Below are 70,819 nucleotides of genomic sequence, written 5' to 3'. Positions count from 1 at the left end.
ACCACAGAAAAAAAGAAAAGAAAGAAAGAGAACCTACGTAAACATTCAGAATAAAATACTTTCTAATCTTTTGGCCTATATATAATGACGCTTAGCATATTATATATAACTCTTCAGACTTTTCTTTGCATAAATAGTACACATTTGTTTCTTATTAAAAAAAAAAAGTAAACCACCATGTACAGACTGTTCTCTTCCTTAATCTTTTCACTCAAATATTAATACATCTTTCCAGGTCATTCTTTGTGTCTGTAGGGCACTCCAGTGCATGATGGTTTCATTAGCCATTCAATCTGTTCCTGTGATTACACAGTTAGTTTATTTCTTATTATGGAATATTATAGATGCTGTATAAATCCTAGTTTGCATATCTTTCCAAACACATCTGCCTCTTTCCCTAGGTTGCTGTTTTAAGGAGAATTGTTGGGTCAGGGGTTTCTCATATTTATGATGTGTGATATTTCTGCTAAATTATATCCTCACTCTGCAGACTAGAGGTCCTGTTTACATCTGCCCCACCCCATGCTATGTTCCTTTTTCCCTCTCAGCCTTCCCTCAAAGGGTTTCATCCTGCTATCTAACAAGTTGAACAGTGATATAAAAAATAATGATTTGGAGCTGGTGTTGTGGCTCAAGTGGTAGAGTGCCTGCCTAGCAAGCACAAGGCCCTGAGTTCTAAACCTAGTACCTCACAAAAAAAAAAAAGTACAGTGATTTATTTTACTTCTGATCTCTTAAATTTTTAGTGACACAATGTTAGTTCCCTAGAGCTACTGTAACAAAGTTTCATATGGTAGGGGCCTAAAACAGCAGAAATTGATTACCTGTCTGTTCTGTAGGTACAAAGCCCAAAGTCAAGGTATCAGCAGGGCCGTGAACCAGGCCCCCTGGAGGCGCCAGGGAAGGGTCTGTTCCAGGCCTCCCTCCTAACTGCAGGTTGCCTCAGGTGTCCATGTCTCCAGGTGTCTCTTCACACCATCTTCCCTGTGTGCACGTCTACCTCTGTATCCAAATTTCCCCTTTTTGTAGTGAAGACACCAGTCACATAGGAGAGGACCTACCCTAATAACATCATATTAACTTACTAACTTATTTGCAGAAACTGGAAGTTGGGATTTCAGTATATCTTTTTTTTTTTTTGGTACTGGAGTTTGAACTCAGGGTCTCATGCTTGCCAGGCAGGTGCTCTACCACTTGAACACAACTCCAGTGCTTTTTGCTTTAGCTTCTTTTCAGATAGGTTCTCACATGCTTTGCCCAGGTCAGCTTCAACTGTGATCTTCCTATCTATGCCTCCAAAATAGCTGGGATTACAGATGTGAACCACCATACCCAGTGTATTTGTTGAGGTGCATCTTGCTAACTTCTTGCCTGGACTGGCCTCAAACTACAATCTTCCCAATCTCTGCCTTTCAAGTAGCTGAGATTACAGGCACGAGTCACCATGCCCAGCAAAGTGTTGAAGGACAGACCACGGGAGGTCAAGGAGACACTTCTTCTCCCTAGGAAATGCCCATCTGCATCTGAAAGGCATCTCCACCCTCAGGCAATACACAAAGAAGAAAGCTATAAAGCCCACTCCCCACCCTGACCCACGGGTCCACCAGTTTCCAGGTCTCCCTGCATTCTCCTCTATACAGTCTTTCTCTTCTCTTCTCTACAAATAAAATCTTTCTGACCTCTTCTGTTGGAGTCTGCCTGTGCTTTCATTCTTTTTTTTTTTTTTTTTTTCAGCTTCGTGTGGTGGCACATGCTTTTAATGCCAGCATGCAGGAGGCCAAGGCAGGAGGATCCCAAGTTCATGGCCAGGCTGGGCTACACAGTGAGACCCTGTCTCAAAAAAAAAACTTGGAAGTTCAAAAGACCATTCTCCAGGATAACTGACCCACTATCTTTAACAAATTAGTGTTACACACACACACACACCCAGCTGTTCAAGACCAGCCCAGGAAAATAGTTCAAGACAACCCCCCCCATCTCCAAAATAATCAGAGTAAAATGGACTGGTTGTGTGGCTCAAATGGTAGAGCACCTGCTCTGCAAGCACAGAGTCCTGGGTTCAAATCCAAGTCCTACAAAAAGAAAAAAAAAGTTTTTTCTTGGGACAACTGGGGAAATGTGAATTGGATATGGATTTGTTATTTTGACACTATAGAAAAATATTCTGATTTTTCAAATACATAGAAAATTAGAACCACCGATCCTCTCTATTCACCTCTACCCCTAGAATTCCCCTGACCCTAAAAATTTAGAATGAAACAGTATCATGGCTCACACATGTAATCCCAGCTACCCAGAAGGCAGAGATCAGGAGGATCTTGGTTCAAGGCCAGCCTGGGCAAAAAATTAGCAAGATCCCATCTCAGCCAATAAGCTGGGTCTAGTGGTATGCCTCTGTCATTCCAGATACTTGGGAGGCATAAATGGGACTGTGGTCCAGGTCAGCTAGGCAAAAAAAAAAATAAATGTGAGACCCTATTTGAAAAATAACTAAAGCAAAAAAAGCAGAGATTGGGGGCACTGGGAGTGTGGCTCAAGTGGAAGAGTGCCTACATAGCAAGCATGAAGCCCTGAGTTCAAACCCCAGTACTGTCACAGAGATATGGGGATCATGGTTTGAGGACGGCCTGGGCAAACAGTTCCCAAAACTATGTCTCAAAAATAGCCAACACAGAAAGGGCAGAGTAATGACTTAAGTGGCAGAGCATCTATATAGCAAGTGCGAAATCCTGAGTTCAAACTCCAGTACCACCACCAAAATAATAAGTAAATAAAGATTAAAAGAAAAGTTTAAAATGGATTGGCAAACTTTTTCTGTAGAAGATCTAGTATTTTAGGCATTGTGACAACTATTCAACTTTGCTGTTGTAATGCAAAAGCAGTCACAGAGGGCTGGGGGCGTAGCTCACTGTACTTGTGCAAGACCCTAGGTTCAGTCCTCAGAACACACACAAAACAAGCAGCCACAAATGATATGTGGTTAAAAGGGCATGGTTGTGTCCTAGGCAGCAGGTTGCCAGCTGTAGTTGACAGACTTCTTATCTGGAATAACTCTCCTGAAAAGCCATGCCTGATTCTGTCAGAATCAGTGCCTTTATTTTCCTTTATCCATATGTTGCTAGTAAGCCGCCTTTGCACACTTAATATGCTTTATCATTATGTACACATCTCCACTGGGGAGTAAATCCTGTGAAGGTAGGTTCCACTTTGCTAGTAAGCATTTTATAGACATTCAGTGAATGTTTCTAAAAATCAAATCTAGCTTAAAAGGAAGATATGGTAGCCGGGTACTGGTGGCTTAGGCCTTGTAATCCTAGCTACTTGGGAAGCTGAGATCACGGTTCAAGGCCAAGCTGGGCAAATGGTTCACAAGAGCCCATCAGAGTAAAATGGACTGGCGTTATGGCTCAAGCAGTAGAGCACCTGCTTTGCAAGCACGAATCCCTGAGTTCAAACCCAAGTTCCACCAAAAAAAAGATACGGTACCATTCATGACATTCAAAAGTATAAACAGTAAGATATTGAAGTAATTTTGAAGGAGTCTCAGGAGAAAAGAGGACTACTAGTATTCCCCTAGCACATAAATTGCCTCCTATGTTCTACATTGTGATGTGCTTACTATTTTCCAGTCACACCTTGTATGTATGAAGCTGTAGTCAGTGAGCTCAGGAATGCCTTTTCCCTCCAATTCATTAGAGTAACATTAGGTTTATGTTAAGTGAATGATAAAGTTCAACAAATTTAAAATATAGTTCACAGGTAGGTGGGGGATTCCTTCTCGTGACAGGGAGAAGGTGGTTACAGCAAATGTTTAGGAAAAGACTTTACCAAGGTTTGATGACAGCAGGTGTAGTTGTTTCAGGTTCTCATCCTTACATTTCTTTCTTGGTTAGGAGTCACTGGAGGGTGGAGGCTTCCCTGCCAGATTCCAGAGCAAGGGTACTAACGGAACAAGGGGAAGAGGTGCACACATATCTTATGTAGAAACTGTCCCTCAAACCCAGGAGCACTTAGGGAAGACATGGAATTTGGGGTAAAGGCACACCATGGAAATGTGCTTTCATTCTAAGAGTGGGCTCAAGAACCCTGAGCACCAAATTGGGAAAGACTGCCTAGGAATGTGACCATGAGCATCCGGCATCACAATGGAGTCTGTTTTCCAGGAGAGCGCCCCCACCACGGCCTAGCTACAGTGGAACCCTCAGGCTGATCTCTCTCTCTCTCACTCTCTCTCTCTCTCTGTCTTGTTAAGGAGGGTTTCTCCCTTGGGAAACTGAGGAAAAGCTCTGAACCCATTACAGCTGTAAGGCAGGCAATCTGAGAGAACTCAGATGCCAGCCAGGGGTTTATACCAGACTGCCAATGCTATGTGGGTGGTGCCAGACTTCAGTGCACTGAGGCTTTTTTTCCGTCTCCTTAAACTCTAACTCTCTCTCTTTCAACATCTGACCCACTCAAGAGAAGGTCTGGAAACAGCCAGCAGAAAGGAAAGTTTGTCTTCAAGCCATAAAAGGTGTTCTGGCAGGGGCACTCCCCGGTGTCACCCAAAGGCTGGAGATGCAACTTCCTGACCCACCCTGAGGCTTCAAAGACCCCTCCAGCCATGTCTGAGACAAACAATCAGATCTCTTATGCTTCCTTCATGGTTTCTGTGGCCCAAGAGTGGAGGTCACCCCTTGCTTCCAGTGCTCCAGTACTCCCCTTGGGCAGGATCGACTTGGACAGCAGTGGCAACCAATAATCCCTCATGCATTGAGCCTAGAAACTCTCTTTTCCCCAACCCTCAGCCTTTCTTTCCTCTTTCCCAGGTAGTTCAGGGGGAGTACCTCCGCCCCCGCCCCCCTCCCCCTTTGCTCTAAATAGCAGTGAGTCTCTAATTTAGGCTTAACTGTCTTTGTCAAGCGTCAGATTAACTGGTTAAACAGGTTTCACAGCCTGCCCTCAGGGAAAGAAAAAAAAACAGTTAAAATGCAGGGACCTCAGATCTTCTCCATTTTTGCCCCTTACCAAAGCAAAAACCTTCATATGCTCTCTCTCTTTTCATAAAAAGCATATGTACCTCACAGGATATATAGGGGGACAAAAGTCTACTTCATCAGGAGTCCCCATCCATGCCTCTGCAGGGGTCCTCCCTCTGGCCATGCAAGCCCTCTTGGTTACTTTGATAGAGTTATTTTTAAATTACAAGCCTTCAGCTGGTAGAGGGGAACCAGGTACCTGGGTCACAGGGCAAACAGATAAGTCAAAATCAATAAAAGATTGGTCAAAGGTAATTTCAGTGGGGTGGCTGCACCCGAAATACCTGGAAATCCTCCACAACCTTAGCCACAGGTGGCAGTGGCAGGAGCAAGGGAGAGAGCAACGTCCTCTCCCACTACAGCTACTCTTTATCTGGGGACACCTAGATAAAAGGAGAAACCTCTGATAAGATGACCAATTTTCTCTTGTTTCCCTTTTTTAGATGCTGAATCAAGCCTCAAGGATCCAGGAAGGATTCCCCCCCCACCCCCCATGCTTATTAAAACACTGGAAAGATCTTGATCCAGAAAATCTTCAGTAAAAGTGACTCAAGTTTTACTGCACCCAGGCTTGGCCACAATATCCTCTGGGAGATGAGGAAAGATGGCCAGAAGGAGGGAGCATTAATTACAATACCATTCTTCAATTAGATATGTTCTGTAAAAGGAGGGAAAGTGGACCAAGGTTCCATATGTTCAACTGTTCTTTTTCCTAAGAGACCATCCAGAATGGCTGAACAAATGCAGGCTAGATACCAAGACCATGGTAACCCTTTGCAAAAAGCCCCCAAATTCTCTTGAACCAAAAAAAAAACCTATCTGATGCTCCATCAGCTCCCCTTCTTCCCCCTTACCCAGCCACCTCACACACCAGACATGGTCCCACAGGACTCTATCCCTCCAGTTAATTCCTGGAGGGGACAGGGCTCATGTTCCTTTTAGAGTGAGTGAACTTAAAGAAATAAAAAAGGATTTAGGAAATTACACAGAAAACCCAGATCAGTACATCCTGGCATTTAGAGAAGTCAACCAAAACTTTGAACTGAGCTGGAAAGATGTAATGTGATTGCTATCTCAGACCCTCACTTCTCTGGAGAAACAGCAGGTATTAGATCAGGCAGTCACAGCTGGAGACAATTATTACTTAGATAAATGTGGCCCTACAGGCCTGTCTCAGGCTGGGCCCCACAGGAGGAGGAGGGGGAGGGAGAAGAAAGACAAAGACATTGGGTACCTAAAAGGGAACCTCGATTCCCAATTCCAACAGGAGATCAGGCAGTACCTTGGTATGACCCTAAGTGGGACCCTGAAAATGACAAGGATGAATGGAGTCATAACCATTTCATCCACTGCATTCTTAAGGGTCTAAGGAGAGCCAAGATAAAACCTCTTAATTACTCCCAAGTCACGGCTGTACAGCAAGGACTCTTAGAAACCCCAGTAGCTTTCCTACAGAGACTTAAGGATGCTTTGCAAAAGCATACCAACATTGTACCAGAGTCACAGGAGGTGGAGATCATCCTAAAAGATAAATTTCTAACACAGTCAGTACCAGATAGCCGTAAAAAGCTTCAGAAACTGGTGGCTGAAGAAAGCAGAGATCTAGACCAACTGGTCCATGTAGCCATGTCTGTATACTATAATAGGGACTTAGAAAAAGAAAAGAAAGACCTGGAGAAGGAAAAGAGAAAGGATAAATGGCAGGAGGCTCTGATTGCAGCACCCAGAGAGGCTTCCCCGGGGCAAAGTCCAAACCCAAGGACATGTTTTCAATGTGGACAGACAGGCCATTGTAGGAGGGAGTGCCCCCGGAGAAAGCTACCTCCGGGACCCTGCCCCATTTGTCAGGGTAAACATTGGAAGGCACACTGTCCCCAGTTCCCAGGGGAAACGAGGTCAGAGCCTCCCACCCAATTATGGGTTCTGAGGCCTCCCATACAGGCTCCTGTGACCACCATAAAAGCAGAGGAGCCCCGGGTGATACTTACTATTGAAAAACACAAGGTCAGCCTCCTTATCAATACTGGAGCCAGCATCTCTGCTATTCCTTTCTCTCCTGGACCCAGGTCCTCCAAAAAAATTACTGTTTGAGGCATATCAGGCCAGCCTCTAGAGCATTATTTCACTCAGCCTTTAGCCTGCTCCTGGGGAGATTTCCATTTCTGTCATGCCTTTTTAATTGTCCCAGAAACCCCTACTCCTCTGCTAGGGTGAGACCATCTATCTAAATTGGGGATACAGCTCCTTTTCCCCCAGGAGAGTACTTTTGCTTGCCCCTAATAGAAGAACAAGTAGATCCCACAGTGTGGATGGATGGACACACCGTGGGATGGTCAGGAACAGCTGCCCTGGTCCTAATTCATCTCAAGGACCCCTCCTGATTTCCCCATCAAAAACAATATCCTTTAAAGCCAGAAGTTACAGAGGGGCTAATTCCCATAATCAAAAACTTAAAGAGATAAGAACTGCTAATAGAATGCTCCAGTCCATATAATACTCCTATTCTTGGTGTCAGGAAGGGACCTAACAAATGGAGGCTAGTCCAGGATCTCCACCTGATCAATGAAGCAGTAGTGCCTCTCCACCATGTAGTTCCAAATCCCTGAATGTTTTTAGCCCAAATACCTCTAGGTACTGCTTACTACTCTGTCCTGGACTTAAAGGATGCTTTCTTTTGCATTCGCTTACACCTTAAAAGTCAACCTATATTTGCCTTTGAGGACCCCACAAGAAAGCCTGGACAGGTCACTTAGACTGTCCTCCCCTAGGGATTCAGAAACAGCCCCCACCTCTTTGGGTTAGCTCTAACCCAAGACCTGGCAGAGTGGTAATATCCACAAGCTACTCTGCTACAATATGTAGATGACCTCCTGCTCAGTGGACCAAATGAGCCCGTCATTTCACGAGCCACTGAGTCCTTACTAAACTTCTTAGCAGATAGAGGATGTAAAATCTCTAAAGAAAAAGTCCAATTGTGTCAGTCTAGGGTTACATATGTAGGTCTTGTCCTGGAGAAAGAAATGAGGTCTCTAGGAAAAAATAGAATCCGTCCAATCCTGACATTTCCTCTACCTAAAACTCTAAAGCAATTGAGGGCCCTTTGGGGGGTCACAGGATACTGTAGAATTTGGATCCTGGGATATGCAGATCTAGCCAGGCCCTTATATCAAATCCTTAAGAAAGTACAAAAGGATACCCAGCCCTTTATTGAATGGGATGACAAGTTAGAAAATGCATTCCACCAGTTAAAAAAGGCCCTTATGACAGCTCCAGCCCTGGGTCTCCCAGTACAGGACAAGTTTCAATTATATGTCTATGAAAAGGGAGGACTGGCCTTGGGTGTGGTGACTCAGCTCCGGGGCATCACTCCCCAGCCAGTAGGCTACTTAAGCAAAGAGTTAGATCAGGTAGCCAAGGGATAGCCAGGATGCCTCAGAGCAATGGCCATAGTAAGCCTTCTAGTGCTTGAAGCTCAGAAACTTATCCTAAACCGCCCCCTAATGGTTTATACCCCACACAACCTAGGGGGAATTTTAAACTCAAAAGGAGAATGTTAGCTATCTGACAGCTGTCTACTTAAATACCAGGCCCAGCTTCTGGGAGGGACCGAAATAACTTTAAGGACCTGTCAGAGCCTAAATCCTGCATCCCTTCTACCAGAGGCAGAGGGAAATCCTGAATGCTCCTGTGAGGAGGTACTTATGGAAAATTATGCTGCCTGACCTGACTTAACTGATCGGCCCTTAAAAAACCCAGATCTAGAATTAGATCTGATGGCAGTTCCTTTGTCAGACATGCAGGGTTTGCAGTTGTGAAAGAATTTAGCATCCTCAGATCAGATCCTCTTCTTCCCAATACAAGTGCTCAATCAGCAGAATTAGTGGCCCTAACAGAAGCCCTAAGACTGTCAAAAGAACAGAGAGTAAACATCTATACAGATTCTAAGTATGCCTTCCTGATCGTGCATGCTCATGCAGCCATCTGGAAGGAAAGGGGAATGCTAACTACAACAGGCTCTCCCATTAAACATGCCATGACATGCTGTTCTATTGCCTAAAGAGGCCTCAGTGATTCATTGTAAAGGTCACCAAAAAGGGGAAGATAAGATAGCAAAGGGAAACAAAGCAGCCAATGAGGCAGCTAAACGGGCAGCCATGCAGGAATATATAGCTGGCTCCGTCCTCTGGGAGAGGACTCTCCTTTCCCCAGAGAGACTACCTTATCGGTCAGAGGAAAGTAAGCAAGCCTCGGACCAAGGGTACCAGTGAGATCACGGAGGCCGGTGGGTGTCCCTTGGAGGAAAGTTATGGCTCCCTGGGGCACTCCAGTGGAAAATTCTTAAGACTCTCCACCAACTCTATCATTTGGGCTTAGACAATACTTTGGTTTTGATCAACAAAATGTTTGGGGGAACTAAATTAAAAGACACTGCCCAACAAGTTGTACAGGGATGTGAAAGATGCCAAAATAATAATCCCAATAATAAAAGAGTCCAGGTGCCAGGAGCACAGAGACAGGGATCCTATCCCAGGGAAGACTGGCAACTAGACTTTACCCATATGCCAGGGGGATGGAAGTCAAAACTACTGTTAGTATTTGTGGATATGTTCACTGGATATGTGGAGGCTTTTCCTTGCAGTACAGAACATGCTAGGGATGTGGTCCAAGTTCTAATCACAGAAATAATCCCTCACTTTGGCTTCCCCAAAAGCCTTCAAAGTCATAATGGGCCTGCATTTAAGGCAGAAGTAACTCAGGGACTCACTAGAGCACTAGGCATAGAATACCACCTCCACCGTGCCTGGCGTCCCCAATCATCTTGTGAAGTAGAAAAAACAAATGAACTGTTAAAAAGACACCTGGCTAATTTGGCCCAAGAAACCTACTCCCCCTGGACCAAGTTCCTCCCTATTGCTCTCATAAGGCTCAAAACCATCCCAGGCAAGCAGAGATTGTGACAGAACAATAATGCCGCCATTTTATAAATTAGCGGCACCTCATGGAAAATGGAGCCATTCCCTCCCCTTAACAAGGTTTCCCACGCTCCCAAAAACAAGCTCCACCTCCATCAGGGACACCCCCCCACCCCCCCACAGGGATAAAAGGGATAAAAGGGAGGTCACTTTGCACATATGAATAAAATAAAATTAAATTTAAAAAGGGAGGTCACTTTAATAGTTTTAGGGATAACAGCATTGATTGCAGCCCTAGCTGGAATCAGTCATGGGGTGATTGCCAATCATGTAACTGCAAAACACCTAACCAAAGTAGTAGAGGATACCTCAGACAAGGTAGGCCTTGCCATTAAGGACATGCAAAGATCTTTATCGTCCCTTGCCTGTATGGTAATGGACCACCACCTGGCCCTGGATTTTCTTTTGGCTAAAAAAGGAGGGGTGTGTGCCATCACCAATACTTCCTGTTGTACATATATAAACACTTCAGGTATTGTAGAGGAACGTGCAAATTACATTCTCCAACAGGCTAATTGGCTCCAGGAGCAATTTCTTGAAACTCAGGTTTCTACACAGGTATGGGACCAAATAAAATCCTGGCTCCCCTCCAGGACTTGGTTCCTACCCTTTCTGGGGCCTATAGTTGCCCTATTCTCTTGCTTGTGTTTGGGCCTTGCATTTTAAACTTACTTGTCAAGTTTGTTTCTTCTCGCCTAGAATCAATGAACTACAAATGCCCTAATGGAGATGAATACAACCTACTACCACGGTCCCCTCTATCTCCTCTCTCATGGTCAGCCCTGATGCTGCAGTCCCCTTCATTGTCCCCTGTCAACAGGAAGCAGTTACTGAACAGACTTCTTTGTCCCTATCCCTAGCAGCTGTTAGGGCGACCATTGAGTGGGGGGATTGAAGAATGAACTGCAGGAGGTCCCAAAAGGTGATAAGTGGTCAAGGAGACACTGCTCCTTCCCAGGAAACTTCTGTCTGCACCTGAGAGACATCTCTGCCCTCAGGCAATACTCAGAAGGCTATAAAAACCCAATCCCCAACCTGACCCACAGGACCACTGGTTTTCCCAGTCCCCCTGCATTCCCCAATATGCAAATAAAATCTTTCCGACCTCTGCTGCTGGAGTCCGCCTGTGCTTTCATTCTCAAAGCAGGCTCAAGAACCCTGAGCACCTGAAATTCCTGCGCGTGTTATCCGTGCATCACTGTTAGGTAGTAAACACCTAATAGACTTTTTTTTTGGTGGCGGTGGTGGTATTAGGGCTTGAACTAAGGGTCTTGTGCTTGCTAAGAAGTGCTCTACCACTTGAGTCATGCCCCCAGCCCCTCAACATATGTTTTTGAGACATAACCTTCCTAAACAAGATATATGGCATGGAGCAGCAGCGCAAACTGCACTTGGGAGCTCCTGCAAACACACACTCCAGTGCCTGGGGCCTCCTGAGTCTGAATCTGCACCTTATGACATTGCAGTTTAAGAAGCCCAGAGGCAGGGAGGGTTTGCTCATGAAAGAAGTAAAAAAAGTTCCTTCAAGAAGTAATGAGTAAACTTAGTGCCAAAGGAAGAGGAGGAAGTAAGTCAAACAGAGGGAAGAGTTCTCAGGCAAGGGAACAGCATGTGCAAGGCTGCTCTGAAAAGCAAAGAGGCCAGCGAGGTGGAGCACAGAGCTCCAGGCACAGGTCGGGGGAAGGGATGGGGAAGAGGGGGAGGGGCCCAGCAGACTGGGCCTGTGCACACTGACTAGCTTTGTCTTTATGTGAAAAGCAACACGAAGTCATAATGGTGTTTTAAGCATGGACAAAGCTTAGAGTTTATTTGCACTACGAAATGATCACTCTTGCTGACTTGACCAGTTGATGAGATAAAATGAAAAATATACACTAGCAGACCACTTTACGTTAAACCATATCAGCATTCCTGGAATAACTCTACCTGAACGTGATGCTTATTCTTTAAATGGACTCCTGGGTTATATTTAGAAACTGTCTGCTTAATATTTTGCCCTGGCATTCATTCATTAATTTAGCCTGCAGATCTTATTTGTTTTCTTCTTGCTTTTGTTTTTTGTTTTGTTTTGTCTTTTTGCTTTTTTTCCTTTTCTTTTCTTTTTGCAGTACTGGGGTTTGAAGTCAGGACATATGCCTTGAGCTATTCCACTAGCCCTTTTTCGTGATGGGTTTTTCTAGATAGGGCCTCGAAAACTGTGCCTGGGCTGGCTTCGAACTGATCTCTGCTTCCTGAGTAGATAGGATTACAGGTGTAAGCCACCAGCACCTGGCTACAGATTTTATTTGTCTACAGATTTTATTTGTTTAAAAGCTTTGTTTCTTCTGTTTGTTTTTGTTTTGTTTCAGTTCTGGGGTTTGAACTCAGGGCCTCACACCTGCTAGAAGGCGGTCTTCCACTTGACCCACTCTGCCAGTCTTAGAGAGAAGTTGTTTTCATTTTGCCATGGGATCGTGCTAGCTGTGTGAAATAACATTCTCTGCTATTCAACAGTTTACATCATTGGAGTTCTTTCTTTGAAGAAAGTGTGAAGAACACTTGAAAAACTCACTTATGCAAGAAGCTTCTTGAATATACATTAATAATTTATACTCTCTTTAACAAGAATACCATCAAGGTTGTTGTCTGGTTGGCAGCACTGGGGTTTGAACTCAGGGCCTCACACCTGCCAGGCTCTACTGCTTGACCCACTCTCCCAGCCCTTTTTCTTCTTTTTTTTTGACAGATGTGAGGTACCACACTTGGCTTACTGATTGAGATGGGATCTCACTTTTTGCCCTGGCTGGCCTGGACCATTGATTCTCCTAATCTCAGATTCCTGAGTAGCTGGGATTACAGATGTGAGCCAGTGTACTTGGCCCCATTAAGGTTTTAAAGCACATTAGCATAGCATTATACATAATATCCTCCTAATAACTTTCGTTTTCCATGGTGTCTGTGTAGGTTTTTGGTTTTTGTTTTTTCTAAACATTTTGCTAGTTGAATTAAATTAGTTGTATCAGGGGTTCCATTGTGACATTTCCATAGTGCTTACCACGTACCTTGGCTAGATTCACTCCCATCATTCTCCCTTATTCTCCTTTCTTCCCCCTTTTAAAATAATTTCAACCAGTTTTCATTTTTCAATTTTCATACAATTATATAAAATACATTGACCATATTCACCATCCTTCATTCTCTCCATTCAACCTTCCCCCTCCCCCTGGCAGGGTCCCCCAAACAGGACCTATTTTACCTTCCTTTATTTCAAGAACTAGGAGGTCTATCTGCCTCCTTTTCCTCTGTGAGCACAAGCTAAAAGATGTGACCCTTGAGTGGCCACACTCCATGGTCTCCTCCATGTAGATGATAAAATAGAGCCGACACAGAGAAATGCAAAACCAAGAAAGAAAAGAGCACTCCGATTGCTCTGGAGTGTCCTTAGATTCGGGCAAGGCCAGCTCTGTCTCTGCTGTTTCTTTGTTTGATGACATAAACCAACAAATCCCCTGCTAACTTCAGCCAGTCAGAATTGGGTTTAAAGACTCGTCTTTTCCTTGAAGATTGGAAAGAACTTCAGTGTGTTTTCATCTTGCATATATTTCCTCTGACCCCGAATTCTTTTATCTGCCTTTACCAGGCTGCCCTCTTATGTGAAGCCTTTCTGCATTGCTTTGTTTTGTGGTGTCTTTTAACAACAGCTGCACCAGGAAGTGCTCCAGATGAAAGAACAATGTGGACTTTTAGGATCTTGGTCTTCCCATGATTTGTGTCTTCCCTCAGTGACCAGCTATGTTAGTTAGTTTTCCATCACTGTTACAAAACACCTGAGAAAATGAACTTATAAAGGACAAGGTTTATTTTTGTTTGTGGTTTCAGAAGTTTCAGTCCATGGTTGCTTGGCCTGTTGCTTTGGGTCTGTGGCAGCAAAGTGCATCAGAATGGGAGCAGCCAAAAGGAGGCTACTCACCTCATGGCAGCCAGGAAGCCAAAGAGGAAGAAAAGAGGCCAGGGTCCCAATATTCTCTTCAAGGGTACGACTCAGTTACCTAATTGCCTTTCACTAGACCCCACTTCCTGATAGTTCTACCACCTCCCATTAGCTCCACAGGCTGGTGACAAAGCCTTTTCCCTGGGCCTGCAGGGGACATATAAGATCCGAACTGTAATACCAGCAAAACTCACCCTGCCTCCCTCACACGGCTGTACACACAGCACAATACAGAAGACCCTCTGGCCATCTTTCTCCTCTGGAATTTTCATCATCATACCACGCAGGATTTTCATACTCTGACTCAGTTTCTTCTCTGTTGTTTCCCAAACTTTTCCATTGTGCCCACCAGATTTCATTTTGTGTGTAGTAAATCCTCCCATGCTGTTACCCTTTCAACTAAATGGTTTTAACAAAAACATTTCTTCACCACCAGGTGCTACTGGCTCACACCTATAATCCTAGCTACTCAGGAGGCAGAGATCAGTAGGATCACAGTTCAAAGTCAACCCTGGGCAAATAGTTTGAGAGATCATATCTGGGGGAAAAAAAAAATCACAAAAAAAGGGCAGAGTGGCTCAAGCAATAAGAGTGCCCACCTAGCAAGTGTGAGGCCCTGGGGTTCAAACCCCAGTACCACCAAAAAAAATAACTTTTTCTTTACCTCCCTGCCTTAACTGAAACCTAGATTGTCTCATCTTCTCCACTTCTAAAATAGGTTTAAATTCAGTGGCAAATGCCCCCCACACATACCATTTCATCTCAAAGCATTCCTTCCTTTTAATTTATTTATGTGCTATCAGCTCCATATTTATTTTTGTCTATTGTCCCATTATCTCATCCTTTTTTTCTATTTCCTGAAATCACATTTTCCGACTTTTATCTACAAAACAGTGTAGATTTGTCTGAAATCTTCTTTTGTTTTCCTTGTCGTTGTTGTTTTGGTTTGGTTTTGGTTTTGGTTTTGGTGGGAGTGGGGTTTGAACTCAGGGTTTTGTGCTTGCAAAGCAGATGTTCTACTGTTTGTGCCACACCTCCAGTCCTGAAACTTTCTTTTGTTTCCTGCAATAAATCTTTTTCAAAGACACTGTTTCCTCTATTTGTTTGTGTTATGACCTTCCTGCAGGTCCTAGAATTGTTCTTGCAATGCTAGGTGTTAAACCCAGGGCCTTGCACACACTCAACAAGTACTCTTGCCCTGCCCCAAGTCATAAAATTTTTATAGGACACAAAGGATTCCCATCTTCAGCTTACTCATTCCTAAAATGTAAGACTTTCGAGACTGGAGATGTAGCTCAGTGGTAGAGCACTTGACAAGCATGCATGAGACCTTGGGTTTGATTCCCTGCACAGTTAAAAAAAAAAAAATAGATGCCAGGCACCAGTGGCTGATGCCTGTAATCCTAGCTACTCAAGAGGCAGAGATCAGGAGGATTGCAGTTCGAAGCCAACCCTGGGCAAATACTTCAAGAGACCCTATCTCAAAAAAAAAACCATCATAAAGAAGGGCTGGTGGAGTGGCTCAAGGTGAAGGCCCTGAGTTCAAACCCAGTCATCACACACACACACACACACAAAGAGTTTTATCTGAGTCTGCTGTTTTTCCTAGAAACCTAATGGGTGGGCTCTTATCAGCTCCCCTTCCCCATGCATTTGCAGACAACCTCGGGTTGAAAGGTGCAGAGCCTATGCAGTGATATCCAGGTATCCATGGACCAGAGCCATGAACAATCATGAGAGAAGAACTTTTCTTTGCACGTCTTCTGAATTTTTAGTGAATTTGCTGCACTCCAACACCGCATGGTCCTCAGCTCTACTCAACATCCATAACAAACTCGGCATCCTCCATTGTGGTCGTTGCCGCCCAGCTGCTCACCAGATCTCTTCTCCTCCTCCCACATCCAACCCAGTCACAAAGGCAACCCCTCTATAGTACCTGTGAAGAACTTTGCCAACACTCAGAAGCTAAAAGTTTTCTGCCTCTCTATAGCCCTTGTGTCTCCCTGCCCAACTGTCACACTGTCCTGAGATCCCACCGGATTACAATGAGCACAGAATCTCCTGTCACAAAGCAGGACCTGGAGGCAGAAAGGAGAACATGATAGGGGTGAAGGAAAGATAAGGCTGGAAGCATGGCTCAAGTGGTAGAGCACTTGCTTAGCAAGCATGAGGCCCTGAGTTTAATCCCCAGTGCTGCAAAACAAATAAATAAAAACAAAACCATAGAGGTGGAAGAAACAAAGCTCAAAGCTCATGGAAAGAAGTATGTTTTTCTCCCCTAAAGACAGAGATGATTGAAAACCTTGTGAACCCTACCACCCTTTGTTCAAGTTGAAGTTGTTTGCTATGCTGCAATGCCATACACCTTCTCCTGTTGCATCAAACTTTCAGTCAACAACTGCCATTCACACAGGCTCCACTGTGTGCATGGTGCTCAGAGTGTGTAGGAATCAGGATAGTTCCAGTGTAGGGTGACAGGGTTTAGAAAAGGGATAGCACACACGGGAGGTGAGACGTGGCACGGAGGAGAATGCCACAGAAGCACGGAATTCCAGCTAAGGCTAGAGAAATACAAGCCCCTTAGACAAGTCAGGGAAATTGAGAGAGAGATGTCATATTCATCAGCAGATGTGGATGAAGGCTTGAGACAACTTTATTGAAATCTTACAGGGCAGGGAGGAGGATTTGGTACACATTCTACGGCCAATATTCAATTTACTCCTTGGCCACTTTTGCCAATGTGGGGAGAAATCATAGAACTCGGCCTCAAATAGAGTGTCCATCAGAAAATGAAAGCTACCTTCCTGGTTTCTCCTAGTGATCTCATCATCTTAGTTCAGCACTAGTGTCTGACAACTGCGGGTTGCAACCCATTTATCATGCTCTGAATTCTTCATACACAGCTGGGCCCCCTTCCTCTTAGTAACAACAACAGAAAAAGGAGGAATGGTCCTCAATATTCTGTGCATTCCTCCTGCTTGCAGTTAGCAGACTAACTATATGCTAGACTTCCCTGAGTTCCAAAAGAATTCAGAACAAAAATAAGACCTGATTTGTGTCCTCAAAGTTCACAGTCAGATAACTACATAAAGCTGACTGGAATAGAGAGCTAGAAAAAAAAAAAATTATGCCGACAGTGCTACAGAAATTCAGAGGAGTGGCATAGGTCCAAGCAAGTGGAAGTGTTCCAGGAAGGCCTCTGGAGGGTGGGACTCGGGCAGGCTTTGAAGGACAGGCAGGTCTGAGTAGGAGGAAAGATGGTCTATATGGACTTGTGTCAATGTCTCTTCAGCACAATATCATCATTAGTCCCAGAGAGCGCCCTTTCAAAAGAGCAAGAACTTGGGATTCTCATCTGAGATTGCCTGACTCAGCAAACAAAGAACTTACCACCCTGTCCCTTCACAGCCCACCATCACTCCCCGGTGCCCACTAAGTTCTGTGATTGAATGGCACAATCTTGTATCATTGTACAATCTTTTAAATGTACATAACTTGTCTTTAAAAGTTGAAGGCAACTTTTTTATTTCTCCAGAATTAAATAACCCACAGGGGTCCTGGGCCAATGGGGAATGGGCTCCTTGTGCTTGCCCTGTCACATCTGAGCCATCTAGACTTTATGTGAAGTTCCGCTGACATTTTAATGCCACCAAGAGAAACTACATCCAACCCACTTGTGTCACTCTTCTGGTTGAACTGGGTATATAGATGTAGATATAAATCTACATATACAGATAGTTTTTTTGGTGGGACTGGGATTTGAACTCAGGGCTTTGCATTTGCAAAGCAGCTACTCTACCACTTGAGCCATACCTCCAATCCATTTTGCTCTGGTTATTTTGGAAATGGAATCTCATGAACTATATGTCTGAACTGGCCTCGAACCACTATCCTCCTGATCTCAGCCTCCCAAGTAGCTAGGATTATAAGATGTAAGTCACAGGCGTCCAGCCAAACTTGAGCATATTTTTAATATCTTTATTGTATGGTGTTTAAGTATTCAGTATTTGCAATAGATGAAATAAGTCTTTGGATTTCCTTATAAAACCCTTCTCCTAATCCCTGATTTCCTTGGGGATGCTGGGTCCGCTAGCACCCATCAATCCCCAGCACCTCCACCTATTCTTGAGAAGGCCTCCACTAGTTTGGATAAGTCTTCCCAAAGGCCCATGTATTACAGACTTGGTCTTCAACTTGAGCGTTGGTGAAACATAATAGGTGGAGTCTAGAGGGAGGAAGTTAGGTCATGGGAGGTAGGGACTTCCTTAAAGGGAATATTGAGATTCCAGCTCCCTTTGCTTCCCAACTGTCATGAGTGAGCAGATTTCCTCCACCATGATTTTTCCCTTCACCACAGCCCCAAAAGTATCAGGCCAACCAACCATGGACTAAAACCTCCAAAACTGTAATCCAAAATAAATCTTTCTTCCTTTTTAAGTTGATTATCTTAAGTATTTGTTACACTAAGGAAAAGATGACTAAGATAGCCTCAGAATAAATCTCTCCTCCCCTCCAACTCTTCAAAATTTGACTGCCTGGTGTGTTTCTCAATTAGTGGAGGGTTCTGTCTCTTTGGTAGAGAGTACTGTGGGAGAATGAAACCTGCTGAAATTGTTCTAAGAAGCGGGGAGGGGAGAGGAAGGAGAATGATGGAGGGGTAAATCTAACTAAGATAGATTGCAAGCACATATGTAAATAGCACAATATATCCCCTGTGCAACTATTACATGCTAATAAAGAGTATTGTGGGGAATATAGTTGATAAGAACCATAAAGATGGATTCATCCAAATCTACCCATTTTACACATAAGGAAACTGAGTACTAGAAAAAAGAACACCTAAGACCAATACAGATCCAAAGACTTCAACCAAAGTTGCAAATGGGCCTTAGTAATGAGAAGCAGAGTTCTCTGGGTTAAAAGTGTGTATGACAGGCTCAGGTCTTCTCCTCCCTATGGAGCTTCTCAACACAGTGGCTCCCAAAGCCTGGCACATGGCAGGTACCACAAACTATTGTTATTATCATCATTATTTTTTTTCTGTGACAATGACAGCCAAAGTGATAAGAGGGTGAGAGAAGGAAATACAGAATTCCCAACAACAATAGTTATTATTTATCTCCCAGACACTAACTCATGGCTGCTACCACACCCCTGAGAGTTGATGATGTTGTTCACCCTTTGTAGAAGGGAGAAAAAGATATGGCAAATAGCTCTGTCATTGAAGGCCATATTGTCAGAGCAGGCTGAGAACACAGAAGAGTCTGATGCTCAGCATAAGATGGAATCTGTAGATCCTGTGTTGCCATAGACCCTATCCCTGTGACATTCACAGTATCTCAGCTCAGGATGTCTAAACTCTCTGGACCATGGTCCCCAGTAAGATATGAACTTCGTATTTACAACTATGCACACTACTGCACACACATACACACCAATATATCTAAAATAAAAGTTTTCACGATAGCAGTTCTTGAACCCTTACTGAGCACAATACACTCAGTATTTTCAATTTCATTCGAGTCTATTCTACTTTGTTTTTTGAAGTACTGCTTATAATCGCCTAAAAGAATTTCACTGCACACTATGTGCTCTGACTCACAATTTGAAAAATAGATTTTGAGTGGAAATATTGTGTACACATATATGTAAATGAAAAATGAGACCTGTTCAAACTATTCCAGAAATGGGGGTAGGAGGGGATAAAGGAGAATGATAGAGGGGGTGAATTCAACTATGACATATTGTAAGAACTTTGTAAATGTCACAGTGTACCCCCAGTCAGGCACCAGTGGCTCAGGCCTGTAATCCTAGCTACTCAGGAGGCAGAGATCAGGAGGATCGTGGTCTGAAGCTTGACTAGACAAAAACCCAACACAAAAAAGTGCTGGTGGAGTGGCTCAAAGTGTAGTCCCTGAGTTCAAACCCCAGTGCCACCACAAAAAAAAAAAAAAAAGTATCCCAGTACAACAATTAAAAAAAAGTTTTGACTAAATTATAGGGAAAAAAAAACTTAAAAACGAAAAATGTGTCTCAAGAGGAAGATGAAAGAGCTGTCCTACAGGGAAAGGGCTGGATGAGTCTTTAGTAAGAACGCAGTTACACAGGAAGGTAGAAGAAACTGAGTATAGAGTCAAATTGGTGAGATTAAGAGCTAAACCAGGAGCCAGTGGCTCACGCCTGTAATCCTAGCTACTCAGGAGGCAGAGATCAGGAGGATCTCAGTTCAACAATAACAACAAAAAAAGCTCAAATAACAGGGGCTGGATAGATAGTTCCGTGGTACAGCACTTGTCTAGCATGTGTTAGGTCGGGTTTTGTGATATCTCCAGCGTTGCTCTTTTTGCTCAGTATTTCCTGCTATTGGTGGTCTTTCGTTTTTCCAAATGAACTTTAGGGTAGATTTTTCAATCTCTGTGATGAATATCATTGGGATTTTGATGGGAATTGCACTGATCATGTAGGTTTGGTTCCTAGAACCACAAAAAAGAAAAAAAGATACAATAACATTATCCAAGCACTAACTATGGAATTTTTGCCAAAATGGTAAACCTGAATTTAATGGAGAGGAAACAGTTACACAAATCCTGATTGTGGAACATTCCACAAAACAGCCAGCCCAGAAATCTTGAAAAATTCCACTGCTATAAAAGACAAGAAAAGATGAGAGACTGTTCTAGATTAAAGGACCCCAGAGACATAGCTTACAAATGCAACATGTGCTCCTTAATTGAATTCTGGCTGGAGAAAGAAAATTTTAAAAACTCAGTCACGAAGTACATGATAGGGACAATGGGACACTTGACTGATCTGCCTATTAGATGACACCCTTGGGTCACTGTATGAATCTTGCTTGTGATAAAGGTGGTGTTGTTTTGTAAGAGAAGGAGCTTGTTCTTAAGAAAAAACTGAATTATTTCAGGGGAAAAGAGTCAGGCTGTCTTCAACCAACTTCAAATGGTTCCAAATCTATTTGGGTAAAAAGAGAAAGCAAATGTAGTGGAACACTAACAAGTGGTGGAATGTGGTAATAGTAAATAAATAAAACAATAAGTAAAGAGCGGTTTAAGTAGATGATCATTGTACTATCCCTTCAACTTAGCTGTAAATTTGAAATTTTTCAAAATAAAATGCTACAAGAGTGCTGAGAATGTAGTTCAGTGGTAGAGAGAATGCTTAGCACACTGAGGTCCTGGGTTTGATCCCCAGCACTACCAAAAAAAAAAAATGTTAGGGGACAAAAAGATATTTTAATGAAAGAGGAATTTATTCTAATCTGAATGTTGCACAAAAATTAAAATGGTGTTTTGTAAACACATTTTAAAAGATATAATAGCTGTGAGCCCATTCCCACCTCCACACACATATACACCTCTGGAAAATGAATGAGACAATTCAATACGTGTTCTCCACGTGCACCTGACCCGAACTACACTAGATGCTGGAGAAACACTCTGACTGACAAAAGCCATTGACACACATTCAGAGCAGTGAGATCTGAAGAAGCAAGGGAGAGTGAGTGGGTTTCAGAATCCCTTTTCCACCGTTTTAGCTGTGTGATCACACACAATTTATTCCAGCTCTAAAACCACTTTCTCCTGACAATGTTGAATTTTACCTGAGCCCAATGGTCCTAGAAAACAATGAAAGCTAAGAAATCCCTTTTGTGTTCCAGAAAAATACTTTGCTGGAAGGAACCATATTTTCCCTGTGAGCTGGAAAAAACCCACAGGTGCCAGGCCAGACACAGACCCTCCAAATTCCCATTCTTTGCCTTATTAATGGTAGGCTGAGCTACTTGCCCTTCTTTTTTTTTTTTTTTTTTGACATTTCACACTTTATTGGAGAAATAAACTTTTTATTTTATTACAATTCAGTTCCACAAGCACCAGGGGGAGTAGTAGGTTCACATTTTGCAGCAGTACTGACCAGTGCTTTTCTTAGTTTTGCAGCTGCACATATGGTAAATTATTATCATTTTATGGTTACAGTTATAAGCAATTTGGTAGAAAATGACAGCTAAATTATGCAGTGTTGCTTTTTTTTTTAGTCATATGTGCTACTTGCCCTTCTTGATCAGTCAAAACTAGAGGCTCCCAAAGCAACTGGATGGAGCTTTTCTCCTTTCCCCAGGCCCCTGAACTTTGGTCTGCTCCCACCAGCAAGCCAGCATACAGCTCTCTTTGGAGGTCCCTCCCAGGAAATAGGCAGGTCTCAGTAAATACACTCCAGCCTCCTCTTCATAGATCTTGCCGTTCTTTTACCCCACTTCCTGCACCTGGTTCTTTCTCACTTTGCTTACCCCTATTTAACGGGAAAATTCTTTTGGCCTGCCTCTTAAGGTCTCTGCACATCTTAAGGTTGGGCTAGCAGAGTGATTCAAGTGGCAGAGCACCTGCCGAGCAAGTGTGAGGCCCTGAGTTCAAACCCCAGTAACACACAACAAAAAAAAATCTTAAGGTCACAGAATGCTGCTTACTGCAATAGCGCCCTTCCCCAGTTGCAATAGCCCCCTTCCTCCTATTAAAACAGTCCCTCTCCCAAAGCAACAACTTTTGGTTTTTTTCAGTGCTAGAGATAGCACTCAGGGCCTCACAAGAACGCCAGGCAAGCGTTGGACTCCAAGTCTTCCAACCTTTTGAATTAAACCAGAAAAGCTGTAGAGAGGGTTAGAGGTCCTACCTTAAGGCACCTAGTATACATGGTGTGCAGCAGGTGTTCAATAAGTGAATGCTACTATTACTGTCACTGAAGGTAGCGTCCCAGCTGGAAAAGGTAAGGCCCCACTCACCTCTCAGCTTGGACCTAGTTCCAGCCCTATCCTCAACAGGGAACAATGATTAAGTACAACAGAGAAAATTAATCAGAGGGGACATTTCAAAAGCCACCTGCTTGCTGATCCACACTATCCCCTTGGAACTAGGCTCCCTGTCTCTCCAAGGAAGGCTTGCTCTCTGCCCACCTTGGCTGTTGGCAGGTGAGAGCAGAAAAGGAGCTGCTTTAGGTGAAAGTCCTCAAGTCTTCTGGGCTTGGCTTGTCATAAGTGAATCCTAACATTTCCCACATTCACCTCATTGGGCTTTCCAGTGAGCAGTGGCTCACACACTTAATGATTTGACCCAGAGTCATAATCCTTTGAATTGAAATGTTTTCTTCCAAGAACCTAAAAGTACTTTGCTTTTACTTCCCTAAAGCCTACTAGTGTCTATGGATTGCCTTTCCTGCTTGTTTGCTTGGTTGCTTTTTGGCTTTTTGTTTATGTTTTTCAGATTTGGAAACTGAGACAGAGAGGAAGAGTCTCAGTCAGAGGCGTCTAGCCAGAGGAGACAACAGGATTTGGAATAACTTCCAGCCAGGTCTCAGCAAGGTAATCTTTCCCTCTGAGACTGGTTAAAGTTGTTTTCTTCCACAAAAGGCTTGACTTTGCTCTGTCTTTTCCAAGGGCCCCTCTGCAAGTCCTACAGGGCCAGCCTGAGCACACAGAGGAAGCCAGAGGCCACACGCTCACAAGCAAACTTGGAAGGGAGAACATTTATAGAGAGATCTCGCCTACCCATTCCTTACTGCACTCAGCGCTCTGACAATATGTGTATTGTACTGTAACTGGTATTAGAAGTCAAAGAACCACACAGCTTCTCCAGAGGCTTGGACCTAGGGAATGACAAGAAAGGAAACAAATAATGACTTTGCTGAAATGCTGAGGGCCAGGCTGCCACACTTTGTCTTGGCCAATGGAGTTTGAAGGATAAAATGAAGAATGTGTCTTTCAGTCTACTATAGTTCCCATCCTCCCTCATATACAGGAATTTGACCAGACCTCACTCACCGTGCTCCTTCCAGGGCCCAGAAGGCGGTGAGTTTCCAACAGGACAAGAAGGCTGTCATGATGCAGAATGGCAGAGGCACCCATTGAGTGACATCTGAGCCAAAGCTTAAATAGAAGTCCAGATAGAGGAGAAAGGAGGTAGGAAAAAGCATCCCAGACAGAGGCACAGCAGGGGTCCAGAGCATGGAAGGGCGGTAACACATTTAAGAGACTGCAAATGGTGGGGCTCAGGTGGAAGAAGGTAAGAAGGAGTAGAGAGGAGGCATGGAAAAGGAGGTGACAGGCAGATCCTGATGGGCCTGGTGTCCACAAGAAGGTAACACTGTCCTCTGTAGGCTGGGGAGGGGAGAACTTTGAGCAGAAAATGGATAAAGAAGAACTATAAATAATTCCAGATTTACAGGTCTGTAAAGTTAGAGGGCAGACCATACCAGGGAGAAATTAACAAAGGACAATTATTATGATAGTCATGGAAGGATGTGTTGCTGAGCCAGGGCAGTGATGAAAGTCACTCAGGTCCCACGGCAGAAAGCACGAGTTGGTTGCTGTGCTGTCTGGACACAGAAGCGGCCAGAGAGCAGGAGGTAAGGGAATGCCTGGCTGGAGCATGGAAATGGGAAGGTGAAGGCCTGGTCCTGGTGCCCCAGACCGGAGAACCAAAACTCATTAATTTCTTAGTCACTGTGGAGGCCCACACAGTAGGTGTGTCTGTGACTGTGGAGGGTGAGGGGGTCCTCCAGCAAATTCTTCATCTAAGAAGCATATGCATAGCAAATACAGGATGTGAGGAGATCTGACTGCAACATCTGTCACCCCATCAACCACCAGGGTTGATTTCACTGATCTGCCTGACAAGGCGGTATCCCCTTTCTCCCTACTCCATGTGCGTCTGTCCCAAATCTGAGCACTTGGTTAAAGAGAACAACCTTCCTGGACAGAGGAGGACCAGTCTTCCATCAAGGGCATACCAGTAGCTGCTAGAGCCTCCAAACAAGCTCACATGGCAAATACAAATCTCAATCCACAAACTCTGATGTCTCTTTCTTTTTCTAAGACTATGAAATTTCCAATGCGAGCACCTCGGCTGGGTGGCAGACACATAATCTCAATCAATTTGGGAGCCTGCCTGAGAGTTGATCTAAGTGACAAGATGTCTGGCAGAAGGACTGTTGCACCACCTGTCCACACTGAGTTCTGCAAGGGAAAAGCTGCCTTCAGCCCCAGCAGAGTCAGCCCTCTTCCCACTCACAGGCTTAGCCAGGTCCAGCTCTCTCAGCTCCTTCTGGGCTTTGCTTCTCTTGGCAGCAAGAAGGTCATTAGGCAAAGCCTGTTCTGGGCCCCAAGAAACAAACACCACCTCCAGGCAATCTGAGGCCATGTCTGGCTCCATGCTATTCTGGGGCAGCTCCCACTCACACTGAGTCTTAGAGAAGCCTGTGGGGCTGCCTAAGGCCCTCTTGGCCAAGACCCACCCATAGCCATCTCCCCTCTGGAGCTTGGTCACCTCCTTGGCGCTCTACAAAGGCACAGGTGCTCGGTCTCCTAGAGTGCCAATCTATCTGAGAGTTCTATCAACTCCTACTCCAGGACTCACTTAAATCTTTACATTGGTGTTATAATTTCAGTCCTCTTCTACTTAACATTAATCACTCCCTACATGCTCTATTTCTCTTTATTTGTACATAATGATGTAGAAACACTTGTAAGTGTAAAAGCAAGATATAACGTGTATATATGTTATTACTGCAATGTTAAAAAACACTCAGGAAAAAAGACTGGAAAGAGATAAAAATACTATCCGGATGAGGGCGTGGCCCCAGGGAAAGACAAAATGACTAAAAAGAGACATTGTGAAGCTGGCATATGAGCCCAAGATTGCTTACCTTCAAGTGACATATGAGAAATAAGCATTCATCATGTTAAACAAAAGAAGAAGGAAACATAGAAAGGAAGGAAAGAAGAAAGGGAAGGAGAGAGAAAGAGACAGAAAAGGAAGGAAGGAAAGAAGGAAGGAAGGGAGGAAGGAAGGAAGAAAGAAGAAAGAGAACAGCAATATTTAAAATAGAAGAGTTAGGGCTGGGATGTAGTTTAGTGGTAGAGTGCTCCCCTAGCATGTGCAAGGCTTTGGGTTCGATCCCCAGCATTGGAAAAGATACATGTAATAGTACAGTAGTATTGTGGATCTTTGCGTTTAATATATCTATTTACTATTGCTTTTCTCTTCCCAAGAATTTTTAATAATCTGATTACTTTCTTTTTTTTGCAGTAGTGGAGTTTGAACTCATGGCCTACACCTTGAGCCACTCTACCAACCCCTTTTTTTGTGTGTGTGATGGGTTTTTTTGAGAGCTGACTTCAAACTGCAATCCTCCTAGTATATAGGATTACAGGCGTGAGCCTCCAGCGCCCAGCCAATCTGATTACTTTTATAATGAAATTTATTTATCCATTTATTTATTCATTTATTTGTTAAACAAACCTTTACTGAGGGGTTAGTATGCACCAACCTTAAGCAAAACAAAGTAAGGAAGAGCTATGAAAAAAACAAACAAACATGGTCCCTGTCCTTATAGAGTCTTTTTTGGGGGGAGGAGGAAGAGTGTGGGACTGCAGTTTGAACTCAGGACTTCACACTTGCATAGCAGGCGCTCTACCACTTGAGCCACACATCCAATCTATTTTACTCTGGTTATTTTGGAGATGGGGGTCTTTCAAACTATTTGCCTTGAACTGTGATCCTCCCGATCTCAGTATTCCAAGTAACTAGGATTACAGGTATGAGCCACCGGTGCCCAGCCTTATAGAGACTTTAATCTAGCAAAGAAACACATGGGACAATAATGAGGAGTGGTAACGGGCACCATCACAGGCCAGAACAGAATGCAAAGAAAGTAAGTAACAGAGAAGCACACAGAATGGGAGGAGGTCAGTCAGAAAAGCCTTAAAGCAAGTTTTAGCAAATCAAAAGACTGAACTTATACAAAGTATGTTTGCTGACCATAACGCAGCCACAAAAAAATTACTTAACAGTTACACATAATTTGAAAATTAAGAAATACATTTCTAAACTATGAGTCAATGAATTCATAATGTAAATTGGAGAATGCTTGAACAAAAATACTACGTATCGAAACCTGTGACAGTAACAAAATCAGTACTAAGAGAAACATTTATAACCCTAAATACATAAATTAGGAAGAAGAAAAACTGAATAGAAATAAAAAAATGCAATTTTTAACATCTTAAGAATGTCTTCTAAGCCGGGCATTGGTAATCCTAGCTACTCAGGAGGCAGAGATCAGGAGGATTGGGGTTCAAAGCCAGCCTGAGCAAATACTTCATGAGCCCCTATCTCAAAATTACCCAACAAAAAAGGGGCTGGTGGAGTGGCCCTGAGTTCAAACCCAAGCACCACAAAAAAAAAAAAAATTTCTTCTTGGGCTGGAGGTGAAGTGGTGAAGCTCCTGTCGAGCAAGCGTGTGGTCCTAAATTCAACCCCCAGATTTTACACAAGACACAAAACAGTCGGATGTGGTATCTCATGCCTATAATCTTAGGTACTTGGGAAGTGGAGATTGGGAGGATTGCAATTAGAGGCCAGCCCCGTCAAAAAAATTTCCATCTCAACCAATAGCTGGGCACAGTGGTGTGCGCCTATCATCCCAGCTATGCAAGAAGCACAAATAAAAGATCTCTGTCCAGGCATAAAGTGAGACCATATCTCAAAAAATACAGGAGCTGGTGGAGTGGCTCAAGTGGTAGAGCACTTGCCTAACAAGCATGAGGCCCTGAGTTCAAACTCCAGTTCTGCCAAACACACACACACACACACACACACACACACACACACACACACACACACACACAAAGTGCTAGAAGCATGGCTCAAATGGTAGAATGCCTACCTAGCAAGTACAAGACCCTAAATTCAATCCCTAGTACTGCCAAAAAAAAAAAGACTCAAAAACAATTAACTATAAAGAGAAAAATTATAAATAGGAATACATTTAAATTAAGGATTTCTCTCATCAATATACTATTTTAAAAGTGAAAAGACAGGCTGATAGAGTGGCTCAAATCATAGAGTACCTGCCTAGCAAGCATGAGGCCCTGAGTTCAAACCCCAGCACCACCTAACGTGAATAGGCAACTCACATAGTAAGAGAAGACATTTATAACACATTTTATGGAAGGCTCATTATAAGACTATGTAACTATATTCTACAGACCAGGTAAAAGACGACACAATGGGAAGATGTGTCAATTATAGTAGCTCAGGCAAATAATAATAATAATAATGGTGACTTACCTAGGTGGTCATAGTAAGCTAAAGGGAAGTGAATCAACAAAAGAGATTTTACACGGTATGATATTCATAATCATATATTTAATATGTTAATGATATAAATGTACATATACAATAACCATTCAGCCAAAGTTTCACATGTATTTTATTCTTTTTTAAAATGTATTTTAATTAAAGTACTTGTGGCTTTCAAAAAAAGTTGAGTTTCTCATTCTGTAGAAGACAGTGTCCTTTGTTTGAGAGTTTTATATTCCCCCACAAGACTTCCTAACCTACCATGGAGTATCACAAAAGTGGAAACACAAGAATTGTTCTTTAAACAATTGGTTTGATCCGCAAAGTTTCATTTGGAATGCTTCGACCAAGGTTGGCCGTAGTTGGGTCTCCGGCTGTCACCCATTGCTACTCTAAGGGTTAAAAGAGCAATGATGGTGTGCGATGCACAAAACTCCCTTCTTCCCTTCACCTCAAGCTTTAAGACCCCACTTGTCCTGCTCACATCCTGATTACAAATAAATAGGAAATAGCCCTGGCCCAGTTAGTGCCATCGTGCGTCTGTGGCAAAATGCCTAGGAGTACCTCTACTCTTAGGCCTCCCGCAGAGGCCTGGCTCACAGTATAATGTGCAAAAAATATGTCCCTTCTCAGGGGCGGGGGAGGGGGGTCTCAGATTTGTTTCTAGTGAGTCAACCCAGGCTAGGACCAGACAGCCATGAAACTACATCTATTCTGCAAGCACCAGGATAAACACACAAACAGGTATTTTGGGGCCTCCTAATATGAGAATAAGCTCTGTTTTCACCATGAGTACATTTTGGCTTCCAAAACTGACTGGAAGTCAGGAACCATTTTTCAGAAAGACTAGAGAGCAATTCATTTTGCATACACAGACTACTAAACTATCTTACTCAAGGACTTTTCAACTAATGTCAGTGTGATTAACTGGGTTCTAACATTTAAGAGTTGCTGGAGAAATTTGGTCTGATTTTAGGAGTAAGGGGAAAGTGAGGCGTTCCAGATGGTGTCTAAAAAGAAAGGACTTTGTGTGGAATGGAGGGACATTAAGTTGGTCACAAGAGAGATTTCCTAATTCTACCAGTCTCTCAAGGTGGAAAGTCTATCTCCACCAGTTTGTAACTGTGCAACCTTTGGCAAATGAGTTCACCTCCTAGTTTTCTGCCCTGAGTGGGAGAGAGATGGATAGCAAAGCACTCACCTCAGAGAATTACTATGGAATTCAATGAGTTAATCGTGTAAAGCACTTAAAATGCACCAGGCCTGCTGGACAACAGCCGGCATCACCTGATTCCATCTGCTGCTGGGAGCTGTCTGCAGCCTGGTTCGAAATAGAAAAGATGTCTTGGTCCCTGAACAGTGGTTTCCTGGGAGTTGGGGGACTTGGGAGAGAGAGAAGCCAGTAATGAAAGAACAAGGACTGTGGGTTGTCAGACTGCCACTGCCCTCAAACCAGAGTTGGCCTGTCATCTAGTGGCCAATGGCAGGAAGTGCCTGAAGTCCATGGGCAGGGCCCCATTCCCAACAGTCTCCTTTTCTATTCCACGCATGTCCCCAGAGCTTCAAGCTCTTTGGCTCTGCTTTCCCCACAGCAGCCTTCTGTGCCTAGCCTGGCATTCTCTTCATCCTCTGTGTGCCAAGCAAAAGTCTGCTTATCCAATCCAGAGATTCAATGCAAGCCTCACCTCCAAGAGGGCTTTTCTGAGACCCCTGGGCACTCAACTTCCTTCTTGCCAGGAGGACCAGCACAGCTCTTCCAGTATTGCCTGCAACTGTCCCCTTCCCCTTCTCCACGTATGCTCCTTTCTGCATCCCCTAGCACAGTGGCTTATATATGTTTGATAAATGAATGCACAAAAGAGTGAAGATGGGGGAGGGAGCATGCCATACAGAGTCAATCCAGGACTTCAGAAACAGCTCCCTGTTACTATAAACACGCTTTGCTCTGGAGTTTCCCACTGCCTTTGAGGCTAAAACTTTTACACCAGACATACATGCACAAACATACATCTAACCCTATGATTCAATAATTTCACTTCTGGATATTTACCCCAGAGTAAAGAAAATCTGTACCTTCAAAAGATTTGCTCAAAAAGGAAGAACAAAAAAAAAAAAAAGATTTGCTCAAGGATGCACGTAGCCTCTGTTTTATTCGTAATAGCTAATAACTGAACAAGACAACAGGGAATGGGTAAACAAACTGTGGCATGTCCATGCAATGAAATACTACTCAGCAACAAAAAGGAAGTAAAAACAGCTCAATCTCAAAAGCACTATGCTGCAAGCAGCTAGACCCATACTGAGTAATCACATGGGTATGAAATTTTAACATGTAATCTGTAGCGACAGACAAGGAGATCAGAGGTAGGGAAATGGGGGTCAGGATGGAAATTGGCAAAGGGCAAGGCTTGCTAAAACTCATCAATCTGTACACACCTGAGACCTGGACATTCACTTGAATGCTAACTACATTAAATAACCTTTTAAAAAAAAACTGTTAAGGAAGGAAGGGACAGAAGGAGGGAGCAAAGGAGCGACGGAAGAAAGTGAGGGAGGCGGAGTGCGAGGGCATCCCGCCGTGCACTCGGGCGTGCAGTTGCTCCGCTCAGACGCCAGGGGTCGGCGCGGGCCCGGAACGAGCCGCCAAGCGGAGCCGGGCTCCTGGGCCAGGGGGCGGGACGAGCGGCGAGTCCATGTGGGCGCCGGCGCGGCGCGGCGCGGCGCGGTGCGGCGCAGCGCGGGGTCGCCATGGCGGAGCTGCAGCAGCTCCGGGTGCAGGAGGCGGTGGACGCCATGGTGAAGAGCGTGGAGAAAGAGAACATCCGAAAGATGCAGGTAGCCGGGCGGGGCCGAGCCGGAACCCCCCTTCCCCGCGGTGGACCGCTCCCCGGACCCTTCCTCGGCCCGGCACGCGGTCCGCTCCCCGCAGACCGCTCCTGGGCGCCCCTAGGGTCGCCGTGGCGCTCTCGGGAGCCCGCCTGGCCCTCAGGCAGGGCTTCTGAAGCCGGCCAAGCGGGTGAAGTCCGTGCGCCCTGGCCATGCGCAAGACCGTTTCCCACCCAGGCCGGCCGGGGAGGGAGCTAGGCGGCCCCTGGAGAGGCGTTCGTCCCTCCCCGGCTCCCCTCTGGCGCAGGTGAGCAGCCCGAGGCCCAGAAAGGGCATGGCCAAGGTGAACGACCAGAAGCGAAAGCTCCCACGCCACCCCCAGATGGCCGTATCATGCCGGGTTCTGTGGTCCGGCGCTCGTTTATATGCCGACTGCTTCGATCCCCCTAAGTGTTTTTGTGGACGTTGGTCCTGCCTCCCTCTCCTCATGACAGGTTTCTTTCATACAGTCCCTTGAGTCATTGGTTAGTGGGTCTATGACCCCTCTGATGGGACGTATATTAGCGGGTTGCTGACCTCTGAACCCTGTGCAGGTGAGCTAGCAGCAAGAAGGCCGTGGAACACTGCCCCAAGCACAGGGTAGTTTCCCCGGTCGTGGTTTTAAGGTCCTGATGGCTATTCTTGGGGATGGTGAAAGCAGAAAGTGGAGAGGAAGGTGCAAATACACATGGCCTCCTGAACTGGGGCGTGGCTCAAATGATAGAGCACTTGCCAAGCTCAAGGCCCTGAGTTCAATCCCCGGTACTAGGGGGTCTTCTAAATCTTGCAGTCCTCCTTGGTCATCTCCGTCCCCAGAGGCTTTCCTACCTAACCAGGCTTTGCCCTCCTTTCCCAGGGCCTCATGTTCCGGTGCAGCGCCAATTGCTGTGAAGACAGCCAGGCGTCCATGCAGCAGGTGCACCAGTGCATTGAGCGCTGCCATGCGCCTCTAGCCCAAGCCCAGGCCTTGGTGACCAGTGAGTTGGAAAGGTTCCAGGTGAGGAATATCCCAGAGATCTCCAGTCTTTCATTTTTAGATGACAAGTATTCAGATCTCTTGGTTTTAGTGTTTTGGTTCTGTTAATACTTGTAACGGTTCTATGGCTAACCAGTCTTCCCAGGGTTTGAAAATTTGGAAAAAATCTTGGAAATTGAGTGCTGTTAATTCGAACCATATTTTCCCAGAGAAACAGTGATGTAAAAGGAAGTTACCAGGGGAATTCACTATCAAGAACCTGTATGCCTTTATTGTCGTTGCTTGATGTGGCAAGCACCAAATCTCTACACTGTGTAGTATAAAACGCTCTAAAATATATATTAATTCGTTTTTAAACAGCAGAATCCCCAGGAAAGTAGAATAAGTTAGTCCTGCGAAGTGCAGATTCTTTATTTTTTTTCCCCTGAGGTACTTAGGCTGGAAGCCAGGGCCTTACAACATGCTAGGCAAGTGCTCTACCACTTGAGCCCTTTTGCTTATGTTTTGTTTCTGAGACAGGGTGTCTAGGCCAGCCTCAAACTCACTAACTACCACACACCGTCAAAGGTGCAGATAGTTAAAGCAAGATCCCACCACTAATTTGTGGACTTATACCCCCATCCAGGACTGTGAGTACTTGCTACACCAAAGAGTAGTCCTTGTGGTGCTGAACAGTCATGTATATGAAGCATTATTGTTGACTCATGATGCCTGGCTCCAAGGTTACTAAACAAACTCTCTTTTTCCCTTTCAGGAGCAAAGGGTATCCACAGCTTCATTTTACTCCCTTCCCCTCAGTATATTTTAATTGGAAATTTAGAAACAGAGCCCTCTTCTGCACTGAGCTTCCATAGCCTGAGATCCCATTTACATGTAAAAAAAAATAGACCTCATATGTGATGCATTTTTACACTCTGCTATAAAAATTTCGAACTTACTGCCATTATAAAGAAATAACTTCTATAAGATCACGGGACTCCAAAGTCTTCCATTTTTTGGCTAATTTTATAGATGGGAACTTTCACTCTTTCATGGGGCCAAAGCTGCTTTTGCACTTGTGAGTGCATCTCCATGGCTAAACCCAGAGGTCACATTATAGTGGCTCCCTCTCCTTGAAGCACTTTATTCATTTGGCCACCAGGACACCTCACTCCTGGTTTTGTGCCTCCCTCCCTGACCACCCCTGGCCTCCTTTACTGGTGCTTTCCTGATTTAGCCTCTGAATATTGGAGTGCCCTGGCTGTCCTTGGTCCTCTTTTCTAACTACTTGTCTAGTCTCATAGCTATAAAGAACTCTTAACAGTAACCTCTCATTTGCTACCACAGTCTTCTGTACAATTCCCCTGATTTCTAGTAATTCCTTGTGTGGGCCCTTCTGATAGCACCTTCTTGGTCTTTAGCTGGTCAAGATGATACATGGCAAGCCTCTCAGACTTCTCTCCCCTCTTTTTTTCTTGTTATAGGACCGCCTAGCCCGGTGCACCTTTCATTGCAATGACAAAGCCAAAGATTCAATGGATGCAGGGAACAAGGCGCTTCAGGTGAAGCAGCAGCTGGACAGTTGTGTGACCAAGTGTGTGGATGAGCACATGCACCTCATCCCAACTATGACTAAGAAGATGAAAGAGTCTCTCTCATCCATTGGGAAATAAAAGTCTTTTCCTGTGACCATTGAGCTCAGGGCAGGAATGTATTTAAAGAGGAATGGGAATTTTAGTCTTTTAAGCAAAGTTTATGAAGAAATTAAGGATGACAACATGTTTAAGGTATATTTCACTTGTTTCTGGACAATAGCTCTTTTATCTTTCCATCCTAGAAAGTGAAGTGGAAAAAAGGTGCTAAAATTTGGGTGAAAGATAGCATGTGGGCAGGGGGCGTGTTTTGGAGCATAAATTCCCATGTGGCAAGTGCTTTTCCTAGCAGTTGAGATCTCCCATGTACAAAGCCACAGATCTCCAAGGTACTAGATTCTTCTTAGTACACAGGTACCAGCAGGCTGGCAAGTTCCTCCAACCTGCCTGTGATCTGGTGAAGGTTGAGGAGAGGTGTGTCTTATTTGTTGCCAACCTCCTGTTTGCCGAAAGTATTTTTGTAAGTTATAAAACAAAACCCAGTAGATCACTAATTTAGAAAGGAAAGAAGGTTTCTGGGTTTTTTTTGGGGGGGGCGCGTTATTGGGGTTTGAACTCAGGGCCTCACGCTTGCTAGGCAAGCACTCTTACTGCTTGAGCCAATCTACCATCCCAGGTTTCTGGATTTTTATTTTGCTTGGTTTTGTTTTGCATACAGCAGCATAGAGTGGATTTAAGGTGTGAGTTGGGAGAGAGTAGTTTAGTTGGACAAGAATTTTGAAAGGTTCTTCTGTACATCCGTTTCTGGCCATCAAGATGTGGATGTGCATTTCTTGAAATTCCTGGAGAGTCCGTGTCACTCTTGAGTGTTGAAAGCAGAGCTTCCTTCACTGGCTTATGGGTTTTGAGGCTTTCTGCAGCAGAGCAATAGGACAGTCTTGCCTTAAATGGAATGGAGGTTTGATCATGTCATACCAGCATCTGGTGATAAACACTAAATAGGAACTGTTGGCTAGTTGAGAGAGTTGTGAAGTACTGGACTTGCAAAACGCTGAATTTCATAAAACAGTGATGAGATAAAAGACTAAACCCAGCATTGTTTATTTAGCTAGCCCCTGAATTAACAGAGCCTTATTGAGACAATCTTCTGGGAATAGGAAGGTCAAAAAGCAAGGAAGGTGGGCAAGAACACATACACATTACCAAATGCCATTTTTGTCTGGGGTATTTGCAACAAGCAGTGTTCCTGCCCCTTCAGGGTACCTTATCTTTTGGGTAAGGACCATGTTGTCTTTTTACCAACTTATTACTTGAAATGATAATATAGCCTGTCTGTTTGCTGTGATGTATTTTCCTAGTAGTATGGCTTTAAAATAAAGGTTCATTGTCTCCACACTTTCCTACTATCTGGACAGTGACTATATAGCTTTCTCAGTATGCTTGTTGTATGTGAAATAAATTTCTTACGATGTCCAGAAGAATGGAAATTAGTTATGTGTTATAATTCAGCTGTAGGACTGGTTCATTTAAGTGGAAAACCCTTTGAGGGAAGGTCAGGGCATTATGGCTTGAACTCTTGCTAATGAAACTATGAGGCTAAAAGAAATTCAATATCCATATTTGAAGCCGAGTACCTGTGGCTCATGCCCATAATCCTAGCTGCTCAGGAGCAGAGATCTGGAAGATCGTGGTTCAAAGCCAGCCCAGGCAAATAGTTCGCAAGACCTTATTGAAAAAACCCATCACACACAAAAAGAGGGCTAGTGGAAGTGGCTCTAGGATTTTAAGTAACAGAAAAGTTTTTAAAAAGTACATGTATAAATCTTTTAAATAGAGCCAATACTGAACGTAAGGAATGAACTTATTTGGGAATATGATTCCCTAGTTAACAGTCATCAAGCCCTTCCATTCTGGTTTAAATCTGTAATACCTGAATTCTCCTTTCTTAGGGGTAACAACTGGAAATGAGTGTCCACTTTTTACACTTGGTGTGGAAATTCAATGGTTCATATTAGAGAATATTTGTGTTCTGCATCACGTCTCCATAAATATGGGCAGTGGAACAGTAAGTAGAGTTCTGGAGGCAGTGTTACAAGACCTGCTGGGCCATCAGTCGGAAACACATCCCAGGACTCTAGCTTCAAGTTCCTGGGGATAGGCCGTCCCCTTACTCTCTTCTGGTACAGAGAGGCCATTAATTTGAATGGTACAGGAAACCTAGGTTTGGCCTGACCATATACTGCTGGAATACATGCCTAAGAAATATTAGGGCTCATTTTCATTCGGTATATGTACAGACAATAACGTGATGTACAAGAACGAACAGCACCTGGACAGAACCGCTCTCCGTACACACTCCCCCAACCCGCCGCCACCGCCCACGAAATAGATCAGAGGTCCCGCCTCTCCGTCCTAGCCAATCGTTGAGGACGTAACCGGAAGCTAGCGTTGACCGCCCCGCTCAAGCTCCTCCTAAGTATCGCGAGGTGAATTGTAAAAATTACCAGCCACCGATTGGCTCGTGCGGGACGGTGACGTGAGACGTAAGGCACCGAGTCTACCGCGGGAGCGTGAGGGAGGCTGCAAGTTCCGTTTCAAAGCCTCGCCGAGCCCGCCGAGTAGACACCATGAGTAAAGCACACCCTCCCGAGCTCAAAAAGTAAGTTCGTGAGGGCTGCGGGGAAGGGGCGACTGTTCTGCGTTCCCGAGCCCTTAAGTCCTCACCAGTTCCGGATGGGGAGCCTTAGCGGGAGGGCGGGCAGACTCGGAACGGCTTGGATCTCCACCTCATTTCTTACTCTGGTCTGAGGCCTTAGGATCCAGACCCGGGACCCTCGCGTCCGAGCGTGAAGCCGGCCAGACGTCGCTAAGTGGCTAAGGCCACTTGAGCCTTTACTTAAAATCACTTTATCTTTAACTGATAGAAAAACCGTACATGGTAATGAGTTACCATGTGGTGTTTCAGTAAATGTATTCGTTTTTCCTTGTGCTTTGTTTTCAAGCAGTAGGACATCCTTACTTTCAACAGGACCCAGTTAAAGTTTTAGCCCCCTCAAACACTTCTTGACTGAATTTAGCGTGTTCCATATCTACGGGGTAGTCTTGACTTTATGCCACGGAGTGCTGAAGTTCTGCATGCAGTAGATAGATTTCACAAAGAGTGCAAGATTAATAATCAATAATTTTTGTTCGTGTAGCCATATGACCTGCCTTTTGTATAGCCCACTTGTTACTTTTACTGTAAATTTAAGTGCGTTTTTTTATAAAGCTGTGCTCTTTTATTTTGTTTGTTTTGGAGTTTGAGATACTGGTGCTTGAACCCAGGACCTCCCACAGCAAGCACTTTACTAGTTGAGCCATGCCTCCAATTTAAATGTACGTTTTTATTACAGCGACTTTTATGTGAAAACCCATAATACTGTAGTTCGCTCGGCTATAGGATAGAACATTAAATCAACAATTTTAATAAATTGCTGTAAACAACATAAAAAGAATTATTAAACCATAAGTTTAGTATTAAGAAAAATAGATATTTATCAAAAGGTTATTTTATTGGTGAACTGGTAAATGAAGTCTTTTAGCATCTGGATTTATCAGGGACTGGTAAAATGGTAAATTTTTTTTTTTCTTTAACAGATGGGCTTTTCTCTGCTTGTAATCTTTTTTTTTTTTTTTTTTTTTTATTCATATGTGCATACAATGTTTGGGTCATTTCTCCCTCCCTTCTCCCACCCCCTCCCTCTGCTTGTAATCTTAAATTTCCCTTCTGATTCTTAATGGATATTACTTGAGAATTTCAGAAACTGAAACTATTGTTTTGTTTGTTTTGCAATGTTGGGAATTGAACCCAGGAACTTGTGCATGCTAGGCAAGCACTCTTTCGCTGAGCTACATCTTCAGCTCCCTGCAACTAGTTTTAATACTTTTCTCTTCTCATCCCTAAATATCATGAATTGTGAAGTCCTATTAGTTCTGCCTCCAAAATGACCTACAGTTCTTCCTATACTTCCTCACAGATACTTTGTTCTTTTACACCCTTATAATCTCCTCCTAAGTTAGCATAAATCAGTGGTTCTTATTCTTAAGTGGAGGTTGGGGAGTTTCTTAGATAGCCCCCAACAACCACAAAGTATATGGCCCAAATATTGGTAGTGCCAAAGTTGAGATACTTCAATCTAACTGAATTCTCCCATCCATCTCTAAAATTTGCTGAAAGTAAGTCTTGCCAATGATTGACTCTGCTATAACAACTTATTGCTATCCACAAAATAAAATCTAGACTGAGTTTTTTGAAACAGAATCTTGCTGTGTAACCAAGGTTTTCTGCCTCCTGAGTGCTAGGATTATAGGCATGTTCAACAAGCAAAAGTTCAGACTTTTTAACCCAGCTTGGAAGCTCCTTCTTTGAAGTCCAAGTCCAAAATCTTGACAGCAACTAACATTTGAGTGCCTTGTTCTCCACTCAAATTGAGACTTTTTTTTTTTTTTGTAGTATTGGATCTTGAACTCAGGGCCTATACTTTGAGACACTCCATCAGCCCTATTTTTTGTGAAGGGTTTTTCCATATAGGGTCTCTCAAACTGTTTGCCCTGTCTGGCTTTGAACCGTGATTCCCCCTGATCTCTGCCTCCTGAGTGGCTAGGATTACTGGTGGGAGCCACCAGTCCCCAGCTAAATTGAGCCATTTGCATTCAGATTTTCTCACTTGCTGTGTGAGTTTGGACAATTGACTTAACTTTTCCAAGCCTCAGTTCCCTACCTATAAAGTGGTAATAATAATAACACATGATCTGACATAAGAATTAAATAAACTCCTGCGTGTTGGATTTGCTTTAATATTTCCTATTAAAATACATGGTTTTATTTGTAAGTGTATCTACTCCTACCTTCCATCAGGCCTTATAACTTACTTGTCTTTGAATGACACCCTATACATTAAAAATGAATGAAATTTCATAATTTCTATCCTATTACCAGAAGTAATAGGATTTGACTGCACAGTTTAGTATTTTCATACTATTCTACTGAAATGGGATTTTCTTCTTTAATTCCAATTGTCTAAGACTGCAGGAGTGACTCAAGTGGTGAGGCCCTGAGTTCAAACCCCAGTGTTGCCCCCAAAAAAGAATACCAGTTGTCTGAAGTTTCAAAATATGCGTGTATTTTACTAAAGTATGTTATGATGTGTTGAACTATCCTGAACAAGTACTTAAATTTAATACTTTTAATGTTAAAATAACACTACTTACCTCAAATATAATTTTAAATGCTTATTGAAGTAGATGTAGTTTGGTTACTGTTTTGGAAATAACCAAATCTTTTTTTCCCTATTACAGCTATAAAATTTGATCACTGGGGCTGGTTACTGTGGCTCACATAATTCCATCTACTTGGGAGGAAGAGATAGAAAGGATCAAGATTGGAGGCCAGCCTGGACAAACAAGTTATTGAGACCCTATCTCAACAGTTTGCTAGGTGTGGTGGCATGGGCCTGTGATCCCAGCTGCCTGGGAGGCTATAGGTAGGGGCATTATGGTCTAGGCCAGCCCAGGCAAAATCTCAAGACCTTATGGGAAAAATAACAAGTTAAAAAGAGCTAGAGGCATGGCTCAAGTGGCAGCACACCTGCCCAGCAAAGTGTGAGGCCCTCAGGTCAAACCTCAGAACTGCAAAAAAAAAAAAAAAAAAAAATCCAGTCATTGCTTGTTAGGTCACTAGCAATGACCTAATTGCTATTAGGTCATGGTCCTAAACAACAATAATGCTTTTGTAATTATATTACTATAAGTACTTCATTTAATGTAGATTGAATATATTCCATTTTTATTATCTTAGCCCAACCCAAATTGCATTGTCTTGTGTAATACCTAGTTGAGATAGTTGTTCCCTCACCCATTACAGTAATACAGGGTTTTTACTGTTTAAAATTTCATATTCCTATTGCATGAATAGGAATAGCAAATTATATCTTGTGCACGTGTTTATGCTTAGAATTTTTTAACCAGTTATATAATTTTACCCTTTTGCTTTTTCAGATTTATGGACAAGAAGTTGTCATGTAAGTTTAATGTTTTGTCTTTTTTCAATTGCATGTGTCTTGGCAGTGTATAATGTTTGGAGACATTTTATAAAAATCTAAGCTGGACACCAGTGACTCATGCTTAAAATCCTAGCTACCTGGCAGACTGAGATCCAGAGGATCACAGTTCGAGGACAGCCCCAGAAAATAGTTCATGAGACCTCATCTCCAAGATAACCAAAGCAAAAACATGGACTAGAGGTGTGGCTCTTTTTGCAAGCATAAAGCCCTGAGTTCAAACCCCGGTCCCACCAAAAAACAAAAATTGAAAGCACAAAAAGCCTTTAACTCACATCCATTAATTAAGCAGGTTTGTAAGAATTCCACCTAGACAATTTTAATTAATTATATTTTCCAACTGCACTTGAGATTTTTGTTATTTTGTAGACGCTCTTCCTCACAGTGACAAAATTAGCAGGAGTCTACTACATTGTAACATTTGAAAATTTATCAGCCTTTTTCCATTTAAACAAGCTACAAAGGACTTAAATGTGGAGAACTTACTCTGTTTCTTGGGAATATGTGGGAAAAACCAATTTGTTCAACTTAACTAAAAACCCAACCTATGCAGTACTTGAAATACATAGGAATTAAAAGCATGAGCTTTAGAGGTAAGCAACTTTCTGTTTGAATGTCAGCTCTACCATACAATAATATGTAACCTTGAACTCTTACTTAGAACTTCAGTTCCCTGTGTAAAGATAATACTACATTTTAGGCTACTTGTAAATTAAAATGTGGAAGTAAATATAAAATATGTAGCCCAGGACTGGGCACATAGAAAGGAAAGTGGGTCACACATCCCAACTACCTATATATTATTCCACCTGATTTATAATGAAAGGTTGATAGTGGACAATTTTTTTTATGTTTTCTTTTTCACCTTTTATAGTGAAATTAAATGGTGGCAGACATGTCCAAGGAATATTGCGGGGATTTGATCCCTTTATGAATCTTGTGATAGATGAATGTGTGGAGATGGCAACTAGTGGGCAACAGAACAATATTGGAATGGTGGTAAGTAAAGATGGGACTCAACAGACTTCATTTTTCTTTTGGAATATGTATTTAACTTTTCCTTATATCTAATTCTTGAATTAAATTAAAGTTAGTAAAACCCACAAAAGGTAAATAGTGGGCAACATTAGACTTTCCATTTCCTTTATAGTTTAACATATGGCAGTCATTGAGCTATGATAATATTCCTATAAATAACTAAACTTTAATGCTTGCTTTGGCAGCACATATACTAAAATTGGAATGATAGAGAGTAGCATGGCCCCTCTGTGCAAGATTGACACACAAATTCATGAAGCATTCCATATTTAAAAAAAAATCTCAACTTTACAGAAACTTCTAATGTCCTAGGTCTTAAAATAGCTGTTGGGAATCATTGTGGAACTTTATCCTAGAAGAGAAACCCATAATCAGTCCTTCATTACAGTAATGGTCCTCAAATTTTAATATGTATATATGAATTCCCAGAATTGTTAAGATGACTATTTGGGGGGGCTAGGGATGTAGCTCAGTGGTAGAACACTTGCCTAACATGCATCAGGTCCTGGGTACAATCTCTAGCACATACGAGGAAAAAAAGGAGATTCCGGTTCAATAGATGTGGGGTGGAACTTGAGAATTTCTGTTTGTTACAAATGCCTGATACTTTACGTATCTTCCAGTCCACAGATCACACTTTTATTTTGCTTGTATACATAGTTAGCTTTGATTTTCTGGTTTATCACACCCAAAATTGAAAAGTTATCAAAGTAAAAGTTGCAAGGGATAATGATGACAGCCATTTGCATGACAAAGGAACAAACATTCTTATATTTACTTGACCTAGTTATATGACTATTAAAGAATAGGTTTCCTGTTTATCAACAGAACACAGATTTTTAATACTTTTTTAGCTATCCTGGATGCTGTCTTGGATTAATGGTAAAACCAAACTTCTTTCCTTTGGGGGTGGGGGTGCAGCATACTGCAGTTTGAATTTGGGCCTCATGCTTGCTAAGCAAGTACTCTGGCGCTTGAACCATTCCACCAGTCCAGCCCTAGTTTCTTGAAAAAGGTGAACATAAAGACCTCCAACAGGTCCTACCTAATTGTTAGCCCTTTTTTTTTTTTTTTTTTTTCTCTTTCTCTGCCTCATTTTTTCCTGTACTGCTGGCGATTGAACCAAGGCCCTCATCTCCTGAGCTATGTCCTAGTTTTTTGTTTTTGTTTTTTAATTCTTTTTAAAGTTTGACCAATAAAGGAGTAAAGATGGACCTGTGTTTGACAAACTTACTTGTTTTTTTGTTTGTTTGGTGTTGTTTTGTTCTTTGGGATTTGTTTGTTTTAGACTATTGGGGTTTGAAACTAGGGCCTTGCATTGGTAGATAAGTCTTCTACTATTTTGTTTTCTTGTTGTTTTTTATTTGTTTGGTTGGTTGTTTTTTGAGACAGGGTCTGATTACCTTCCACCCAGGCTGGCCTCAAACTCAGGATCCTCCTGCCTCTACCTTCTGAGTAGGTGGGATTATAGGCATGGGCCACCATACTTGACTGCTTATGTGATTTTATAAAAATCATTCTTTCCAGAGTTTGTTATTTCTATTTCAAATATATTTCCATTAATACATTTAAAAAAAATAAATCAGTCATAACTGAAAAAACAGTTTAGGTATCTAGGTAGCCCAACCTATACCCATGTTTCATATAAATTGACATTTTACCTTTAAGTACATACTCCTTTGAACTTCTGTTTCATAAAACTGTGGTAGAATCATTAGTAGCCAGGTTCTTACAAAAACAAGTCTTTAAACATTCCAAGATTTCCCTCTAGCCCTTATAAAAATTAGGAAATCCTTAGCCAGGCTTGGTAGCAAACGCCTATAGTCCCAGCACTTCAGAGCAGAGGATTGCAAGTTCCAGGCCATCATGGACTACAAAGGGAGTAAGACAAGTCTGGGACTACATAAAAAAACCCTGTCTCAAAACAAAAAAAAAAAAAAAATTAGGAACTCTTCCCTGTTTTCAGCGGCAGTGGGGCTTGAACTCTGGGCTTCGTGCTTGCTAGGCAGGTACTCTTATCACTTGAACCTCTCCAGCAGCCTGAAAAGTCTTCCTTCTAATACAGGTTAGGTTGTGATTTTAGTTCATCCAAACAACTATCAGAAAAGGAACTGAGCTCAAATTGTGTTTCCTTCTAGCAATTTCATAGGCTTTGCTGGGTTTAGATTTCCCTACACAAAAGTTGGCTAAAATACCTTGCTAGCCCAACTCACACCTGGGTTTCTACACAGAAGTTAACTAAAAGCAGTGCCCATCCGGTAGTTTAAATAATGAATACCTACTTGCACTATTAGGCAATGTGTTCCTCCATCTCTGATATTTGTTGTAAGATCAAAAAAAAGTTTGTTTTGGTTTTTTTGTTGTTGTTTTGTTCTTTGGGTGAGGATTTTTTGGTTTTGGTGGGACTGGAGTTTAAATTCAGGATTCATCCTTGCAAAGCAGGTGCTATACCATTTGAACCACACCCCTTGACTATTTTGCTCTGGTTATTTTGGAGATGTGGACTATTTGCCCAGACTGCTCAAACCTCTATCATCCTGATCTCAGCCTCTCAAGTGGCTAGGATTACAGGCATGAGCCACCAGCATCCAGCAAAAAAAAAAAAAGTTTTTTATCAGCAGAAAGTAATTCAGCTGAGTCTTCCCTTGGAAAATGAAATAAAATACATCAGTTATCCTTTAAAAAGACATTTTAAAGAAAGTGCAAGAACAGGAGTGAACTTCAGATTTTTCTGAAGTCAGAAGAAGAAAAATTGGTGAATTTGTTTTTTCCAGTGATTCTTCACAGTATCATTGCCCTGTTCAGGTCGTGGAGGACGTTGAAATTACAGAATACAATCATGTTCTGAACGGGAGTTTCTTTGTTTTTAGGATCTTCCATAAGTTAAATGTCTTCTGAGACATGCCCAGAGTTGTCAGTGGCATCTCCACCTCTTTTGGGAGGATTTTTTTTTGGTTTTTATTATGATACTGGGGATTGAACCTAGGGCCTCCCGCTTGCTAGGCCAACACTCTGCCACTTAAGCTGCACTCTAGCCCTTTTGTTTTCTTACGTTTTTGAGATTGAGTCTAGCAAATTTGGCCAGGGCTAACCTCAAACTCAACATCCTCCTGTCTCTGCCTCCATTGTTGCTTGAATGACAGGCATGTACCTTCATGCTCCATAGTTCAGGAAGTCTTGCTAGAGCTGTGCTTTTATAGGTTCATAGTCTTTTTGTTTTTGTTTTGGCAGCGATGGGGTTTGAACTGAGGGCCTCACTCTTGCTAAGCAGGTGCTCTGTCACTCAAGCCACTCTCCAAGCCCTGTTTTGTGTTGAGTATTTTCAAAATAGAGTCTCATGAGTTACTTGCTCAGGGCTGGCTTTGACTTTCAATTCCTCTGATCTCTGCCTCCTAAGTAACTATAACAGGCATGAGCCACTGGTGCCCAGCTAGGTTCTATTCAACAGACAGCTGTGCCCTTTCAACAGGCTGAAAGCTGGAGTAGCACTTACTGATGCACAAAGAAAGAAACCATGTTAAATTCTGGAACTGATAGTTATGCTTTGATTTGGAGAATTGGGTCTTGAATACAATAGCAAAAGAACTATCACCAACTAGCCTTATTACCTAAATACTGTGTAATGAGGCAAACAAGTATGAAATGCCTTTGTTCGTGAAAGTCATAAAGATTTATTTTTACTCTTTTGGTGGGCGTTGTTTATTTTGGGGGGATTTCTTGGCAGTGCTAGAATTTGAACTCTGGCCTTTGTCCTTGCCAGGCAGGTACTCTACTGCTTGAGACATGCCCCCAGCCCTTTTGCTTTAGGTATATTTTGAATAGCGTCTCACGTTTATGCCTCAGCTATAACTCCTATTTATGGCTTTTCACATAGCTGGAATAACATACACACCACCATGCTCAACTCTTTATTTCTTGAGATGAGAGTTCCTGGATTTTTTGCCTAGGCTGGCCTCAAACCACAACCCTCCTGATCTCCATCTTCCACATAGTCATACCTGTATTACAAGCATGAGCTACCTTGGCTGGTTTATTTTGGCTTTTCATTATGGTAAAAAGAAAGAACTCTCAGATCAGAAAATCTTAGTTATCTAAAATACCTTTTCTCCCACCACCTTCCACTTCTAGGAAAGATGCTGGACAAATTTGGAATGTAATTAGAAAAGAAGAAGTTTACTTATTTTTCATGCTTGATCAGTGAGATGTCATCTGTTAGGCACAGCAAAAAATAAAACAAAATACACCAGGCAAGAGATGTTGTGCTTACCTAACACTATGTGAGGCCAGGGGTTCTGTTTCCAGCACACTTAAAAAATAAAAATAAAAAATGTTTAAACAATTTGGTAAGCATGAGTTTACGCTTCCACATTTTCATCCCTAATTTATAAGAAGAGTCTACAGGCTTTTTCAGTCTCCACTATCATTTTTAGGATATTGTTCTCTTTAATTTTTCATCTCTGTTCACCATACTCATTGCCTGCTGGGCTCTGAGACACTTCCCTCCTGTTTTGATCCCTTGATCCCCCTTTTTTTTTTTTCCAATACTGGGGTTTGAACTCAAGGGCCTACACCTTGAGCCACGCCAGCAGTCCTTTTTTCTAGTCTCTCGAGAGCTGTTGGCCTGGGCTGGCTTCAAATAGTGATCCTCCTGATCTCTGCCTCCTAGGTAGCTAGGATTACAGGGGCGAGCCACCAGCTCCCAGCTCTTTTCACAGACACTGAGCCTTCTGTATTAAGGCACTGGCAATAGTAAACTGAAGTCCCTGTCCTTGAATTTACATTTGAGCGGACATGTACATGCACTATAAATTATATGTATGAATAAAGCTTCCTGAATTCGGCAGAGAGGTGAAGAAAAAGTTACTGCTGTTTTTACTGTAGTCATCTACATGCATAGCTCCAATTTGACTCTTACTCAGAAAGCCTCCATTTCTGTTTTCTTTTTTTTTTTGTTTTTGTGGTACTGGAGTTTGAACTCAGGGCTTTGTGCTTGCCAGGCAGAAGTTCTACCACTTGAGCTATAGCTGCAGCCCAGAAAGCCTCCATTTCTAACAAGTACCTTAAATTATTAGATTTCTTCTCATCCCCCTCCTGCCCTTTCACTGTCCAGTTCCACTTGACTGGTCTGTGATCTGCAGATATGTACGATCCATAATCCATCAAGGACTTCTTTTCAGTACCTTAGGCATCCCGGTTTTCTTCCCACCCCTCCTAAATTCCATTATCAGCTGTTCCACCTAAGTAACTTCTCTTCCTGCCTCTAATCATTCTCTTATTTCAATTCTTACTTACGTAGTCGCCAGGATAGTACTGCCTTCACACAAAATGCAGAACTTTAAATGGCATATTGTTGGTTTCATAGTGCTCTCGTGACTGACATTTGAGGCCTCCAAGGGTTGGATGGCAGCTAAGTGTGTTTCCTACTTCCGTCCCTGACCTTTCTAGTACACTGAAGTAAGATTCTGGCTTTGTCCCACTCTTCTTGGTCGTCACCTCAGTTCTGTCTAGAGTTTCCCATCTTGACACAACTCTACCCAATTTCCTAGGCCCAACTAAAATGTCATCTTCATACAGCTTGCTTTTCAGAAAGAGTTTCCATTCTGGTTCATTCCGTAAACGATCTTACACACCTAAACTGACATATAGATCCTGTTGAGCCCATTTTTCCCATTAATTTTTGGATCCGTTAATAGCCAGAAAAGTGTGTTCATTTGCATCCTGCAGTTGAAAAGAGGCAAAGAGTCATGGTGACTTGGCATCTCATAAAGTTAATTATTACCTTTCAGTCTAGATATGTATCTCCTAGTGAATTTAGTGGCTTCATGTCATGATTTTAAAAAGTTAACTTGCCTCACAAATTGACATGTAATATTGAAAAGTCATTAATAATTTGGTGGAAACTGTTTTCATTGGTATGTCTGTTAAATGAATTGTTCTTATATTTACTTATCTCTTCTTAGGTAATACGAGGAAATAGTATCATCATGTTAGAAGCTTTGGAACGAGTTTAAATGATGACAGTTCAGCAGAGAAATCCACGTACCCTCTCCAAAGGGCCTGTTTTACTATGAAGTAAAAATTGTGTTGTGTACATTTTCATATTAACCTTTTTGTTAAATAAACTTTTGTAATAGTCAAAAATGCTTTCTGTCTTGGACTTTCTGAATTTTAAAATGGAACGTTGGCTCTTTTTTTTTTTTTTTCTAACATGAACTTTTTCTTGGTTAAGACTGGTTTTAAAGCGATTTAGGTATGAAAATGGAAGAATGTTGGGCTGGAGGAGGGCTCAAGTGCTAGAGTACCTGCCTAGCAAGTGGAAGGCCCTGAGTTCAAATCCTAGTACTGCCCTCCCCCCAAAAAAATGGAAGAATGTTCTTAAATCTGAAACATGGCAAGATTTCTCCATGTTTCAGCACTAAACATGAATACAGAAGCTGCAAACAAAAATAGGCTGCCTCTGAAACATTAGTAACATTGATCTGCTGTGACTTTTCTGAGTACAGATTGTATACCTCTATCCACAACGCTTGAGACACACGGGAATTTCAATTTAAGGTTTTAGAATATATTTGTACATACATCATGAGATCTTAGGGATGGGACCCAACTCTAAATAAGGAATTGATTTGTTTCATATACATTATACCTTATGCATGTTACCTAAAGATAATTTATATATAATTGTATTTTGATTGTGATTAGCTACATGAAATCATAGGCTGAATTTTCCCCTTGTGCCATATTAGTTGAAACATTTCAGAATTTGGTGACTTCCCAGTAGGAGTGCTTAACATTTCCATCTACGTTACAGACACTCAGCAGGGCTAGAGATGTAGCTCAGTGGTAGACTTCCACCTAACATACACAAGGCCCTGACTTGGATCCCCAGCAGCACTAGGGCCAACCTCCCAGGTATAGTGTAACAGAAGTAATATAGGAAGTGGTAATAGATGTTTGCTTTTAACAGTGGAAATAAGATTTCACAGAAAAACATCCCACTGTGTTGTAGCGCTGAGAGCACAGAGACTAGTAAAAATGCTACAATAATAGGATCATCTAGTTCATGACTTAATTAGAGCTCACAAGCTCAAAACGAGAGATAAAGCATTATAGCTCCATCAGTTAAAAACAAGACTGGTATATATACAAGTGAGTACCTAAGGCTCTTCTAAAACAACACAATGTACATACTGGGGTATACATACTGTATTTTGTATTACAGAAAATGTTTACAACAAAACTGAAGGCTGGCGGAGTGGCTCAAGTGGTAGAGTGCTTGTATAGCAAGTGTGAGGCTCTGAGGTCAAACTCAAGAAACAGGAATCACTAAATCATAAAAGAGTTGTGAAGTCCACTGTTTTTATCTTTTTTTTTTTTTTTTTTGTGGTACTGGAGCTTGAACTCAGGACTTACACTTTGAGACACTCCACCACTCCACCAGCCCTTTTGTGTGAAGGGTTTTTTCAAGATAGAGTCTTACAAACTATTTTCCCCAGGGCTGGCTTTGCACTGAGATGCTCCTGATCTCTACCGCCTGAGTAGCTAGGATTGCAGGACTGAGCCACTGGAGCCCAGCTTTATCCAATTCTTCATTATCCTTAAATCTTGATTGGTTTTGAGATTGTGCAATCAGGTCTAGCTAAAAGGTACAAGTAGTTCTCCAAGTGTGGTTCCTAGAAGAGTAGCATCATCTGGAAATTTCTCAATGCAAATTTTTATAGCCTACTACACACCTGCTGAATAGCACATTCTCAGAGTGGGGCCCAGCAATATTTCAACTAGGCTTCTGGGTAATTCTGATGCACACACAACTCAGTTGGAGAGCCACTGGATGGGGGTTGGCTTCCATTCAGCCCCTGCATTTTTACCACTCTCCTGTACAAAAAGAAGAGAGTGGTGTCTGGAATAGGGAACCCTGACAGTATTTTTCTTAATTCTTTAATGCTGTAGTTACATTAAAACTACCTACCACAAGTGTTTTTCTTCCAGTAAAAAAGTATTCTTTTTAATCCTTTAGTTAAATTGAAACTAAAATGTTGGATGGATGGACTTATAACCTGTTTTGGTTTTGAGAAAGCAGTTTCAGATGCCCTATTGGAAAATTCATTAATAAAAATAGATTTTCACTGGACACTGGTGGCTCACACGTGTTATAATCCTAGCCACTCAGGAGGCTGAGATCCAGAGAATCACAATTAAAGGCTAGTCCAAGCAAATAGTTCTGGAGACTTATCTCCAATAACCAACAGGGCTGGTGGAGTGGCTCAAGCAGTACAGCACCTCCCTAGCAAGTACGAGGTCCTGAGTTCAAACCTCAGTGCCACAAAAAGTAAATAACCAGAGCAAAACAGACTGGAAATGTGACTCAAGCAGAAGAGAGCCTGCTTTGCAAGAATGAAGCCCTGACCTGAGTTCAAGCCAGGTCAAAAAAGTAGGCTTGATGTAATACCAGTGACACTATTATTTTTTTGGTGGCACTGGAGTTTGAACTCAGGGCCTACACACTTACTAGGCAGGTGTTCTACCACTTGAGCTACTCTGCCGACCCTATTTTTGTGCTGTTTTTTTGTTTTTTTCAAGATAGAGCCTCTCAAACTATTTGCCCCAGCTAGTTTTGAACTGCAATCCCCCTGATTTCTGTTGCCTGTGTAGATAGGATTACAGGCATGAGCCACCTATGCTGGGACGAGTAGCATTTAAAATTGGTAGTCTTACAAGGCGAAAATATCTCATTGCAAAATAGGTCTAAGATGATAGAAAGTGAAACATTTTGTTTCTGTTGATCCATCTTCATAATATTCACTCCTTAACTATTTTCAGTAGTCCTCGCCTATCATTATTGTTTACCAAAATTTACAATATTCCTTCCTTATCTGGTTTTGCTTCCCCTGATTTCATTACTTGCAGTCAACCACAGTCTGAAAATATTCAATAGAAAATGCCTGAAATAAATCATATGCTTTAGATGACTTACATTATAGCATATTCTTGGTTTTTTTTCTATTTTATTATTAGTTGCTATTAAAATGCTAATGTGCCTAATTTGTAATTTAAACTCATTGGTATGTGTGTATGTGTAGGAAAAAAACAGTATATATGGGGTTCAAGTATCTCCAGTTTGAGGTATCTACTAGGGGTTTGGAAGAGTCCCCTCAGAAGAGAAATCCACTGTAGAATACTCATAAAACCAGGTTAATTCTCTACCAACTGTATTCATTAAAGTCACAAAAAAGGGGAAAAAATATAAATCCACTTCAACACAATTATTGAGAATAAAATTAGAAAAAAGCTAATGCCTATAGACAAAGTATGAGTTTTAATTTCTGCCTCCTTAAAATATACTTACTGGGAGACTTAATACATTAATATTCACAACTATAGTAGGGAAGAAATAATTTGTACTAAGAATCAGTGTTCTTCCACCATTATACTTAAGTAGCTACTATGTGGTAACTTTTTTTTTTTTGGCAGTAGTGGGGTTTGAATTTAGGGCCTCATGCTTGCTAGGTAGCACACCACTACTTAAGCCACTCTGCCAGACCTGTTTTGTGATGAGTTTTTTAAGATAGGGACTTGAGAACTATTTGCCCAGGCTGACCTTGATCCAGATCCTCCTGATCTCTGCCTCCTGAGTAGCTAGAATTACAGGCATGAGCCATCAGCACCCAGCAAGAATTTCTTTTTATTAAGAGTGCTTGTGAACATGGCTGTAGTTACTGTTGGTTCTAGCAGCCTGTGTGAGCTCATCCTAGAAACCTAACTGGGAGCAATGGGAGATTAAGAAAGGACAAAAGACAGAAGACAAACATGCAGAAAGCTGGGACCAGGTGGACTGGGCGCTCAGATGGAGACATACAACAGCCTGTCCACCTCCAGCAAGTCTTTTACATACAGTGGCAAACAAGGAGGTGGAGCAACAGTTCTGGGGGGTGGGGGAATGACACTGTAGTTATCAGGAACAGGAGGAACCTGAGATCACTTCTCTCTGGACGTAAACATCTTAGAAAAAGCAGCTCTGCTGCATTTTGCCCTTGCCCCATTCTGTGGCTGGGGCTGTGCCCAACTCAGCCTTCAGATTATTTGACACAGTTGTGCTTATGTCAAGTTCTCATAGGTTTCTCATACTCTGCTCTCCACAGTTAGTATTCACAAGCTTTTATGGGTTCTGTCCACCAGTGGCTCTCACAGTCCATTCTGATCTTTGCACTGTAGACATAGAACTGGTTTCTCAAGTTTGCCTGCCTGAAGGAAACTTGAGACAGGTCAGAGCCATTGCCTTCAGATTTCAGCAACCCACTCAGCACCTAGCATGCTATAGCACTGACGCATTAACACTGAGCACAGGCTTCACTGGGCCAAGCATGGTGTCATTCCTGGTATCCTGCTTTCCAGCCAGCTGTTCTGGGCTTATGGAAGTTACCACTGCAGTTCACACTGTCAAAGCTTCTTATTACACAGATTAATAAAGTTCACACTGAGGAAAATCATTCCATGTGAATGGATCTGCTGTGGGCTTCTTGGGGTCACTAAACCCTTTTATAGACTTTAACCCCCACATCAAGATTCTCTCAACTCTGACCTGGGTGACTATGGCTCATGCCTGTAATCCTAGCTACTCAGGAGGCAGAAATCAGTAGTATCACTGTTCAAAGCCAGTACAGGTAAATAGTTCACAAGACCCTATCTCAAAAAAACACATCACAAAAACAGGGCTGGTGGAGTGACTCAAGATGTAGGCCCTGAGTTCAAGCCCCAGTGCTGCCAAAAAAAAAAAAAAGAGAGAGAGAGATCCTCTCGACTCTGCACATTGGGAACTTGACAGCTCTACAAAACCAAGGCCAAATCTCCAAGCCATTAAATCCCAATCTGGCTTTGGGGACCTAACAGCAATTTTAAAACCTCGAGTGAGGATCTAATATTAGAATGTCAGCTTCTTAATTCAATAGCCCACCTTTGCTTTCCATTTCACTGAAGATTTCTGTAGAAAATCTTAGGGTTATGCTCCTAAGACTCCTGAATTTCACCCCTAATAAAATCAAGACAGAAACAATCAAAAGATCACATTCTCCAAGTCCAGGCTTTAGGCTGGGATTCATTTACATCAAAGAGGTATAAATGATAGGATTAAGACAACTTCCAGAGTAATTTTGTCTGACTAAAGATCAGATTAAAAAAAAAAAAAGATCAGATCCAGCTGTGAAATTCAAATGAACTAATTCCAACTGAGATGTCTTCAATTTGTTTCTCAAGTGTTGATTTTAAATTGCTTCACAGTTTTAATACAAATCTAGGACCCCATCCTAGAATCTAAGATTCAGAATCTCTGTGACAGAAGTTTGAGGACACTGTCAAACCCACTATTTTGGCCAACGGTTCCAGAGGGGGTCAGGTGGAAAATTGGAAGAAAAGCACATGGGACAGGTGTTATGTGTATAGGTGGCTTTATTGCAATTAATACGTACAGCAGACTGCAGGAAGGAAAAAGAGAGAGCCGTGCAGAACTGGCCATCCCTAACTCTTAAAGGAGAACAACAAAAGTGGCCCCAAGCCAGTTACAAAGCAGCCTGGGCTCATAAACCCACACGTTTTTACATAAGTGTACTTTGGCATCCAGCTGATGAGGCCTGATGGCTCAAGGTTGCATTCCCATGGCTATACTTTCAAGGTTGTGCTATTCCCAAGACTGCGTTAGAGGGCTGTACCCTCCCCCACCAAGGCTGCACCTGCATGACTGAGCGTATGGTCTCCATAGAGACTTAGGTTTAAAAAATCCCAGGTAGGGGCTGGCAGAGTGCTCAAGTGGTAGAGTGCCTTTCTTGCAAACCTGAGCCCCTATATTGAAAAAAAAAAAAAATTCCAAGTGATTCTCTGATCAGACAATTTTGGGGAATCCCTGCTCATTTAAATAGAAGGAATACTTAAGAAACAGTGAGGTGGCCTAGATGCCAGAATTATGCTTTGAGCCTTTGATTTTCTTATGACCCATAGGGATTCTTTTGCTAAATAATAATGGCAAAATATCTGTTTCAAAATTATTGCTGCTCAAATTGTACTGTTTGTGCTTTGCTTAGGTTTTTTCGTACTGGGTCTCACTATGTAATGTAGCTCAGTCTCACAAAGTTGTTCTTTAGTTAGAATTTCTCAGGAAAAGGTCTTCCAGACATAGGTCCCATGTGTTACTAGTGGAAGAATGCACTTTTTTTCCATTAGAGGATCAGTCTCAGTGTTGTTAATGAACAAATCTAAATACTGACATTGGTTTCACAATGGCCTCCACTTTAAGACTGACATTTGAGGCCTGGTAGCATTGGATGCCAACTAGGTGTGTTTCCTACTTCCCTCCCTGACCTTTCCACTACACTAAAGTGAGATTCTGGTTTTGTCCTGCTATACTTGTTCTTCACCTCAGTGTCATTTAAAGTTTCCCATCTTTGTAAAACAATTCTACCCACTTTTGTAGACCAACTAAAATGTGAGCCGGTGGCTCATGCCTATAATTCTAGCTACTCAGGAGGCAGAGATCAGAAGGATCATGGTTCAATGCCAGCCCAGGCAAATAGCTTGTGAGACCATAGCTCAAAAATACCTAACACAAAAAGGGCTGGTGGAGTGGCTTAAGGTGTAGGCCCTGAATTCAAACCCCAGAACTGCAAAAAAAAAAAAAAAGTAAAATGGAAGACTTTTTTTGCAGTACTGGAGTTTGAACTCAGGACCTCACACTTGCTAGGCAGACCACTCTGCCAACACTTTTTTTTTATGATGGGTTTTTTTCAAGCTAGGGTCTCATGAACTGTTTGCCCAGGGCTAGCTTCGAATCTTGACCCTCCTGATTTCTGCCTCCTGAGTAGCTAGGATTACAGGTGTGAGCAACTGGCACCCTGTGGAAGATATTTATTTAATATTAAACATGAAAAGGATTTCTCTTCTCCATGTTCAACACTAAACAGAGATCAAAAAGCTGCAAACAAGAATGGGTCTCTTTTAAAACATTAATTCTAGTTACATTGATCTACTGTGACTTTTCCGTAAAGGTGTGTTCCCTTTTCCAAAATGCTTGTGACCACAAGTTTCAGATTTCATTATATTTGTATTCATATGAGGAGATGTCTTGGGCTGGACCACAAACCTAAAACATGAAATTCACTCGTTTCATGTGTATGACTCTTACATGCAGCCCGAAGATAATTTTACATCACGTTCATAGAGTCTGCCAGTCACATGAAATCAGGGCTGCTATTTTCCCCTTGTGGCATCAAGTTGGTGCTCCAAAAGTTTCACATTTGGGAGTGATTCAGATAGGGATGTTCAGTGCAGGGAAACAGAAATAACACAGGAAGTAATGACATAGTTGTTTATTTTCAATGGAATTGAGTGGGAGAAATTTTTGAAGAGTAGAAATAGGATTTCAGAGAAAAACATTCCAGTGTATTATGGCTGTGTGTGAGCACAGAAGAGCAGTGAGGATGCTGTCCACAAAAGAGACGTCTAACTCATGACTTCTAGTTACAGCTCACAAGCTCAAATGAGGGCGTATTACAGGTGATTGTATTCTAAGATTAACCATTTCAAGCAAATGCTTAAGGCCTGTTTTTTTTTTTTTTGTTGTTGTTGTTGTTCTTTTTCTTTTTGGAGATCTGGTAAAAAGCCTGCAAACCCCCAACCAGGCTAAAACTATGGAGAATGGTGTATTTACAAGTGAGTACATAAGGCTCTTTGCTCTTCTAGAACAACACAATGAATAGTGTATACATACAATATTTTCTATTTATAGAAAATGTTTACAACAAAGAACAGTGAGAGGAATCAAACTAACTTAATCATAATGAGTTGGTGTGAAGTCCAATGGTTTGATTCTTCAGTTCTTCATCATCTCTTTAAATCTTCATTGATGTTGAGATTTTGCAATCAAGTAGAGCTAAAAGGTACAAGTAGTTCTCCAAGTGTGGTTCCTAGAAGAGTAGCAGCATCTGGAAATTTCGCAATGCAAATTTTTAAAGCCCACTACACACCTGCTGAATAGCACATTCTCAGACTGCGGCCCAGAAATATTTCAATTAGGCTTCCAGGTAATTCTGATGCACACACAACTCAGTTGGAGAACAAATGGATGGGTTGGGTTCCATTCAGCCCCTGCATTTTTACCACTCTCCTGTACAAAGAGAAAGTGGACTTCTGGAGTAAGAAACCCTGTAGTAGTTTTAAAAAAATTATTATTTTGGGGGGGCAGTACTGGGGTATGAACTCAGGGCGTCACACTTGCTATGCAGGTGCTCTCCCACTTGAACCAGCCCACCAGCCCAAAATTATCCTGTTTTGGCGGTACTGAGGTTTGAACTCAGGGCTCTTGCTTGCTAGGCAGGTGCTCTACTACTGGAGCCACTCCACCAGTCCTAAAATTATTCTTTAATGCTGTAGTTACATTAAAACTACCTAATATGGAGTCAGCCTGGAGACACCCATCTGTCCTGCCCAACCTGGCTCAATAAAAGGCTTCTAAAAAAAAAACAAACAAACAAACAAAAAAAAAACTACCTAATATGCCTGGAATAGTAGGCTCTAATAGTATTTTTCCTCTCAGTAAAAAAAGTATTGTTTTTAATACTGTAATTACATTGAAACTACCTAACGACCAGATAGGTTTTCATAACCTGTTCTGGTTTTAAGATAGCATAGATTTAGATACCCTATTGGAAATTCTAATTGGAGTATGTTGGATCTAACACCAGCAACAAATGGTAGAAATTCACTCTCTTCACTAGGATTTATATTAACAGTAGTCCTCCCTTATCTGGTTTCTGTTTTCCTGATCATTATCTGCAGTCAAACACAGTCTGAAAGTACTCAGTGAAAAATGCTACAAATAAATCATAAGTTTTAAATAACTTTCATTATAGTATATTGTTAAAATGTTTCTATTTTATGTTTAATGTTGTTAATCTCTTACTGTGCCTAATTTATTAATTAAACTTTATCATCAGTATGTATGTATGTAAAGGAAACAAAACATAGTACAATAGGGCTCACGACTATCCAGCTTCTAGCATGGTAGGGGGATTTTGAAAATATCCCCTTCAGATATGGGGGAGCACATAACTGCATACATTCTCTACAAATTGTCTTCATAAAACCACAAGAGAAAAAAATATAAAAGCCACTTAGCATACTTGTTAAGAATAAAATTAGAAAAAAACTCTTTGACAAACTATGAATTTAATTCTCTGTATCAAATATATCTTGGCAATTTTATTAGTACACTAATATTCACAACTATAATACGGAAGAAATAATTTATACTAGGAATCAATGTTCTGCCATCATTTTGTTAAAGTAGCTACTACCATAATCTGATGGGGTTTTTGTTTTTGTTTTTGTTTTTAATGAACAGTACATGGGACCATGGCTGCAGTTACTGTTAGAATTCACAAACTTTTTACTTGTTCTGTTCCACCAGTTCTACCTTGATGGACATTTGGCTGCAGAAGAGAAGCTTGAGCCCTAAGGTTGACTCTACTGTGCGCCACTGCATCAAGATTTCAGCAACCCACTCCTCACATAGCACGCCACAGCACTGATGCATTCACACTGAGCACAGGCTGTACTGGGGAAGGAAGCATGGTGTCATTCCGAGTACCACTCTACTGCCAATTGCTCTCCGCTTATGGAAGTTGCCTCTGCTGTTCACTGTCAATGCTTCTTACTATCCAGATTACCAAAGGTCTCACTGGGGATAATCATTCCACAGGAAATGGATCTGCTCTGAGAATCCTTTAGCTTCTTACGGCTTTAGTCATTAATCCCTTTTGTAGACATTTTGACCCCCACATGGATATTCTCTCAACTCTGACCGCACACTGGGAAACTGACAAAGCTACAATGCTAAAGTCCTATCCTCAATCCATTAAATCCCAACCTCTGGTTGTGGGAGCCTATCAGTGATTCTAAATCCTCCTCAAGCGAGGACTTAATATTTGAAAGCCAATTCCTTAATCCAATAGCTCATCTTTGTTTTCCATTTCACTGGAGATTTCTGTGTAAAATCTTAAGGTTATACTCCTAAGACTCCTGAATCTATTCTTAATAAAATCAAGGCATAAGCCATCAAAAGATCACATTCTGAAAGTCAAGTCTTTAGGCTGGGGCACATGTACATCAAAGAGGTATAAATTACTAAGAGCCAAACTAAACAAATCAATTTCTAGAGTAGTTTTATCTTCCTAAAGACCATATCCACCTGTGAAACTCAAATGAACTAGTCTCCACCTTAGATGTGTTTAAATTCTTCCTGGAATGTTCATCTTAAACCGCTCTACAGTTCTGATCCAAATCCCTGCCCCACACCCAACCTACTAAGTCAGAATCTCTAAAGGCAAGCTTGAGAATTCATGTTTATCAAACTCCAGGAGATTCTTTTATCAGACAAATTTGGAAATCACTGCTCATGGATATTGAAAAAAGTTAAATTCTGCAGATGGCCTATGTGAAGAGTTTTCCATTGAACCTTGTATTTTCTTATGACCCACAGGGATTACTTTGTTGAACAATTATAATGGCAAGATACGTGGTTCAAAATCATCCTCAGATTTGTTTCTCTTTGCCAGTGGTACTTTTGGGGAACCAGAGAAGGGACAGGAGGAAGAGATCGTGTCATTTCACAGTTCCATTTTAAGTTTCTCATACAGGCCATCTTGGTCAATCATGTCCATGTGCCCATTCCAGCGGTGATAGGCAAGGAGTGCTGCGTTGTACCCTGCAATGGCACTCATTTCCATGGCACTTGCTGCGGTCTCTATGCCGTTGAGGTAATACAACCGATCATGGAGGATGATGGGAGGGCACTTCTTCGGGGGCTTATAGTGAGGATATGCAAGCCATGGCTTCCTCACTGCATAATCATAGGACAAAAAGAGCTTGGAAATTTGCTCTTTAGTAAGAATTTCTTGGGAAAAGGTCTTCCAAACATGTGTTCCATCTATGGATGGTGGAGGACTTTCCTTTTCTCTTACAGAGGCCATAATCCCAAGGCTGTTGATGAACATATGTGAATTATCAGTGACTAAAACTGTAGACAGGCCAAACTGATCTTTGGCTCTGGAGCTAAATAGAGTTGAATTCAATTCGCCTTTCACCAGAGTTGTCACTATTTGTTGATAATCTTGATGGAATTCGTCAATTGGAGGATCAAAGTTGAGAAAAGTTATGTTGGATATTTTTGGACTCAATGGAGTGGCCACAAGGACAATGTCATAGAAATCTGAATTAATCTCAGATCCAGTTTGGTACACCACTTCATACATCTTTGTGGGATTTCCTACAGGGAATAAGGAAGCATATTTATTTCTTAGTGTTTCTATCATTCTATATTTTATACCTCCTAAAAATAATTCTATAACTTCTAATAATTTCTCTGTAATTCTAAAAGTTAAGGGAGATTTATCCCTTAAGATAACTGCCCCTTACAATTTTATTACATTGAGGATAATTTCCTATTCAGAATGTTAGTAAGTACAAAATATGGAATCTTTACTTGGAAGAGAAGACTTTTTTATCTTAATTTTTTCTACAATACTGGGATTTGAACTCAGGGCCTCGTGCTTACTAGGCAGGCCCCTCCAGACACCTCACCCCAAGCCAAGATTAATTTTTATATTCAAAGAATCATGCCACTGCACTTAAGCACATTTGGGAATATTTCTACATGGCAGGACGTGAACTTAAAAGTCCACCCTTTTGGAACTAAAGGAGAGATGGCAGAAGAAAGCAATTATTTTCTGCAGGGGCAATCAGGAACAATGAAAGTTCAAACTTACCTCTCTGCTTTGTCTTTGTTTTCTCCTCTATGGATATTACTGAGCCAGAAATAAGATTGCTTTTGGAAGCCTGAATGAGCCGTGAGCAAACAACTTTATTGCCACCCTCTACTGCCCACAGGTTAGAATCAGCACCAGTCATTGATACTGCCCCTGTCAGCAGGGAGGAAAAAAAAAAACAAACGTGTCTTAATTTTGACTATAAGTGACCCTCTATCCTCTCTTCCCTCCCAATTAGATGTTCAATGCTCAAATGTCTCCAAACACTGCCAAGTGAGCCAGTGGAAGGTCAGGAGCCTCTCCCCCTAAAAATGCACATCTAGAAATACACAATGCTGCTAACAAGGTCTGAGAGTCTGAGAAAGGCAGCCTTCTCCAACCCATGGCCTAAAGTCAGAAGCCACTATAGTATCAGCCTAGTCCCTGTGTGAATGAATGTCCATTGGTTTTCCAAGCCCTGGCTTACCCACAAAGGCATTGAGGTCTGTGCTTTGGCCAAAATTGACCCTCATGATAGGAGCAATCATTTCATTGAGGAATTTCTCAGAGAAACCTGCTTTCTGCAAGTTTTCATGAAGCGTTTGGTTAAGCAGTGCAATGTAGTCATCCCCTCCTACAGCATGTAGTAATTTTTCTACACTACTGAAGGCGTAGTCATGAGATTGGTAGCGGTAGATCCTTTAAAAAGAAGAGAAATGGCCATTAAATACCAAACAAGATGAGGAGAAGGAGATGTGTAAAGAGGGGAAATAGCATGATAAGAATCAAACCGACACAGGGCACAGTAGTGCATACCTATAACCCCAGCACTTGGGAGACTAAATCAGGAGGATCCCAAGTTCCAGGTCAACCTGGGCTATACAGCAAGACCTTGTCTCCAAAAAAAAAATCAACAAACAAATCAAAGTGGTTTTCATGTTTCCTTCTGATACATTTCAACCCATCCTGTGAGACCCAGCTCAATCACCACCTTCCAGTTCTCTCAGAAGCTATTGGCCTCCCTCCTCCTCTCCCTCCCCCTTGAAGTCCACTGTCCTCTGTAGGCACCCTTCCTTTCCTGCATTAGTACAGTTATGGAGAATGCCTTCAAAGAAATTGGTATGTCTTATTCTCATTCTTTTTTTGTTTTTGTTTTTTGTTTTTTATGGGACTGGAATTTGAACTCAGGGCTTTGTCCTTGCAAAGCAGGTACTCTACTGCTTGAGCACACCTCTAGTCCATTTTGTTCTAGTTATTTTAGAGATGGGGTCTCATAAGCTATTTCCTCAAGCTGGCCTGAACCTCGATCCTCCCAATCTCAGCCTCCCAAGTAGTTAGGATTATAGGCGTGAGCCTATATTTTATATCTTCCAGCAACACTAAGACATACCTAAAATTAAAACTTATCTTTCCATTAGGCTTACCCCATCCTAAACATAAAAATAATTGGTCATTCCAAATATCATACATGTCACCCTCAGTTCAATTAGTACCAAAGCTTAAACATTTTTCAATTCTTTTGCTTCTTCCACCCAAGCAGGAAAACTTACCAATCCTCCAACATCTCTCTTGTTACTCCATTCTCATTTACTTGATCTTAAGTCAGGATTTATATCCAAATTAGTAAAATGAATTATTGATCTACCTGCTTCTTGTCTCTTTTCTTTGAAATATTTATGACTCTCCCAAAAGCCCTAAAATACCTCTTACATTTTTAAATCTATTTATCCAAAACTAGTCTTCCCTATAAATAAAGTCTAGATTATTTAGCCTGAGGGTTGAACTCAGGGCCTTGCAACTTGCTAGGCAGGAGCTATACCACTTGAGCCTTGCCCCAGTCCTTTCTTCTCTGGTTATGTTTGAGATAGGGTCTCATTTTATACCCAGACCTGCCAAAACAACAGTCCTATTTATGCTTCCTGCATAGCTGGGATGACAGCTGTGTACCACCACTCCCAAACACTGGTTGAGATGGGATCTCATGAACTTTTTGCCTTCCAAGTAGCTGGGATTACAGACATGAGCCATCATGCCGGGCCCCGGTCTCCACGTTTTCTACAAAACAGTTGCCCAACAGTCTTAAAAATAAGACTTCCAGTTAGGTAGAGAACTGCTCCTAGAAACTATAATTCCTAAACTTCAACAGACTAAAGTATAAGGAAATAACCAAAAATTAGGTTAGGTTAGGTTAGGTTAAATGGAAGGAAAAAAAATTACCTCATGAACTTGTCTAATATATCCTCCACCCACATGTGCATTCGGAGGGACTGGAAGCCGTAGCGCCAAACTAGTTTAATCATGTTGATTATAAACCAGCTACTCTCCTCAAATACCAGAGTCTCTCCATTGTACACCCCCACTAGGCCTCCCGAAGTTGGGACAGCAGAGAGACCTGCAAAAACAAAAAAAGGATAGCTAAGTCAGTGGTTTCCATTCTGATCAAACAAAAAGGCGATCTGGAGGACCTGTGGGGTCCCTGAAGTGAATGTATGTGGGGCTTTCCCCAGGTCCCAGAGACACAGTGAAGGAGCTCTATCTTTAGAACATTCATTGCACTATCCAGAAGCAGGTGCTCTACATGGGTCAGATCATGTAAATGTATCAATTTAGACTGGCTATTCTTAGTCACAAAGAAAATGGAAGCATCCACAGGCAGTAGGGAAGGCAAATGAGGGACAAGAGGCACTCGCATTCCTATTTGACTCTTTACAAAACTAGGTATTTCAGGTGAGTGGAAAGAGGCCAAAATGATACAATATGCTCTCTGTAGGAAAGGGCCTGCACAGGCCTGCCAGCCTTCCTCCACAACCTGCCCAGCTCCTCTGCTGGCAGGGTAGCAATCAGATGTCCCCAGTGCTAAGCACATGTTGGTAGCCATAGCTGTATGGATGACTTTAAGCCATCTGCTCCAAGCCTCCAGGTCTCATTTCCTCAGCTGTAAAATGAGCACTCTAAGGTATCAACTAGTGCAAAACATTCTCTGATTCTTCAACAGAAACCCAGAGGTTGAAGAATGGGCAACAGCACCCATCCTCACCCCCTCCCTATGGCTGTAATTGCAGACAACTGAAGATACAGATAACTAGTGTCCCATTACTGGAGAAAGACTCCTAAGACAGTCCCAACTGCTAACCCAGCAGTGAGGGCAACAGTTTCGCTAACTTCTCAGTAAAAGACAACAAGGCAGAAAAGTTTCAGTTCTCCATATGGAAAAACTATCCAGGAATGGGTCACGCAGAAATTACATACCCAGGTCTTTGACAAAGCGCTTCATGTGCAGATTTAAAGGGTGGATGACAGAACCTCCGGCCTCATAGTCCTGCCCCTGCACAGCCAAGGTGGCCAAACGGCCCCCCACCTCTCCTCTTTCAAGCAGATCAATCTTCACATCTTTTCCAAATTTTTGACGAAGATAATAGGCTGCTGAAGTACCACCAATCCCAGCTCCAATAATTCCTATGAGGGGGGAAAAAGGAACCTTTTTTTTTTTTTTCTGAACAGTGTGGGTTTTGTTTTTGAAAGACCATGAACTAATAACGGAGGTTACTCAAGACTATTGCCAACAATTTAGGGAAACCCTGGGAGGGGAGGCGTGTTTCTGCTGTGAAGACAGAACTCCCTGAATCTGAACAGAGGGAACTCCCAGTCAAAAGCAGTGGTAGATTCAGTTACAAACTGACATTAATTCGAATTTCCCCCCCAAATACCCAGAGTCTCCAAGGTCTTTGTGGAGGCACCAAGGGTGCCTACACACCCTTCTTGGTGTCCAACCCTAAGGAAGAGAAGAGGTGGACCGTTCCAGTACGCATTTTAAATAAAGTGGCCGCCATTTTCGCCTAGCTTCTTTGTCTCAGTGTGGACTCAATGTGGAGTTAATGATCCCAAAGAACACAGCTTTGGCTGGGGGTTGGGGGGTAGAGGAGAGCCAGGAAGCAAAAACCCAGGGCGACTGAAAGAGAGGCGATTCTTAGGTAGCTGCAGCAGTCCTGGGTAGAGAAAATGCACGCCAGGGGCCAGTGCGAACCGGCGACCTCAGCACGGCGGAGATGGGGACAGCGGTCCCAGCCTATCAGGGGGTGCAGGCAGGGTCAGACTGTTTGCACTGCTCCCTGGGCTGTGTCTGCGTGCACCCGTCAGCGGTGGGCTAGAGCAGCAAAGTGCTCCAAGGCCAGCCGGGACAGTGGCCTCGCAAAAGAGGCAGCCAAAGCAAGACAGCGCGAAGAACCTGTCCCTGAGGCCTGGAACTGCGCACACACTTGATGCCCATCCCTGCCCATGCTTCAAGTGGGCATCTGTCCACGCCGGGGAAAGCACGATCCCATCCTTAAGGAGATCGAATGCCGCCCTGAAGTGTGGCCAGGGAAAAAAGCAACTTGAGCAGCAGGCCCTGCCCGGGCGTCCCGGCTGCGGGACCTGGGCGCACTCTCTCGGCTCCAGCGCCCTCCCGCGCTGCCCTCTTCGGCCTACCGATCTTCTCCGGCGGGGCCCGCAGTTCTGCGCTCGCGAGGCATCCCCAACTGCACAGCAGCAGTCCCAGCCCCAGCAGCGACCACACGAGCTCCGAGGCGACGCGCCCCATGGCCTCCCCGAGCGCTGCAGACCGACTGCCTCTACCTCCTCGCAGTCCTCACGCAGTCGCGCGTCAGCACGCGCAATCGCCCCGCCCCCAGGCCGCCCGCTCCACCCAGGCCCCGCCCAGGTACGTCTCGCCCCGCCCCCTGCCCCAGCTCTTGGAATCTCAGGTGCACTCCTCTCTCCAGCTGCTCCCCACCCTGGGCCGCTTGGTCCTCAAGGCCCCTCGGAAATCCACTCTCCAGAAGGCATCCAAGGCGCAGGTTGAGGCTCACCTCAGTTCTCCCTTCCCTTCTCTCTTCTCCACTAGTGCCCTCTTCTGTCCCCTCAGTCGCACGTCGCAGGAATGCACCCAGCCCATCGTTGCCAGAAGCAGGCCAATGGAGCAACAAATACTTGTGGAGTGATGACTTTGTTCCATAGCCTCTTGGGCAGGAGATGAATGGGTAAATGGCGCTAGGTGAAGGGAGTGGAATACAGGGCCAAACACGAATAAAAGTAGTATCTATAGGAGAGTAAAACGCGCTATCCCAATATGCATGAGGATTATTTGGAGCTGTATTACTTTTTTTTTTTTTTTTGTGGTACTAGGGTTTGAACTCAGGGCCTCACATTTGCTAGGCAAGTGCTCTACCACTTGAGCCAAGTCCCCAGCCCTGTAGACAACTTTAGACCTTTTGAATAAAATTTATAGGGAATCCCTCAAAAAAAAAAAAAAGTCACTCATTCTGAAATTACTTGCTACCAAGCTGAAACTAAGTTATCTGACTGACCTTCAAAGAAATTCTGGAAGAGATAATAGCCCAATCCCCAAGACAGCTGTAGCAGACAAGATAAGGAGCACAGGAGACTCTGCTTTAAACTTTCTTAAGAAAGTAACTTTGAAACCACTAGTGTCCTTTTTGTTCTGTGTCTGTTTTTCTCAGCCCTTTTGTCTATAAAGCCAACCTCCTCTGCACGGCTCATTGGGACATTCTATTTTGTAGAATGCGGTCTTTCCTGATTCTAGAACCACAAGTAAAAACCAACTGAGATCTTTAACTGTCTTGTAATTTTGTCTTTTAACAAACCTTTATCACCCAGGACCAAATGAATCCACACGATTGGTTAAGCCTTCCTCAAGCAATTTTTTGCCTTTCCAAAATTTTCCACCCCTAGAGTCTCAAAATTGACCATTCTTTGTTGAAGATGCTAGTTAAGCCTGAATTCAAAACCACTCCTTGGAGATTTACTCATCTTCCTGGATATCCTCCATGTCTACATGTGGTAAACATTACCAAACTTTTACTTTTCTCCCTTTATTTTTTTTTGTTGTTGGTGATACTTGGATTTGAACTCAGGGTCTCACACTTGCTAGGCAGGCACTCTACCACTTGAGCCACTCCACTGGCCCTGTATTTTTAACTTTGTATTTCTCAAATTCATTTTGCCCACATCACTTCAATGCATTAAATACAATAGGCCCTCAAAAACTATCTGTTGATTCAAACTGGTGATGTTAGTGATCTTGAGCCCAGTGTCATATTTGGAAAATTGCTTCTGATATTGCAAGTTTGTGAAAGAATTTCCAGAGCAGGTACCTCAATGAAATAAACAGCTCAGGTTTATAAACTGGGAGAAAACTTTCTCATTGTGCACCCTCCCCTTTAATAGTGCCAGTGAAACTCAAAAGGTTTAAAAAATCATGGGGGAAAATGTTACTGTTAGACTGAAAAAAGGTACAGAAGGATACATGGGAGATAGAGATGCTAGACTGAAGGCAGCATGGAGAGATAGGCAAAATGATTCAATGTCAGCACAGGTTTTGTTCAGAAGGAAACTGTGGAGGGGGCCTCCTGCAGACACTGGAGCCCACAGCTGGATGTGGGTGGAGAAGTCTAAGGAAGTTCCCTGGGTATGAAAATCCTCAATCAGCCCTCTGATAATGGCTTACAGGTGGGTGTTTCTTGTTCTTCCAAGCCAGATGAGGAATTTCTAGTAAAAGACTAAAGGCAGATGCTTGTTATTCTTTAGGGCTGGGTAGAGTGTTCACAGTAAACTACCTGCAAGAGGGAGGGGGTCTGCTCTGAACATGATTGCCCTGTGTTCATCCTAACAGTCACCACATATTTGAAATATAATTTTTGTTATTGTTGACACAGGGTCTCCTTGTTGACAGCAAAATGGTGTTTTCAGAAGACCTTAGTCCTTTTGTTTCTGTGTGAATGTAAATGGGGTTTATTCAAAGTTAGAAAGGAAATAGAAAGGGAGCATGGTAAGGGGCAGGTAGAGTCCACCAGCAAAGAGATTGTGCTTTACTTTTTCAGATGCTTTTAAAAACTACATTAACCCACAGGGAGGGCAGATCCAGGAAATTCTCACCCAATAAAGAACTAGTGGGGGAGGGGCATGGATGGTCCCCAACCACATATCTAGGCCATCCCCAGCAGCCCATCATGAGCCCCAAACTTTTCCTACTCTAGCCTGCCTCAAATTTCCCCCAAGAGACAATATTCCAAAAAATTTTTTGGAGTTGTTGAAGGGGGAGAGGTCCATCTTTAGTATCTGCTTCAAGCTGACAAGGGGCAGCAGACCCTACCTACAAGGGGAAATTGTCTCTCCTATTTCTTTCCCTTGGGGCTCATTTGGACAAGATGTCTGAATTATTGTCCAGCATAGTCAAGGTTCCTCATGGAGGTCTCATTCATTTATAGATTGGTAGCCTTGTTGCCTTATGATTTGTGTCCTAAAGGGTTTCATTCTGGAGAAATAAATCTGGTTTAGAAGGCATGACCTGACCTTAACAATGATAGGAGCATCAGATGGGGCCCTTCCAGGTGTGGCAGGAAGGATAGAGAATTTAACTTTTCATTTTGAAAAGTGACAGAGTCTTATGGTTATTTTGCCTATACGTGTTTATATCTGTAGTTATGTTTATCTCTTAGATGGCCCTCTATTTTGGACTGTCACTATAGTGGGCAGTTAAGGGCTGACTACACTAGGGGCCAGATGTACCAGGGGGCAGTAAATTAGAGAGTAAACATCAATGGGTCAGTTTTGTTCAGAAAGAAAACGCACAGTGTCCCTAAGCAAAGGTTAGATACCATCGAAAGTTATATTGCTTTTGCTTAAACAGAAGGCCTTGGCCAAAGACATGAGTTTGCCTTTGCTTTGGCAAATACTTATTTAATATTTAATATAAATATGAATTTAATATAATTTGTAATATAAAATAAATTTAATATATTTATAATATAAATATGAATCTTTAAGCCTAGAAGGCTTAAAGATTAGAGCACACATGTAAGAGCTTCCCCCTCCCCACCTTTTATAAAAATCTCTTGACTTTGGTTACTTTTAGAGGTCTGACATAGTTGGCATCTGGATCTGGAGCAGTCCCCTCATTTGTGCAATCCTTTTGAACCGTCTCAGGTGGCTGATTGCCACTTGTTCCTCTAAGAAGTTGGGGGATGCAGACTGCTCAGGGGTCGCATCCTCTTAAACTGTTTCTCTGAACAGTCATCTCTGAAGATTTTGCCAATTTCTCAGTTTTGTCCCTCAGTGAGGGAGTGGCTTCTCCCAGAAAATCCAGAAATTCTTTTTGTCCTACGGAGGAGGGGAAGTGAGCAGATCAGAAGTCAGTGCCAATGTGATCTTTTTGGCGAAATTAAGCAACAACGAGATTTAAAAATGGCTCTTAGACTGGGCTTAATTAAATCTAATTGTCTGTCCCATAGGGAATGTACTGACACATTTAAATTGCCGTAAAGTGTCAGCAGACAACAGTTATAAAGGTTTGTAAGGAAAATACAAATCAACCCCAATACTTAAGAATGTCTGTCCTGGTTGACAGATAAACACTTGTCAGAGTCATTTTCCATGGACTTGCCTGTAAATATCCCAATAGGATTAGAACTGCAATGACTAACCATGGTTAATAGTTTAGCAATTAATATAATAATATAGTACTACTAAACGTCTCATTACAATTGGGAACATAAGCACAAACTTGTAAAAGAAGCTAAGATACCAACTTGGTACAGTGTCTTTTTATAACTATTTTAGAAGGCTTATATTCTTGAAGACAAAGACATATTGTTAGGGTACCTTCGAGGCTTGCAGCCCACTCAACCGGCCATGACTAACATGACCCAAGTCACCACTTACTGGAATAAAGGGAGGTGGGACGGTTTCTGGGAACAGGGACTGTTTCTGGTTAATCTTACTAGAATGGTATGTGAGTCAATGAGTTAAGACACCTGGTATTTATCAAGTTCCTGATAAATAATCTTCAAGTAATCTTGTCCCACCACCAGGATGTGGATGATATCAGAAATATGTGACCCCAGGGGCCATAAAAATTGCTGTGTGACCATGACTAATGTCTAAAAAAATATAAAAGCAGCCTGAGCTTTGCATTCGGGGTCCTCGATGAAACCCACTGCTTCGGGCGGATACCCAGACCCCAGCTAGCTGGAAATATAAACCTCACTTTGTGGCTTACATTATTGTGAGTGTCTTTTGTTCCTCTGAGGGGTGGTCAACCTCGGACCCCAACAATATAACATGTAAAGGAGCCAGTAGCAGCAACAGTTTAAACCTTAAATTTTGGTTAGATAAAGTAACAAGTTAGTGTAACAATTAAAAACCCTAAATTTTCCAATGCTTAAGAGAAGGCATTCTCTTAAGTGAATGTCAGTAATTTAAAATAGCCCCTGTTTTAATGCTCAATTGCATATTATATATATAAAACAATGTTTACTACAATGTTTAATAAAGGCTACCTTTTTAACAAAGAAATCATTTGTAAAGTTAGAGAGGGGCATTCAGAGGGCATTTCAGGCCAATAACAGTGCCATACGGGACAACTAGTGTTAATATTTGGAGGAAAAAATTTATGCTGAGACCAAAGGTATAGAAAATTCTAAATGAGAAGTTTAGAGACCACAGTAATGTCCATTTTGTTATTTCTGGAACTATAACCTTGAGCTAACAATTGGCTTACAAGGGCTGGGTCTGATGCCCTGAGGTGTGAGGTGGGGCTAGGAGCAGGACTTGTGCAAGGCGCCACTCCCTCCACACACACCTGGGACAAATGACCCTGACTGCCTAGGCCTGATCCTGCGGCCTGTCGCCCCTCCCCCCTTCCTGTGTACTCTGCGCGCGTTTATTCTAGGGGAAGTGGCTGCAGGCCACAGCCATCAGCACGTGTGGCTGGTGACCCAGGATGTGCTGGGTCCTCTCCATGGATTTTCTTAGCTATGGCAGGCATTTTTGCTGTGTCCAGAAGCTGGCATCCTGTGCACAGGTGCGCCTGTTTGCTTTCCCTCCTCCCCTTGTTGGGGCAGAGTTACAGCATGAGCATGGCAGATGCAAGTTTTTGTAAGCGCTTTTGTAAAGCAGCTGATTTAAAGTTACTTTAGACTGAGAGGCCTGGCAAACTAGTTGGAATAACTTAAGTCATTAGGTACCATGCTATGAGTTTTTCATGGGAGGCAGGGTCCCAGTAAGCCCAGGGAGGGGAAGGCACACAGAGACAAAGGACACATTGTAAGACCATGGAGGAGGCAGAAAAGGTGTGCTGACATCTTAGGTAAGGGAGGGGAAGGCAGAGCCTGGAGGCATGACACAGGCCTGAGGGATTAGCTATCACCTGTGTCTGTAGGTTGCTCCCATTGATTGGTACTGGCAGGCTTTCAGCAAAATGAAACCTCCACTCTCCGGTCACTGTCTCAGGAAAAACGGACATTAGATTGGGGAGGGGGAAGAGAAGCAGTTGTCAGATGCCATAATCAAACAGGACTCCACCAATGTAGCATGAGGCATACCTAAATAAACCCCAGGCTTGGTCTCAGCCCACAGGAAGGGAGCATGAGCTCTCCCAGAGCTGGAATCACCTTGAGGCCAGAATTGGCAAGGAGTGGCTTGCTTAGCTCCATGACAGGGAAAGTTTTTCAGGAAGATAGGAGGAGATAGGTATGGTAAGAAGTGCAAGAAGTCTGTTTACATGGGGAAGGGGAAGGTTTGGGAGAGGAATTGGATGACTTAGAAACCGGTTTATAGGCTAATAGAATCTGCGCAGGGGAACAGAAAGTAAGAGGGAGGGTTTGAAGTCAGAGAGCCGGATTTAGACAGAGGTATGAAAAGGCTTGGACATAATGGACTCTCTCCCCATTGTCCCCATCGCTCACAGTAGTTATGTGTCCCATAAAAGGTTGGGATCTAAAGACCTGAAAAGGGGCCAGTGACTTTGGTTGTCTAAAGGATAAGTGGGCCAGATTTGAGTGCAAAAGCAGAACAAATTTTTGGTTTTATATTGGGGGTCAAACCCAAGGTGTCCAAATTATTGAGGAAGCGTCTCAGTGGGGAGTCAGACAGCAAAGAGGATGTAGAGGCACCCATTGTGAGGGATCCGGTCCCGTAATGGGGGAGGAGAGTATTATGAATCGTGGGGCATCCCTGCGCAACTCAACAGCACAAGGCACACGAGAATCAGTCGTCACTGAGTTCTAGTGGCATGCTGGGCCAAATGGCCGAGGGCTATGGGTCACCTGGGCCCAGGCTTTTTGACGACGGGTCTCTGAGACCCATGACAAAACAGATCCAAGCCCGATAAGGAAGGGAATCCCTCTGCCACCTGAGCCATCCAGAGATAGCCAAACAGGGGAAATGTTTGAAAACCCTGGAGACACTGAAGGGAGAGACCGCAAAGGGAGCCTGAGAAGGGTATGTGGACTCACCAAAGAATGTCCAGTGTTGGATGCAAGCAGGGTGATCGGGAGGATGAGTCCTGGCCAGTCATGTCCTCAGGGTGGTCGTGGGGTGAGTTGGAATGGGGGTCCCACCAGGATTAGTGGGGAGCCCCCATCCGAGTCATGGCACCAAATGTTGGAAATGTAGGCCCCAAAAGTGACCATGTGGACAGGAGTGATCTGGCCAAGAAATTCCTTATTGCTGGGTGGGAGAGGGAGAGAGAGAGGGAGAGAGGGAGAGAGGGAGAGAGGGAGAGAGGAAGAGAGGGAGAGGGAGAGAGAGAGAGAGAGAGAGAGAGAGAGAGAAAGGGGTTTAAATACCCCTCAGTGAGACTGGGCATGATCTGATTGGTTAGGATCTTATGGTTCATGCTGATTGGTTGGAGGTTGGGGCAAAAGGAGAATTCAAGCTAGACTTGAGGCAGGACTGTGACCCTGGAAAACAGAAGCTCAAGGATGCAGTAAGAACCAAAACCTATCGTCACCATTATTGCCAACAACATTAATTCAGAGTGTACTCTTAAACCATTTTTGTCATTATCTTTAGAAGATTAGTCAACTAGATTTTTAAGTAGTTTTAACAGATCTTTAACATAAACTCTTCTTGACCCAATCTTTAACAGATCAATGTATCAAAAACAAAATGTATACAAACTACAGTAATTTAGATAATTTTAACCATAAGTTAGTTATAATTTTTTTATGTGGTACTGGGGCTTGAACTCAGGACCTTCACCTTGAGCCACTCCACCAGCCCCTCCCCACTTTTATTTGTGAAGGGTTTTTTGAGATAGGGTCACGTGAACTATTTGCCTGGGCTGGCTTTGAACTGTGATCCTCCTGATCGCTGTCTCCTGAGTAGCTAGGATTACAGGCATGAGACACTAGCATCCAGCTGTTAGTTGGATTTTTTATAGAGGATGGCAAGATGGTGTCACCCATGAGTCTCCTATTCCTAGGGAGTGGCAAGATGGCACTGAACATGTGGTGGCTTCATCATGGTGGCAGCATTCCCTGTGACCACATGGTCTCTCCAAAGGGTCTCTCAAATGGAACACAAAGACATGTTACAAG

General features: G+C 42.7%; 3 protein-coding genes and 1 pseudogene across 4 annotated transcripts; 3 read left to right on the top strand and 1 right to left on the bottom strand.

Moving 5' to 3' along the window:
- The first annotated feature begins 30,784 nt into the window (after positions 1–30,784).
- On the top strand, positions 30,785–34,915 carry LOC109696708 (protein FAM136A). Its single transcript, XM_074049914.1, has 3 exons — positions 30,785–30,943; positions 31,830–31,970; positions 33,413–34,915. The coding sequence occupies exons 1-3, from the start codon at positions 30,857–30,859 to the stop codon at positions 33,599–33,601; spliced, it is 417 nt and encodes a 138-aa protein (XP_073906015.1). The 5' UTR covers positions 30,785–30,856; the 3' UTR covers positions 33,602–34,915.
- A 1,120-nt stretch (positions 34,916–36,035) lies between these two features.
- LOC109679029 (small nuclear ribonucleoprotein G) lies at positions 36,036–46,797 on the top strand. 2 transcript variants are annotated; one of them, XM_074049915.1, is made up of 4 exons: positions 36,036–36,179; positions 39,557–39,579; positions 40,493–40,617; positions 46,617–46,797. In XM_074049915.1, the coding sequence occupies exons 1-4, from the start codon at positions 36,148–36,150 to the stop codon at positions 46,665–46,667; spliced, it is 231 nt and encodes a 76-aa protein (XP_073906016.1). In that variant the 5' UTR covers positions 36,036–36,147; the 3' UTR covers positions 46,668–46,797. The 2 variants fall into 2 exon arrangements, with proteins under 2 accessions (XP_073906016.1, XP_073906017.1); XM_074049916.1 differs by lacking the exon at positions 39,557–39,579 and having other exon boundaries at positions 36,161–36,179.
- On the top strand, positions 40,830–40,929 carry LOC141415217 (U6 spliceosomal RNA; annotated as a pseudogene).
- A 7,196-nt stretch (positions 46,798–53,993) lies between the features above and the next one.
- Pcyox1 (prenylcysteine oxidase 1) lies at positions 53,994–63,091 on the bottom strand. The gene is made up of 6 exons (XM_074049913.1): positions 62,910–63,091; positions 61,692–61,898; positions 60,660–60,834; positions 58,930–59,141; positions 58,464–58,616; positions 53,994–57,964 (listed from the first exon to the last, which is right to left on the bottom strand). The coding sequence occupies exons 1-6, from the start codon at positions 63,019–63,021 to the stop codon at positions 57,306–57,308; spliced, it is 1,518 nt and encodes a 505-aa protein (XP_073906014.1). The 5' UTR covers positions 63,022–63,091; the 3' UTR covers positions 53,994–57,305.
- Between the last annotated feature and the right edge of the window lie 7,728 nt (positions 63,092–70,819).

This window comes from Castor canadensis, chromosome 12 (genome assembly GCF_047511655.1).
Source record: "Castor canadensis chromosome 12, mCasCan1.hap1v2, whole genome shotgun sequence".
Lineage (NCBI taxonomy): Eukaryota > Metazoa > Chordata > Mammalia > Rodentia > Castoridae > Castor > Castor canadensis.
This window is presented reverse-complemented; position numbering and strand designations above follow the sequence as displayed.

Bases quoted from the DNA above. Each gene is read 5' to 3' on its own strand.
- LOC109679029 (XM_074049915.1), top strand. From the start codon at position 36,148: ATGAGTAAAGCACACCCTCCCGAGCTCAAAAA. The intron at 39,580-40,492 runs GTAAGTTTAATG...CACCTTTTATAG, and splicing joins TATGGACAAGAAGTTGTCAT to TGAAATTAAATGGTGGCAGA. The intron at 40,618-46,616 runs GTAAGTAAAGAT...ATCTCTTCTTAG, and splicing joins AGAACAATATTGGAATGGTG to GTAATACGAGGAAATAGTAT.
- Pcyox1 (XM_074049913.1), bottom strand. From the start codon at position 63,021: ATGGGGCGCGTCGCCTCGGAGCTCGTGTGGTCGCTGCTGGGGCTGGGA. The intron at 61,899-62,909 runs GTAGGCCGAAGA...CCCCCCTCATAG, and splicing joins GGCCCCGCCGGAGAAGATCG to GAATTATTGGAGCTGGGATT. The intron at 59,142-60,659 runs GTAATTTTTTTT...TTCTTTTTAAAG, and splicing joins ATATTAGACAAGTTCATGAG to GATCTACCGCTACCAATCTC.
- LOC109696708 (XM_074049914.1), top strand. From the start codon at position 30,857: ATGGCGGAGCTGCAGCAGCTCCGGGTGCAGGAGGCGGTGGACGCCATG. The intron at 30,944-31,829 runs GTAGCCGGGCGG...CTCCTTTCCCAG, and splicing joins AGAACATCCGAAAGATGCAG to GGCCTCATGTTCCGGTGCAG. The intron at 31,971-33,412 runs GTGAGGAATATC...TTCTTGTTATAG, and splicing joins GTGAGTTGGAAAGGTTCCAG to GACCGCCTAGCCCGGTGCAC.